The 72089-nt window shown below is 47.1% G+C and overlaps 2 protein-coding genes across 3 annotated transcripts; both read right to left on the bottom strand.

Moving 5' to 3' along the window:
• Positions 1 to 29247: 29247 nt before the first annotated feature.
• On the bottom strand, positions 29248 to 53698 carry LOC142579411 (phospholipid-transporting ATPase ABCA3-like). Of its 2 annotated transcripts, XM_075689561.1 has the most exons (18): positions 53056 to 53698; positions 51903 to 52058; positions 51069 to 51279; positions 49793 to 49953; positions 48881 to 49177; positions 47293 to 47453; positions 43879 to 44098; positions 42681 to 42917; positions 41416 to 41590; positions 40347 to 40472; positions 39740 to 39903; positions 38878 to 38998; positions 37497 to 37747; positions 35648 to 35863; positions 34797 to 34984; positions 33696 to 33869; positions 32304 to 32446; positions 29248 to 30506 (listed from the first exon to the last, which is right to left on the bottom strand). In XM_075689561.1, the coding sequence occupies exons 1-18, from the start codon at positions 53128 to 53130 to the stop codon at positions 30226 to 30228; spliced, it is 3357 nt and encodes a 1118-aa protein (XP_075545676.1). In that variant the 5' UTR covers positions 53131 to 53698; the 3' UTR covers positions 29248 to 30225. The 2 variants fall into 2 exon arrangements, with proteins under 2 accessions (XP_075545676.1, XP_075545677.1); XM_075689562.1 differs by lacking the exon at positions 48881 to 49177 and having other exon boundaries at positions 53056 to 53695.
• Positions 53699 to 54612: 914 nt separating this feature from the next.
• On the bottom strand, positions 54613 to 68244 carry LOC142578250 (phospholipid-transporting ATPase ABCA3-like). Its single transcript, XM_075687651.1, has 8 exons — positions 68104 to 68244; positions 66466 to 66743; positions 64803 to 65066; positions 62662 to 62900; positions 58460 to 58697; positions 57347 to 57535; positions 55692 to 55873; positions 54613 to 54900 (listed from the first exon to the last, which is right to left on the bottom strand). Coding segments are annotated over exons 1-8 (1680 nt in total). The 5' UTR covers positions 68106 to 68244.
• Positions 68245 to 72089: the final 3845 nt, after the last annotated feature.

The raw sequence follows: 72089 nt of genomic DNA, 5'->3' as shown, positions 1-72089 counted from the left end.
ACCAACCAAAATAAAGAAAATACATCATTAATCGTTCTTCTTTCTTTTTTCAACAAAATTGAGTATGGGTACTAGTTTTGACACGACCTGTAATACCCAGTCCACGGTGCCCTTTTGATCGCGATAGAGTTTGATCGTGGTCGAATTTCATGACCGCGATTGGTTTCCTCCTGCAGCGTGTGCAAAGAAGCCAATCGTTACGGTAAATAATGAGATTCGAAATAACGGGATAACAATCACAAATAACGAGCTACGGTAAATAAAAGAGATTATGCGCACGTACGTCTTCTTTTCGCGGTGGCATGTTTCCCATTCGGCGCACTATGGGGCGAACAAGATACCGATACCGCCGTCCTTCTCTCGTGCACTGTGCGTGGCTGGGGTATACAGCTGGGCTATGCGCATTTAAGTGGCGCGGTAGAAATAGGGGAAATAGCTCTACTACAATACACGTCTATGCGTTTATTTCTGGCCACTACGATCAATGGTTCATGTTTATAGACCTTCACATCCTACTGAAGCTTCTCGCCCTAAAATTAATGTCCTTTAATTTAGTGTGTTCCTTATACTTAGGCCCCAATTTTCAAGCCGTTTGAAATCGCCAGATTCGTTAAACTTTCATTAATTACCTTTAAATCCTAAGACCTCAGACATAACAAATGCGGGTATACTGAGTAGGGCTTTATGTCATCTAGCAGTGCCTCGCGCCATTTTGCCGAGGGCTCGTTAACCCAGCGTGTCCTTGCACTGCTCCGACATCTGCTGGCGCACTCTGTCAGGCCCCGTAGCCTCGAGGCTATGGTCCATCACATCCTGCTGGCCCATGGACGCTCGTCCACCTGTACAGCGCGCGTCTGCTGCTGGGTGTGGGCTACAGGTTAGGCGCGAAATGTGAACATCAATCCACGGCGCTTTTGTTTTAAAAGCACCCACGCAAATTACTTTTGCTTCCAACGAACGTATTGCAGCTCCTCCGTTTTGTTTGTAGGCTCAACAACCCGAGAAAAACGGCGCTAAACTTATGGGGTGTCGGCGTTGTCCGGAAGTGTCCAACAATTCATCACGTGACGCTGGGCGTATCTCAGCAGGTAGATAAGAGTGTCAAGAGTACCATAGTACAGCTCAAGATGCCATTTGGCGAATTAGGGAGGTGTGTCCTCGGTGTAGCTGCTGACTTGGCGAGAGCGACGGTGAAGAGATGAAGAAGCAACGTACAGATGTGACGTACAGACGCACGGGACGTTGAAGTGTCGGAAGTTGTACGGTTGCGGGGCGGAAGCGCTGCATTGTTCACCTGCTGCATTGTGCAAGTGTTCGACCTCAGGGACGTGTGCAGAGGGGATTCGCATAAAGAGGTGTCGAAGATAATCATCGAATTACGGGACGTCATAGTGATCTGCGAGTTTCTTTTTCTCCATCCTCTACTTTTTCATTAATATTTTTACAGCAAAGCGGTTAGAGCGACTAGAAGCGTTTGAAAACGCTATTCGCCCCTTTTTCGAGGTTTTCTGAGAAATAAAAGTGGACCTTCACAAGGCTTATATTTTGAGGGAATGTGGGGCAATGCGCAGGCAAATTTTGAAATGCTTCAATCAATGAGTGGATAAAGAAAAACAGCTGAACCCTCGTTCGCGGCCTGTTTAGAGACATTATGTGAAATGCTTAAAAGTTTTTCCCTCGTCCTTCGGAGGGCGAAAACTGATAATAATTTCATATTTAGACGAAATAGGGCCACTCTATGGATGTCGCATGCCGAAAGTGCGTTTCAAGTGTTTCAAGTGCGTAGATTGTTATGTTTCGAAAGTAACTACTCGATTCTCATTTTCTTCCCCTATTTATGCGTTGTACTAGGTATGCAGTTGCTTTTCCCAGTCCACTACGTGAATTATGCGAGGCACGTTGTTTATATTTCGTTGAAGGAAGAAGGAGGAAGACAAAGTTTATCTTTGGCAAAAATGGGATTCATGTTAAGTATAATATGTGGTGAACCTTTTACGTTCTTAGTTTGATTAGAAGCGTCGTAAATAATTACTGAACCCTAGTTACAGTCAACTGGAATTCTCATAGCAACTTCTCGAAAGGAACAGCTTCAGAGCAAAAATGTCTTGTGATTCTGCAAGGTCGCAACGTCCACAGTATTTCTTTTTCTTTTTCAGTCTAGGCACACATCTTTTCAAAGTGATGTGATGTGTAGTAACGCCAAAAGACAAGGTACAAAGAGATGAACCTAATATTATGTAGGCGAAGGAGGGAAAATGACTAACTTCATTGAAATCATATATTCATTATTCCTATTTCAAGACATTGGCCGTTGGTCGTATATTATTTGTTTCCTTAACGCTAACTCCCAGAGGCCATCTGAGCGGAAGCGTGCATAGTTAATATGCTTTTCGCGATGACATTGTTGGCAAAAACAAAAACGAACGCTTCGAGAATGCCCTCTTTCTGCTTGTTCCACGAAGCAACCAGCAACAGAAAAGTTTCTTTGTTGTTTCACCTGCGCCACGTACAATAGCGGCAACCCTCGTGGGTTCGCGCGCGCGTGAGAAATGTGCAGTAACGCCACAAAAAGAATATAGAATGACTAATATGTTGAAATAACATATTATAACACAGGCACGAAGAATAGGAGGAAGGCCACCTTGTGCGCACTTTTTGAAGAAAACTCGGCGCGTCCTCCTCGAGATGCAAATGTGACTGCACGTTCTGCATTTGCGTTCGCCGTTCCTTCCGTAAACAACTACACCGAAAATTGCGCGTCCGAGGACCTCCTCGCCGCCGCTGTTGCGCAGCGAGCGCTTTACGGCATCGCGTCGCGTAGCACGCTTTCTATGAAGTCTGCTGAGGTCGCCGAAAAACTCTGTAGCAACACTTGAAGCGGAATAATTAGCGTATCTCCTTGGAGATGTTCTAACAAAGGTTAGTTCATATGCTAATGCACCTCTTTCTTCGACGGAGAATATTACGAAATAAAGCTCTGCGAGTGCTTTGCATAGACAACGCGTAGGATGCAAATGCGGAAAGCGTTTTCTTTATGTTTTTCAGTTCGGCAAGCAGGGCGGAAAAGCGCCCACAAAGAGCTCGCCGCGAGCGGCTGGTCGAAGAGGCAAGGATGGCGTGGGTAAGGAGAGCGCACGCAGGATTTAACAAAGGAACAGGCGCATCCTGATCTCGAGACGCATAATTGGCAGGACGCAAGCGTTTGCTAGATGAATGTATTCTATCTCTCTTTTACAACATCTTTTCTTTTCCCTTTTTTTTACTTCATAAGTTAAACTAGACGCTGACAGAAATACTGAGACAACATAGGCGAATGAACTAGCTAATGTACACAGGAGCTAGCGTCTACCTCTAGCCATGGTGCTTAGAACATTCGCAGTCCTACACCTTTACACGGGGACGCACGCTCGCACTCTAGTACTTAAGCAGAGAACGAGAACTTGACGACGAACGTGATTATCCGTTTGTACCGAAGATAGAAGAGACGGCGCGGCGTTGTGGAAGCCGGTATCTCTTTCCCCCTTTCTTTTTTTTTTTATTTCTCGAACGCGACGCGCCAGGCGTCAGTTCGCTTGCTTCAAAGCTCAGCAATGAGGATTTGCACACCAGAGCGACCGCAACAGACCGCGAATACAGATGCGAGCGAATACGTTCTCGGGTAGTGGCAATGCTGGCACAATGGCCGCTGGAGCGGACGAGGCGTTATGGAGGATCGAGAGGAGGCGCAGAGTCGCACTACGGACCCGCAAAGCGAGCGAGCTGGAAGATCTCGGTTCAGTGCCCCGATCTCGCTAGGGGAAGGCGCCGAAGCGCAAGCTCGGTGTCGCGTTGTACGTAGTTTTCTGTAAGCTGCAGCACTCATCAGTGTATCTGGGAAGCGACCACCACAGTGCTTTTGCATCATAGACGCATTTTACGTCGTGGCCGTCAACATCGGCCTAAATAGGTACACTGCACACTTTAAACAAAAAGGTGTGTGTGGCCACCAAAAACAGAAACGCCCCCAAAACTGATATCTGACCCGGCAGCTCGAATGATGGCGGCTTGACCCCGTTATCGATGGCGCACTCGTGAACACCGTGAGGTGAAAGGAGCAACACAACACTACCAACAAATGCGTGGCAAGAACTATTAGCATGAATCACAAGTCAGCACGATTTCATTAAGCGCAGAGCCGATGTGTGCCGCTACTTCTTTAGCTTCAAACGCTATTGGGGAAGCAACGTGTGGAAATCGAGCAAGTGCGGTGCCAGAGGATTGCCGGGCCTCGCGAGCTGGGCGATGACGGAAATCAGCTAGGAAGTGAGTCAAGGCAGAGGGTCGCTATGGTGGCGGGGCATGATTATTCTCGTTCTGGTGCAAAAGCAGGCTCGACGGCAAGAGGAGGAATTCTTGCAGGAGCTATTGAGAAAACCGAGGGAAACAACGGAAAGGGGCATGCTGAAATGAGAGACGTCCTGAGCTCTAGAGCTGCATTTGAAAAGAGATAGAAAGATAAAAAAGCAAGACGAGGAGAGTTAAGGAGGTCAAGCAGACTAAAGTACGTTTTGCTACCTCACAATGGCGGCAAGAGAAATGGGGAGGAGCAGAAAGAGGGGGAAAAAGCTACTACCACTGCGTGCGCGCGCGCACAACAGTACTATAAACGGTCAATGAGGCCAGTAGGCTTCAAGAACTCCTGGAGCGCACGATTAGCTGTCTGCGCCAGCGACGGATGTGGCTGACGTCAAAGGATTTTCGTCTGATTAAACATTCTGGAGTCCACCTGGTTTAGTGCTATCCATAGGGAGATGTTGCGCTGAAAGTCAGGTTGAGGGCACGTGAACAAGGTGTGTTAGATGGTTTCTTCAAGTCCACAAGATCCGTACGTCGTCGTCGTCGTCGTCGTCGTCGTCGTTGTTGTTGTTGTCGTTGTTGTTGTTGTTGTATCAAAATTACTGGTGGTGTCTCTCTTGTCTCATCTTCTAACGCTGTTTTTTTTTTCATTGCTAACCAACCAACTAACCCACCAATCAAATTTTTGCGCGCTTACATGGGCCGCAATGCGTGTACAGTGAATTAAGACCGCAAATTGAGCTAGTTGGACTGGAATCGAAATAACAAACAAAACTCGGCGATAAAACAAAGGACAAAGAAAAACGACTCGAGAGCTATGCCAGAGCTCGTGTCATGCACTTCTTTATTCGCCCCTTATCTTATCGCTCAGGTGTGTAGTGTGGCCGCCTTCTCCGCGCGCAGCCTGATATAGTGAGGTCGCATTCTCGTGACTACAGGATACGGCTATATTTTCAATTGTATCTTAAAGCGTGAATTGTTTGTACTAGGTCACCTGTATAGGATCAAAAGGGAATTAGCATACTATTATTTTTCTATTGCCGCTACTTTTTCCCTTCTATAAATGGCAAGGCGTTGTGCCCCTCCTCGTAGTACATGCCAACTAGTTCTTTCTTTCTTTAAATTCGTTTTTCCGTGCTGCGCAAAATAAAAGCACTATGTAATGTTCAAGTTCATTCTTTTTCAACATGGCTCACACTCACGAGTGTGCATGTGGAAGAAACCACATGCTTCACATGCTTCAAACTTCCCGTTCACAAGAAAACACGTATACACATCTTCCTTGCGTGCAATTTCAGACTCAAATACCGTATTGCAACAATGAACAAAACTTTAAGTAAAAGTAAAAAAGAAAAAGAAAAAGATGATGCTTATTTTTCTTCCGTAGCTGCTCAGCTTTATGTACTTTGCCTGTTCTGAAAAATTTAAGGGCGTCTTTTCAGTTACACAAACATAAATGCGTCGCCTCTCTATATTAGGCGCGCAGTGTTTAAAAATTCTAAAATCGTGACGGATGCTTCGTCATGGTCCTGTCATACTTAGAGCAGGTTCTCCCTGCAAGCGCAATTATGCGGCATTAAAAAAAAGACAAATGGTTCCACAGAAATAAAAATGCCACAAGGTCCCAAAGCACCAGTCAAACAAAACATGGGGCTTATTTCTTCGGCGAGTTTATTTTTTCTTTCCTTCGTGACGCAGACGCGCGTCCCAATAATTTGTCTTCGTTCCTCAGAAGCAAATTATGAAGGATAGCAGAGATTTATCGCATATTCTTTCACGTCCCCAGTAAACACGGTATACTCTTCGAAACCAGCCTGGTCTTTATTGCCTTACACCGAGCGCGGTTTGATTCGATTTTAGAGTTTGTAAAAGTCGTTTTTCGTGTCTCAATACACTGCGCAACATTTCTCGGCTCGTGTGCTAAAAAAATATTTGAAGATATCTCCCCTAAAATAAACACTCAGTATCACAAATAAAGCTGCTTTGTGAATATTCCGCTGTGCCCAAACATAGTTTCACATCAAGGAAGAATTAGCACAATTTGGTCATCTCTATTTCTGGTCATCCATAGTAAATCTGTAAAAAAATACAAAGAAACGTTATTTCAGTGAAAACTCTTCTTTATATCAGTACATTAAATATATAGTAATAAATAATTCCTTATATAAATAACAACATAAATAATTTCTAGGCTATTCCAAATTAATGCTACACTCAAGTGCATCAAATACGTCACTATAGGCTATGGGTTAGGTTTCCCGCGCCTAAAACAGTGTTATTAAACTTACTGTTCTATGTGTTTACTACTCGTCGCTTGTCCCGTCTTTTGCGCTGTTCCCATTCAAAGATGTTATCAAACTCAGCGTAGCATTAACGAAAACTGGACATTGCAGGGTTAAGGAACAGAGGAGAACTTGTGTCGTCCGAAAAAGCCATGACACGGGAAACGCGAATATGCCCCCCCTCCCCCAAATCACGGTTAAGCTATTTCTTTTTTTTTAATCATTGTATCCGCTCTCTAGCGAGTGATTTCATCGTAACAGGGTTCTGGTGACGATTATACTCGAGCTCGACATAATCTCTCAATCAGCGATAGCACGTAATTATCGAAGTATGAGGTTTTAAACGATAAGTCAGGCTTCAACGTCATCGAACGATAAAAAATTTGCTTTGGTTAACAAACACTCGTCCCATTTCTTGAATGGCGAGGTATGAAGGTAGCGCAGCGATAAAATATGCATCTTTTGTCGTGGTTGTCTGTTTTCTATAACCGTATATACATGGCATTGATCCCACCATAAATTTCTGTGAGTTCGCGCTCGCGCCGTCAGTTTATGCGCGAAAAGCTTGGAAAATTTGGTTTTGTGTGGTTTCCCCTATATTCCCTCCTCCCCTGCCCTCCTGCTTTACTAGAAAAAAAAACAAGAAATGTAAACAAATACGACCACAGTATACAGTGCGATTGCACCAAATTTCCTACTGATCGATGGCAAAACAACGGCGTTGCTCAGCTGGAAAAGGCCGCTCATATATACGCTGACCAAGACCAGGGGCTATTTTTCTGCTGTATGATCTTGGTTGCGGGCTGACATGTATACCACCAGTTATTCGAATTTATTTTTAGTTTGCTAGCACCCTTGGTTCTTACAGCGGTCCGTATTGAGCTGTTCGTCTTTCGCTTTAAGCATTTTGCCTTCGAACTACGTCTGACCGCCTCTTCAGCAAAAGTTACGTTATTCGGGCCAGACCGCACGACAGACGCGACTCAGCAGCCCCTGTCTTCGGTATACGGACACTTTCTCTGCTCCTTCTTTTTCTTTCCTTTTTTTTCCTTCCTTGGGTCCCATGCTAACGTGGACAGTTGAGAGCTGGGAGAGGCGACCGAGATCGACTAGGAATCGAGCCTGCCATCTTGCTGTGCACGCGAGATGCCCTGTCGTTTCCGGTGTGCCGTTTCCGTTTATTTTGTCTGCCGTATTTCTGCACGCAGCCTCAGAATACAACAGAAGCAGCTCCTGTCTTATATCTGTCGCTCGTTCAGAGCTGCTTCGATTCTACGGCCTCTGACGTACATTTTTCTCGGTGCACCGATCCCGCTTATTCTGAGTGTTCGGCTAGATCTCGTCAGGTGATGGTAATGCGTGGTTAAATGAAAGAACACTGTAGGCGAAGAAGGAGAATACTTCCACAGACAAAACCTTCCAAGACAGATAGTATCTTTAACATCTTGGGACCGCCGCGCGTCCCTTGTTCAAAAGAAAAATGTAGGGGAACGTGCAACCGTCTGACTTTTTGCGAACAAGGTGCTGCGCGGAGATAATGTATATCTTGAGAAGATCCTGCTAGGGGCTAGTGCAACTTCTATTTTCGTTCACCGACATTTCGCTGGATGCGCCCTTTGGCTTATGCTTGTCTCGGTCGGGAAGGGGGGGGGGGGGGGGCATTTTCTACCTTTTTTGTGCAGATGTCCAAAGCAAGTTTGTTCGGGCCCGTATATAGCATGACCATAATCTAGCTATCGGACGATAGCTTTCACCCACTCCCTCCCCCCCCCCCCCATTCGCTTCCCAGCAAGCCTTCTTGTTTGTCGACTTGTACCATTTCTTTCTTCTTTTTTTTCCTAGACACTAACATATGTACTATAAGACTGCTATGGCACGTGACTGATTGCCTACAACTGCAGCAACGTTTGCGGTCTCTTCTTTCCTATGCTAGTATTTGCGTAAGTGATCATCTCGCTACACGCCACAGAGGACGGTCCCAGCGAAGGCTAAAATTTATGAACTGCGAATATGGTGGTCGGAAATTCGCGTGCACCGACATCGATACGAGTGCAAGCAACGTGCTCTTCGAAGGCTAAGACGGCAGCTATGCATCTCTTTAAGGGAGGAGGCACGCCGCGCCCGAAGAAAAACGTAGAAGCCGAGCAACGTTCGCTGTTTACTAGACAGATGATGCCGCCGCAAGCAAATGCGAAAACGCTGTGAAAACGAGTAAGGGGGCGTTTTCGAGGCAAACGAACATTTGTCACGTGAAATGACTGCATCGTAAGCCATATCGCTTCTTGCAACTCTAAAATTTTCATGTATTCGTCCTTTAGCAGTCTCATCGGCGCTAAAAAATGGAAATTGATAGACGCCAATCGTAGCTGTGGTTTGATGCTTCCTGTAAATTCTTCTAAGAAGGCATGCAGTCACCATGTTAGTAGCAATACCGCAGTGCATTATTCCTCAGTATGTTTTTTTACCACGAATCGTACGAAAGTATCACAAGTCTGACAAATCTACGCCCATATTTGCAAGTTATGCAGCGTCGATAACCAAATGTTTTCTTTATTTTCTTCTTTTTTTTTTTTACTACGCGTTAGTTAGTGCACCTTTCTGTGACACGGAGGAGTCTATCATGAGGCCGTTTCCTCGATTTCTGCAACAGTTTGAAGAGCATAAAATCTCACTGCTAATACCATTGATATCCCATTTTGCCACCTTTGGAGCAAAGTGAAGAGAGTGACGTCATAATGATAGCAGTTGACTCCTCGAAACTATCGGACTAAGAGAGCTGGGCAGGTATGCAGACACACGTACGAGCAATGCTTCTTTGGCTAAGTTTCTTCCACTACACGGTGTATAAAACCTTGGTGCGAAGGTTCAGAAGCATTAGTTTTCGGCGCGTAAACATATGTGTCATCAAGAGCCTTTAGTTCTCGCCATAATCATTCATCGTGTGCTTCGTGTTTCTGAATGTTTAATCCTCGCTAACAATATTGTCACATATATCCCAGGGGTCAAAATATCGGAAGCAGTTAACCTGTGACGCTAAAGCCATTCGGGGACCTTGAGTATTACTGTGGAACAAAAGCAAAGCAACCGCTGCCAATATCTGCTGCCCTTGTCCACAGGCAACTCCTCAATTTTCATACACGTTTAGGAATAACGCACACGCCGTCAGTTCACCTTGTACTACGTCCCCGTATTACAAGATGTCCACTTCGACTTTTGTTGTCCGTGTGTTTACAGCGCAGTAACTCCCGTATTACAAGACGAACTGACAGCGTACGCGAGGACGCGTGCGTTATTCTTAAGCGTGCATCAACATTGCGGAGTTGCCTGTGGACAAGGGCAGCAGATATTGGCAGCGGTTGCTTTGCTTTTGTTCCACAGTAATACTCAAGGTCCCGATATGGTTTTAGCGTCACAGGTTAACTGTTCCCGCTATTTTTACCAGGACAGGACCAGTGGACAGGACTGCGCGCTGTCCTGTGCACTTCGACTTTTGTTGTCCGTGTGTTTACAGCGCAGTAACCCCCGCATTACAAGGTGAACTTCCACCAACTAGCCCAACTTGCCGCTCTACAGCAATAGGCTGTCTGTACAGTCTAAACAGCGCTGAACCAATTCAAGAAGCGCAATCGATTTTTTGATTCCGCAAAACTCTCACGGTAACGCTGCGAACAGCTTAGTGAAGCTTATAAACGAGCTGAAAAAGTGACACTGCATGAAAAACGAAAAAAGAAACCAAGCGATTGGCATTACACTAGCGCGTGCGGCCTTTCACCTTGCGATAAAATCATTACGAATCTCCAACTTGGCTTAGCGGCATATTCGACTGCACCTTCGAATGAAGTGTCGTTCATTATTCGTGAAACTCACGTAATGAAAGTGCATAGGTGACACACACGACCGGACGCATTTTGACGGGGGCGAAGTGCGAAGACACCCGCGCACTTAGATTTAGGTGCACGTTAAAGAACCCCAAGTGGTCCAAATTATTCTCGAGTTCCCCACTACGGCGTGCCTCATAATCGTATCGTGCTTTTGGCGCGTAAAACCCAATAATTAATTAAATTAACACGCACGACTGTTCATTAAAGTGTTCAGGTATACTATAGGAACAAGTTTGGAGCTAGGATACCTTCCTCGGGTAAATACTTTGTCCGTAAAATTTGATACCTTTGAGATCAGGGCAAGTCAAGCTGACACAACAGCTGACTCAACATGTTTTATGTGTTTCGATCCTTGAGATATATTTTCGTTTGAGGCATCAATTACAACTTGCATTTAATACATCACACTAATCCAGAGCCGCTTTGTTTACTCGTCTTGAAGACAGCGGTACGCAGAGCTAAAAAAACATGTTGCACAACTAACCCCACAGCTGACATGGTATCCGGGAAAATTAAACATGGCGGTTGTTTATTTGTTTGCTCTTCGGTTACAGACTTCTGTGCGCCCTTTTAATGCGTTAACATTAGGAGTGTCAAAGCGAAAAAACTATGTGCGTATGAAGTGTGGGTAGCTGGTCACGTGGTAGAGATGGGATGGAAGTGCTTAGAAGACCGTGTATATATATATATATATATATATATATATATATATATATATATATATATATATATATATATATATATATATATATATATATATATATATAACGTGCGTCAGACGCAAATCAGGTGGTGGGTTTGAGAACACTGCAACAACTAGCACGCAGCCGCGTTGTCACGTGGTACTTATATTTACTTTTATGTGTGGGTTTTCTTTTTGTTATCCTTAAATAACTACCATACAATACCTAGTAATTAACAGTGGTGGAACAAGAAATGTCGCTGTAACCAACGTTTCGGCATGGGGACTTGTCTTTATCAGGGCAGCAACTCCTTCCTTAGCAGCTTCTATGCATGCGTAGCTCCCTCTCCCCTATCCTCAGTGGGAGAGGAGAACGAGAATAAGCCGGAGCGGCTTAGTCTACATTATTGTAGCTTATATTATCTTTGTTAATTAGTTCAAGCCTCCATCTTGCTGCGAAACCTTCCTTTGTTTTCGACACATGACCTAGGTTGCTTCAAAGGCAGTTATCGCTCATGTCTAGACAAGCTTCTCAAGTTTTGCAATGGCCCCTTATCAATTAGGTCAAGTTAATTAAATGCTGGCTACTTCAACTAAATTAAATGATTACATTTTTGAAAATGAAAAAAATATATACTTATGAGTAGCATTAAACAACGCCCATCAATATACAGAGACCATCATTCGCCTAAAGTTATCCGTTCCCACTCAAGTTCTGTGTGCGCTCTCTCAGCAACTTCTATCCAGCCCTGCCCTCTTTAATTACGCAGGTAAAGCGTGGTCGTTAACGGCATACTACTTTCGGGCGTGTCCTAAGCCTCAGAGAGCGATAATCTTACTTTCTCGCATTCTTCCCTTATCCCTCCTTCTTACACCCTCAAAGAGCCGCGAAAGTCACGTACAGTTTAAGCTAACAGCACTCTAGGGAGCACTTTGGCGCAGAAACCGTTCCAGGGCAGTATTTGCCATTCCGAAACGAATTAAAAGAAAAGCACGTCACTTGCCTCCACTCAACCACCGCCACCACCGAGCCGCACGCTTCGACGTACGTCTTCAGTAAATAAAACAAAAAGCCCGGACAAGTCTAGTATAGAAAAAGTAGCTATTAAACTTCTCCTAAAGTGCCCACAAAAATTGGCAGTGGCTTAGCTCGGCTATGCCAGGATATACGTAGCGAAAGCTAAGGCAGATAGCATGGTTAGCCTTGGTTAATCTTGATTGCAAGTCCAGGTTAGTCTGGTTTTCTAGCTATATTGCGGCGTTTAGCCAGTCGTTCGGCGCGCTGTTCGTCTGTTTCCTAGTTGATTCGTTTCCTCTTCATCTCGTTCCGATGTCGATTCCAGGCCTCCTCCTGCTTATCAGAATTGCCGCCATCCATACTGCTGCCTCAACTGTGGTTGCGTGCACGCGAGCTCTCCTTTTCGATCCTCCGACATGTTATCAGGCATGCGACGCAACTGGCGAAGCCAGCGGAGGCGAGCGCAACGACGAGGAACGCGGTGTGACGTCATAACAAACGGCGGCGACGAAAAGGCGCGGCGCAGCGCCGGGACACCTGTGGCTCGGTGCTACTAGTGGCGCATGCGCAGTAGTGACTAGGAAGCGAGAGAGAGAAAAATATCCGCAGCTAGGGGCACGTTGTGACGTCATGTGCCTCCTCGAAGCACCGCCACGACGAAATCGCAAACTCGCGGCCAATAAAGCTTTCTCTTTACAATTTCTGGGTGTTTCGCACATATACACGCGGATAGCTCAAGAAGCGTGTTCGTGCTAGTGGCATCGTTCGTGCCATTCAGTGGCGTGTTGACCGTATACCAGGTGTCCCAGCTAACGTTAGCCGGAGTTTAATAATATGCAAATGCCACGTAGCTGGACAGAACCAAGGTAATGTTGTTTGCGGTCGCTTGGAGATACTCAAATTAATTTTGAATTCCCCTAATTACATAATTAGTCTAAATAATTATTCAACTTCTCAAATATTGGAACTTGGTGAAAAGTGTCAATGAGAAAATTGTAGAGCAACATAAAAATACTCCAGATATAGCTTTCTGTTGCTCAATACGTGCTACACAAAAGCGCCTTTCCGAGCGTGAAAGAAGCCCGCAAATGCACGCAGAGTGCCTCGAGCGCCAATTCTGTGTGCTCTCAGATGAGAACAAGCTCGAGTTGCTTCGCCCGCCGCTCTGAGGTGCATGTGCTATTCTGGTGATGTGCGAACAATGAAAGAAGTGGACTGGAATGGGTCTACACAGTCTGGCTTATCGAGAACGCCGTTCTCAGTAAATACGAGGAACACTTTGTGGCGCATGACTAAAGTACTCTAAACCACGCGCAGTATATTTGTCAATTGAAGAACGCCTTCCTAGCTTCTTTTCTCCACTGAAGGTAGCAAATCCATATATAAAGAAAACATAAAAAAAGTCTACTTAATCTTTCATCACAGGCAAGTGTAGATACATCGAATTACCTTATATATCCAACTTCTTTTTTGTTCACAAGCCTATTCGTAAAAACCGGGTTCGACTGTATACCGTTACCTTCCACAATTTACGGATTTTGCTGTATCAAACGAGGCGCTGCAGTATGTGTGATGCCCATTTCGAAAGAGAGCTAGAAATACACCAGTATCAACGATGATTGAATCTAGTAGCAATAAAAAAAACGGCTTCAGCCTAACAAAAAACTGATGGAAAAACAGACATCAGAACAATCGCAACGGTCCGAACCTCAGAAAGTTAATAAATGGGCGATGTAAGGAGTTATGTATATTAAATATCTGACGCGCATTTGCCGCTTAAGTCACTAAATAACTTCAGTCGTACACTGACAATATTGCCCACCGTACATCTCCCTTTCTGATTTAACAAGAATTAATTTCGAGATCTGTTCATGACGTAACTCGTGATTTCACTCATTCGGCAGATCACAGCCACAGAGACGCGAAAGCTGATCTTCGTGCTGGAAAAGACGTTAGAGCCTTGCGCTGTAAATAAAAGTGATATGGTGGAACCACCCACTGTTTCTTGCCGAAAGATATAGCTAAAGAAACACAGCGATGAAACACGAACAAATACGAAATCGCTAAAGCATAGATACCGAAGCAAACGCGGTGTAGATGTGTAAGGGTAAGAGTAAGGCCGGAGGGTAAAGTCAACACCAGTGGAACTGATAACGAGGTTGGCTTAAGGAGACCAGCCCATTACCGACTCCTGCGACGGCTACTAACCGTGTAATCTCATTGGCTGAAATGTTCAGCAGACCGCGCCAAGAATCGATCCACGCCGATGCTTTGTTGCCTGCCAGCACCGCCAGCGCAAGCCGGATGGAGCTGCGTTTCGCGTGTCACCGTAAACTGCACACTCACTTTACTTCTTCGTAGCATCCAGTGACTCCAATTACAGATTTTCTCACTTTCCGTCTTAGCGGGTCACCCTCTCAGTTAGTTGCTGAAGTGATTCCGTCGCTGAGCTCGCCACAGCACGAGCTCAGCGACGGGAATAAACACGTTAGGAGCAAGAAATAGGCTAAAGGAGAGATCCTATCTCGAACTCCGTCGCTTTCAATGACGAGTCGAAAGCAGGTCTACACTGTATTCAGTGAAATTTACTTTATCGTTTCAAAATGTACAGTTGTCCTTAACATCACGTTTTTCGGGTGGATCAACCATGTCATTGCGTCAAAATATTCGTGAACAAGAGCCTTTAAAATCGAAGTCTGCGTTTAGCCAGTATTGAAACCATAACCAATTCATTTCGAGAAAAAGCAGCAGTGCGTCTGAATTTGTTCCAGAAAGTTCATACTTCCTCCTAGATTCGAAAACTGCTGAAGTCCATGTTTATAGGTTCAGTATTGGCTTCAACAACCACTCCCAGTGGTGTTCTATATACCATCGACCTTGCTGTGGCGACACGCCGTCTATAGGACACGAAATGCACCACGTGACGCAAGCCTATTTCCATGCACCTATGTATACATTACTCACCAGACTTTCTGCCTCTTAAATTGACCTGTATGGAATACTGATCATTATGCACACCAAACTGGTGTGCAATTCTTCATTGTGCCCTGATCAGGTAAATCCTAAAAGATCTCCGTTGAGTTCCTGGCTACGGTGCCTCCTTATATACACGTGTTTTGTAGTCTCAGCTTGAATATTGATATGAATAAACCGACTCTGCTTCTAAAGCATCGCGTAAACAATTTTATTGCATCTGCAACCGTTCGCGACATATTGAAATCGCAGGTCGCGGTATCCATCCTTTGATAGCCAATATGTTCGCTATAGCAGTCACCGACACGAGATGTCTTTGTGTGCGATATAGTTCCTCAGTTCGCCACCGTCATGTGGAAATTGCTGCTTTTCCACCAAATGGCTTCTGATACGAACACATCAGGCGTACCTGAGGTCGGTATTGCCGAAACTGCGGCCACGCGTGTTCAATGAGCTGACTTTTCACGGCTGGTTGAGGCGCCGCCCAGATGAGGAACATTGATGACAAGCAAGTTACTATGTCGAGGGCGGTATTCTGAATGACAAAGGGGTGTAACATCTCACGCGTGTGTCATTACCGACCGGGAAGTTGAGGCCCCGGTCGTCTAATTGTCAGAGACTGGGAGTCTATGCAACACGCTATGTCTCAACAGTTCTTTGTGTAGGTGGAGGAGGAGGAAAGAGAAAAGTAGAAGGCAGGGAGGTTAACGAGAATAACGTCCGGTTGGCTACCCTACACCGGGGGAATGGGAAAGGAGAAAGCAAAGATCGCAGGGAGAGAGAGGAGGGAAGGAAAGAAGGAAATTGCGGCAAGTTCGCTGACGCGTGTGGTTTTACAGAAATTGCGTTAATAGTCACAGATGGTCGCACAAACCCGTCGTCCTTAAGAAACACAAAAGCGCATTCACCGCTTTATGGGCCGACGGGCGATGGGGGCGGTGTTCCAGCAGCACCTGCACAGAAAGCGGCCGATTGTCCAGTTTTCGGAAAGCTTTGGCAAGTTCTTGTCTCTCTAGGGCATATCTTGGACAGTGGCACTGCAGGTGGTCGATCTTTTCTTCGGTGCCACAGACGTCGCATGCTGCACTGTCAGTCACTCCAATTAATGTATTTGTGTAGGTGAGTGTGCCATTTAGTACAGCGGATGTCACGTTAATTGTAGTCCCGGCGTTAGTGCCGGAAAGATACAGTTGCCCGCTTTGTGGTTGCAACAAGGTGTATGTTGTGGCCTGTTGAAACCTGCCGAAAGCCCTTTCAAAATACTTACCCCACATTATATAAGTTACGTCTTTTTCTTTTGGCTTGCTTGTCCGAAGGGCTTGCAACAGCCTGGCATACTCGCTCCGCTCTTCCACCCGAAATCAAGTCAAACATAAATATTACGCATAACTAACCTGACTTCCACGCCTTTTTTTAAACAGACTCTGTTTAAAACTTAACTGCTTCATATTTGACATAGCAAGTGACGGCAAAAACATACACACAACTAGAAAGGAATAAAATGGACTATATAGCTGCCCGCGCAACGTTGACTGCATTCTGTTACCTTTGCTTTTTCTTTCTTCGTTGCCTGTAGTCGTGCCTGCGTACCTCTGTTTCCTGAATATCGTGCGTACCTTAGTGTGGTACATTTTTTTGTAAAAGTAAAGCTGGCTCATGTACTCCTGGTCTACGGCCGCTTAAAACGCCGCAGTTATTATTATTCTTTACCTTTTTTTTTTACTTAGATGACTCTTTGTCATGGCCGCATAAGTTTTTCGTGACGCTCATATAGCGGACCGGATGATGGGCAATGAAGGGACTCAAATAAATCCTTACATAAAGAAAAGAACAGGCCCTGGTCATATCCACTGTGGAATGAAATCGGTTTTACATTTCCTTGACTTTCTTAACATCCTCTCTTCCGGTTTCACTTATTTATTTTTATTTTCTCTTAGCGCGAATGCGCATTTGCAAGATTGTATACATGCAGTACCATACAAATACGTGAATCGGCAAGTCGAATCTCGAGTTGTGCATTTGTGAATCTGCGCATGTCGGTATATATTCACTTGTACACAAGCGTGAATCTCCCGATGCGCATAATTTACAAGAATGTTCCTGCGCATGTACGAGAATGTGCATGCATGCACACATTTCAGTCCAACTCCACATTTCGAGTTTGCATTAAGGACTTCTACAGCCGGAAACAATCGTCGCGAAGATTTGGGATGGCCTTATAGCGTACGTTTCAAGCGGGCCTCAATTTCCTACAGTGTCGCTCGCAGACTGGCCGTCATTTCAAGGTTCCTCTCGCAGACTGCGGGTCGATGGCGTCGACGCGGAATCGGTGCACTTGGAATATAGGAACGAAGCGAAGGGGAAGTTGGTGTTCAGCGCCCGATAAATCGATGGAGGCCCATTTCGTCCCACCACTGCTCGTTCACGGTGAACAATAGCGTGCCCTTGATGAGGAGGACCCTTTTCTTTTCTTTAGAGTGCGGCATACTTTGCAGATGCTCCTTTGTAGAATTTTCCGACTAGAGACGCGCGACTCAGCTCACTGTCGCTCCATACTCTTCTGAATCAAGGGTCTCTACGGAGGTTTTAATGCACGGAAAGAATGGAGACGCCACTCGCAATAAAACACCGCTTCTCATTTTCCCCACGTGTTCCTCTTACTTTTATTTTGACGTTTAGAAAGACAAAATGCCTCAATAGGCGGCGTCAGCTGATTAGACCAGATAATGCGTGGTATCGCAGTTCTCGAAGACATAAATAGGCCGAAGAAGGGCACCATCCCTATTCAATCCACAAAGCTTACACTGTTATGGCTGCAGCCTACCCGTCCGGATATTTGTATCTCTCTGCAATTTATATCCCGTCCGCATGTTTCGTATACGACAACAACGATTACGATACGACGAACAACACGATAGTACGACGACGACTACAGTCAAACTCACGAATCGCTGACCACGAATTGGGTCCTGGGTGGAGAGTCTGGTATAAGGCTGTGACCTCCATTATTGCACTGTTTCTACTATGACTGCCCGATGCTCATGTCTCTTAAGATCAGCGCCGCACATCGTTTCGAGCTGGAAACAAGGGCGCAACAGCTTACAGATGTATGTATGTATGTATGTATGTATGTATGTATGTATGTATGTATGTATGTATGTATGTATGTATGTATGTATGTATGTATGTATGTATGTATGTATGTATGTATGTATGTATGTATGTATGTACGTGTGTGTGCATGTATGTATGTACGTGTGTGCGTATGTATGTATGTATGTACGTGTATGTATGTATGTATGTATGTATGTATGTATGTATGTATGTATGTATGTATGTATGTATGTATGTATGTATGTATGTATGTATGTATGTATGTATGTATGGTTGTATGTATGTATGTATGTATCTACTGCATCGTATTTGAAAACAGGCGCCCATTCGGTGCGACCGGGATTCTGCCGGTGCCACAGGTCTATATTGCCTTGCTGACCGCCAAACGCTATAGCATACCTTATTTTAATGGTTCTAAGCTAGTATACCTGCAGACGCCGCAAGACCTGGCAGTCGAATACGTGTTGCAGACTCCGTGGAGCCTGTAAGCAATAATACAATAGCATATGCCGATAAAAGGCAAAAACAAAAAATAAAATAGCGAAATATGAAGAAACCCTGCATAGGCTCCAAGTAAAGCCTCGCACATTATTATAGCGACACCGAAAGGCAGGTTGTCATTTGACAATTTTTATGTTTGCAGACAGTTAGGCAATCTTGTTTCGGATCGACCAACTCTGATCGTGCAGCGTGTGGCAGCGGGTTTCCTTCTGAACTTGGTGTCTTCTTCCGGAAGCTTCAGCTGGCTGGTCGACTTCGAAGTCACCGCCATCGGGCATCTAGGTAAAGGACGTATTTGGCGAGGTTGATCAAGATGTCCTTGTGTATTTCCTCTATGTTCATCAGTGGCTTGGTGCAATAAGTGGCGGGTCTCTCAGGCGTCACATAACGATGGTGGCACGTTCTGTGCACGGGAGTCTCAGCATGATCGTCGCTAGAGGTGTCCGCGGGGTCTGTGTCCGTGTAATCCCCAAAGCCACTCAAATAACGAACGGTATATTTACGGTCCGGAATTTCGTTCGGCTGTAGACTGCATGCCTACCAAAAATGGTTCGAATGTAGGTGCCTACGGATACATAATTGAGAAGCTGTACATGCGCAGGTGCAATCCCTCGACGAAACCGCTCGCAGTTTGTTTGTTTTTTAAGCGAAGCTTTCTTTCTTAATATAAAAATATTTGGGGTTTTACGTTCCAAAACCACTTTCCGATTATGAGGCACGCCGTAGTGGAGGACTCCGGAAATTTTGACCACCTGGGGTTCTTTAACGTGCACCTAAATCTAAGCACACGGGTGTTTTCGCATTTCGCCCCCATCGAAATGCGGCCGCCGTGGCCGGGATTCGATCCCGCGACCTCGTGCTCAGCAGCCCAACACCATAGCCACTGAGCAACCACGGCGGGTAAGCTTTCTTTCTTCTCCCGACCTTCCGGGCACTGCTGCGATGGTCTTGTCGCGCGCGCCGCTGGGTTTCTTGCAACACCACCAGACGGCGCACGCCTCCGCGCATCCCGACCGGCGCCGCCGCGGGTTGGAATGCGTAGTTTATGCGTACGGCGCGTGCTGTGCTTGCTTTTCTATGCGACGAAAATTCTGGTGCCGGGCTGTGGAGGACGGGTGCTGGGTTGTGATAGTGTAGACATTACAATCGTCCGTAGCCTAAAGAGAGTGCTCGGAGCTGGCGTCTCAACAGCGTGCTGGCCACGTATGCAGAAGGAGCGCGTACACAGGCGCCGGAAAAATGGCTTCAGAGTGTGCATTCAGCGCCGAGGACACCCAGGCCCGAAAGAAGCCGATGAAGATAGTTATAGGGGCTTGCTAGTGCGGCATATCTGATTTTGTTGTAGCGCAAGCTGAACAAGGACAACAGAAAGGCACATATGACACACGTAGCGCAGTGTGTCAGATGTCCCTGTCTGTTGTCCTTGTTCAGCTTACGCTACAACAAAATAAGATATGCCGAAAGAAGCGTCGCGCGGAACAGGAGCCTTTTCGATACGCAGCGAAACGTGGTACAGACCGCGAATGCATCGATACAACATATACATACAATTTTATAAAATTCACTGAATTACGTTGAGCCCCATAATTCAATCAAAGGTCAACACTTCTGCCACAATTCGACGTGCCATGTGAGGCGATGATAACGCTCAACTCCTATAGAGATTATGAACAACGACGCTTCAAGCAAACACGTCTCCCTGTGTGTTCTGTGGACTACGCAGACAAATAGCAGTGGTGCACGCAAGGTCACGTTTAACATCAACTCACCACTCTCGTATTAGACTAAACGCTGAAGAAATTACAGATTCGCTGCCAACATCACCGCTAATTATCATCAATCAAGGCAAACAGCATACAAAGCTTCTCTTACATCGATTCCCACGGTGCGTGGGACCCGCATATTTTTTGTCTCCTTTCGATACCCGCATGCCAACTGCGATTGATCCGAGATGAGAAATACGTGCTAGTCGGATCGAAACATTCTATTCGGGGCACTTTGCAGCTCGCTTTCCGAGAGGCACGGTTCTCGAGAAGCACGCCTGCAACCCACGTATCTTCTTGGAGTCTTCATTGCCAGATAATTACTCGAAGAAAACGTCACGAAAAGTACGCTGCTCTTAACCGCAGATGTACTGCGTATGCTTCGGCTGCTTTTGAGTAGTATTACTGGTCGTGGTCACATTCCGCGTCTCCGTTTACAACAGTCAACTCCGCGCATATCTAACTGTCAGGAGCTTACGACGGCTTTCGCTGAAGAAGAAAAAATAGATGCAGAACAGCAGAACAGTAGATCTTCGAGCACACACAGTTCGTCACGTTTCGGCAGAAACGGCAACCATGAAGGCTCTCCCGTTCAAATTAACACAAACGTGTGAAACCAAGAACGAGCGCGTTTATGTAGCATGAGTCACCGGCGTATAAGCGCATTCATACTGCCGAGCTCCAAAGACGCCCGATTGTATATGTAAGTGGATCAAATGAAAACACAACACCCGGAGTCCTGGTCACCTAACTGTGTATCTTCTGACCTGTATAAAGTTGAGTATCATTATAAAGAAGTGATGATAGTGCCCTCTTTTGTTTTTATGTTGTTGTTTTTTCCCTTTTTGTTTCAGACATCACACTATAAGATGTGGTTTTCGCCAGTAAGGCAAATGTTACATGTGGGCACTGTTCCGTTTTCATTTGGTTCACCCTGGTGCATTACCACGGGGTCATAAGTTCAGCCCCCTGTGGTGATAGCCAGCGAAGCTTTGTCTTCCGTCGCCTGCACGACGGCGACGTAACAGAAAAATACGGTCGGGTGGACGTGCATAGCACACCGACTTCAGAGCTTATAACTGCTGTCTCCCTAAAATGAATATTCGACAAAGCGTCGCTGTCATGTTGCAAAGCATTGCAAAAGAAACAACGAATAAATCACAGCATTCCTTCGTCAAAACATTTGTTTGCAACGCACATTACACCACTTACCCAAAGGTTCAGGGAGGATGAAACCCAAGCCTGGTCATCTTATCGTGATCGGTGACGTTGATCTTGCCGAATACCTGTCTTCCACTCCGAACACAGCGCCCAAGCACAGTTTTCAACCTGGTCTATATACGCGCGCATCAGCTTCTTGCTGTCAACAAGTGAGAAGACCGGGAACGGTGCCTCTTGGCATTGAGTCGACAGTCTGCTAAAGACAGTAAGTCGCCCCCCATCTTAGGATAAAAATATTCCACAAAGTGTCAAGCAGCATTGCAAGAAAGAACTCCAAATGTTATAAAAACGCGCGTTGTTTACCACATCTCCAAAGAATAACCTTTTCTTTTATACTGAGTCGTGGTGTCTGCTCCCCCTTCTCGCGTGCGTACGTGTTTCGACTATTATTTGTTTATTATGACGCGAAGGAAAGCGCGCTCGCCATGAATTTTCCCGGGCTTCTTCAGCCTCTTCCAACAAAAGTTCCTGAAAGAAATGAGCTGCAGCAATCGTGCTCATCCCTGCCGTCCCTATTTCAGGCGAGCTTGCCTTATAGTATCGGCCAGGACTTAGGATCCGCAATACGGGCCCACCAAAACCCATTACTGCCGAGAGAGCAGCGTAACAACGGGAATGCTATACGGATAGGCAAGAAAGAGAGGGGGAAAGTAACGTGCACAAGTCAAAAATAACGGAGAAGAAACGCGGCGCGAAAGCGTATACGCCGTCGCAAAGGGGAGATTGAAAGCCCTGAAAGCAGTATTGTACAGTCGAGAGAGTACGCCAATGGCAAGGGCTGCTGGCGCCCATCATCGCAACAGCCATGTGTGCTCGGACAAAAAGAACATCACGCAAAGTATATTTCACTCGGGAGGAGGCTCTGGGAAAATATCAGTACACTGCGGGTGAACGGAGAGGAGGCCGCAGAGGAATGGAAGAGTAAGAACGAGGTACGAAAGAGGATGGCGCGGTCGGAGAAGGCGAGGTTAAGACGGGTTTCATTCTGGACGTGGGGCGAATCGCCTCGCGCCGCCGGTTCGTAAGGGACGACGTTTCGATGCGCCGGCGTATAATATCCGCCAGGGCGCGCGGCTTTCCTGGATAAGGTGGCGCCTCTAAGCGATTGGGCGCACGTTGCTCTTCTCTCTCTCCCTCGTCCTGCGGCCTATCTTCATTTCTGGCCACTGCTCTCGGCTATTCGCTGTGCCAGGGTGTGTGGCTTATCTATACGAGCCTCTTTCCTGTGCACGACCGAGACAACCACCGCCGTTTACTTACTGTAGTCTCTGCCCCATCAATGTGATCTTTTTTTCTTTTTTTTACTTCCGTTGTCTTCTCAAGATTCTTCGGTTCCTATCTTCCTTTCATGATATTTCTTTCAACTCCCTGCCTCTCTAATTTTTTTTTCATAACTGTTTGTCTCCCTCTCCAAGCCATGCGGCTAACTCCAAAGTTGGAGTAAGGGCGTTTTCTTTCATCACGTTTTCAGCTGAGCGGCCACATTTCTTATTTTCCCCCAAGGCTCTTGGTTTCTCGCGGAATGTCTCGAGATGATCAAGAACGCATAAAGCAGTAAGAAAGCCGTAATTTCTCGATGTTTATAAGTTAGGCTTTCCTCTAGCGTTCGGCAAAGGCAGTTCTGAATGGCCGTTTTTTTTTTCTTTCATTCTGCTCTTTTTTTTTCGTACCAGCCCTTGGAGGCAACCTAGATAGCCCGGTGCTTTATTAAACACTTTATTAGTACAGAAGCTACAGCTTAATCCATACCATCACCGTTCTGCTTTAATATTTTTAGAGCAAGGCTGTGTGTAAATGCCGAAACCTAAGGTTCACGTTTGCGTCTTCGTTATTTCACGTGTAACCTGAACTTGTGACGTGAACCTGTAAGCTTACTTCACAAGTATTCTGTATTCTCTTTCCTTAAACTTTTAGCTACTATTCTAATGCGATTTTTCCAGCCAATTCGACAATAGCAGGTGGCGCAATGTAGTAGTTTTTCCGAATATTTACATAATCCTCCAATCCGATCAAGTATTTTATTTCAGCACTTCAGATTTAGAAAGAACTAAGTTCGCTGACAAGTTAAACATTTAATTTGCTTGTATATCGCCAAGACAGCGGTTTTGTACTATCCAGCTCCAAGCTATCTTTTATTTTTGAGACACTATTGAAGAACCCACTAACGTAAAAATAGGTTATCATTCTGATTTACTTTGATGTAATAAAACGCACTGAAAGATCGCTATCAGTGGTCGTACGAAAGGTTGGCGAACTCATACTTAATGCAGTACATATATATGTCACTAATTGTGCAGATAACAATTGCGCGAAGTGACAAAATTAAGCCAATGGAAAAATGAGCACTTGCAGAAAAGAAACTGAATTCGAGTAAAGTGAGAACGTTCGCGACGCAACGATATGGAAATAAGCGGCTTTTATTTGATTATCGCAAACTATTTGGCCAGTTGGTGCATGATGAACTTGAAAAAGGGGGTACCAGCGAATCACAAAAGGACGCGCACACAAGGAAAACGCGTCAGACAGGGACGGAAACTTTTTCCTTGTGTGCGCGTCCTTTTGTGCTTCGCTGGTACTCTTTTTTTTTTTCAAGTTCATTTGATTATATTCACCACTCTGCTTCAGTCAATTTTCAACATCTGTTTTATTTGAGTGAGCTCACAACGTTCCTCAATAGGGTGCGTGTAGTCTGCACGCACTGTACGCATCATCGCACGTGCGAGTAAACTGTATGGGTTTGGGCGAATGTGGAGTGACTGAGCATAATAGCTAGTGCCAGTATCCAATTGCCGTGATCATCGGCGACTAGTTGTTTTTATTTATTTATGTCTTCTCCGAGCCTCGATGACCAAGCCGCTGGAAAATGATGGATAGCGACCTTCTTTCTAAACACATGGAAAGCAGAAAACTAAAAGATAGTGGCCATTCACTATTCTGGGGAGGCAAAGGAACGTCCCAGGCGAGCTGTTTGCATCGCAGGCAAAATTTATGCCGAACGCTGCAGTGGATTCTTGCAACACGAACGTAGATAGATTTATCTTAAGCCATTCCTCTAGCTTTGCGCTCCGGCTGAGTTACGGACGTGGTTCCATCACCGTCGGCAAGGCTTCAGCGACGACGGCAACAGCGCCAAGAAGAACGGAAACAAACGCTACGGCGAACAGATAGCGTCGCCGCATTTTGCCTCGCTGAAGAACACACGGGAGAGCTCGCCGCTGAGCCCTCGTAACTTATTTACGAATTTAGCCGTCAACGACCACTGCTCCATGCGCTAGCTTCGCCGTAGCTGTAGTCGCGTCGCTATCGCATCTTCGGGGCGATAAGTTCCAAGCAGAAAGCAAAACAAAAATGGGTCAATAGAAAGCGAGAGAAAGAAGCAACACGTGTCTCGAGAGAGGAACCCGTAGCACGGGGCCTAAGCCCTTTTGTTTCGGAAAGCGAGCTACGCTAATCCTGATGCATGCGAGCTGCTTTATTTCTTAGATAACAGTCGGTCGGTCGGTTCCGCACGCTGAGGATACGCTAAAATGGGTACACGAAGAATGATGTTGGCGTTCGTGTTGCGGGGGGGGGACATCCTTCTCTTCGGGTATTTCCCCGCCTTCACACTGCATTCTTAAGGGAAGCTCCCTGGGGTGCTTTTCTTCACCAAAAATTATTAGCTATGTTTCCAATCAATTGTTACAGTGTTTAATATTCGTTACTCTGTTCATACGTCAGATCAGTGTAATTTGTGCTTACTTTTGATATTGTGTTTCCTTCTTTTTTGCACGTTTTAGCACTTTATTGATATTTTTATTACAGCCTTGGTGCAGTTGTTTATATGGAAAATTTGGAGGCGGTAACATTTTATTGCACTGCCATTCTTTTCAGTCTTTAATATCGCACCTAATTCGAGATAATCATAACCAAATTTCAGCGCTCAAGGTACGATAGATGCGTATATAAATTGTAGAGCAACATGACAAACTGCCGATACAGCTTTCCGTTGCTCAATAGGTGCTACTTAAAAGGGGTTTTGCGAGCGTGAAAGAAGCCCGCGAATGCGTGGAGAATTGCCGCGCTGCTGGCCGCTCGAGGCACTTTGTATGTATTCGCGGGCTTCTTGCACGCTGAGAAAATATACTTTTATGTTGCACTTATTGAGCAACATAAAGCTGTATCGGGAGTTTTTCATGCTGCTCTGCAATTTTCTCGTCTACACTTTGCATCTAATTGAAATATTTGAGAAGTTTATTAATTAATTACGGCTATTTATGTAATTAGGCGGAATGCAACAAATCATCTGAGCATGTCCAAGCGACCGCAAACATCAGTACTTTTGCCCTGTCCAGCTAAGTGGCATTTGCATATTTTTAATGTTTGGCTAAAGTTGCGTGGGACACCCTGTATACGCATCCCATTCTTCGCTCATCACCACCATCCTCAACCACTTCGTTCGTTCTCCCTTCCCGCTCCACTATCGTTCTCCCTCTCCGTTTTTCATTAGGAGTACGGCGGCGTAAAACACGACAAATGCGAATAAGTGAAAAAGACATACGCTAACTCACAGCTGAGCCCAGCTACACGCCGCGCAGCTGAACCTCGCGATGCGCATGCGCGCACGGTTAGCGGAAGAAAACTGTTTACGTCCTCTTCCTCTTGTCGTGTTTTGCGCTGCCGTACTCATAATGAACGCCATCTCGAACTCGTAATGAATACCGCTGCGTGCCAACTAGCCCATTTGTGCGTTCTACTATCCCGTAACTACTCTCCCCGTAAATAATATCATCTCTTTAATGAGTTCCGGCTGGCTCGCTTCGATTGATCAGAAAGCATTCTACAGCACATCTCAAAGTTGAACGACGGAGTCATGGACAGCTGACTAAATCGACTCCCCGGACACACGAGGGCCGATGTCACAGACGCATATCCCAACGCATTCGCAGATTGGTAGCGTTTCTGCATTGACCGAAGCTTCGTTGCACCTATACTCCGTTTCATGTATAGCAGTCAACGCCGTGGAGGCTAGATATACTTCTTGCAGTGGCTTTGTTCGCACTTGGATATAGTTCGACGTTTTTTGACCGCAATTGTGCGCAACTGTTCTTATTGCGATAGCACTACAGGCTCATTTATGCCGTCGGTGTGCGCGTCGCCGTCAGGTTCCGTATAAAGCTAAAATCGTCGCCGCGCGCCGTATGCTGTGTGTGCGAGGGAAAGCGTGCAAGCGTGAACCGGCGAACGCGGCTCAATCTTGCGTGCCCGGGCTAATGCGTTGTTTTAGATCATTTTTATTTTCGTATTTTTTTATTTATTTTTTTTCTTCTCGGGTTTATTTGCAGCCCTTCGCGAGGCGCCTCACGTGCATGCTCGCGCGAGAGAACGCTGTTGGCACGCAGCGAAGCCTAGACGGAACGCGCGGAGTGATACATTTTCTTGGCCACACTCCTTGCGTATATATAGTTTCCACAGCGTTGACTGTTATGTATGGAACGGGGTATACGTCAACGTCGTTAAGCTTTCGAAGCACGTTTATTATTTCCAAGTGGCTCGTAGACGTTTCTGCGTGGAACCTCAACCTCGAGCCGCGCTAGGGTTCACGTACTCTCTTGCTTCTTCCGACTTGCAAATCGGCGTAGTTCTCTGCTCCGTTGATGCATGGACGGAGGTTGCGTATTGTACCCTATGTATTGTATTGTTCCCTATGGAATTGCCGTCACGACGCCGATAGTCGCATATCCGCCACCGCAGCTAAGCGAGGACGGAAGTTACGCGAAACACGCTATTAACCGTCGCTTGTGTTTCGACGAACTAGTTTTTGGTTCGTGGTATCCTGCACAGCGTCAGTATTATACGTGTATGTGGACTTGTATGCCTCTCACCGTTGTCACCAGCACATATCGATGTGCTCCAGATGCAATGCACTTCGACATATGTCCGTCAGCGAGGCGGTACTCTTTCGTTTACAGAGCCCCTTCATTCACACGCAGCTGCCTCCTACTTAAGACTGCTGTTGCTGAAGTGCTGAGCGATGCCATTATCTTGGGACTGCCGTTTCCTTTCGACGCATCTCTGCCACTCATATAGAACAGGATTCCGAATGACTAAGTATATTCTCAGTGAGCGCACCTCTTTTCTGTGTAATGAAACAATCATTACATAAAAGCTGCACATACAATGCGATATCATAAGTATATCTAAATCACATTGGCCTCTTAACGGAATAGCAAGGACATTCAACCGCTTCTTCGTTGTTATTGTTTTATTTTTATTTTATTTTTTTATATTACGGCAACCCATTCTTATAGGCCATTTGAGCCTAAATGAGCCCCTGTGACAAGAGGCATACAATCCTAAAATGTACTTAGGCGTGGTCCTCTTCGGGTCACACACCTTTCATCCCACATCCTACCCTCGACAAGCATAAAGTTCACTCGTGGCATCGCCGCGTAGACGTCTCGCAGCGTCCTTCCGCCCAATTTGATGTTTGCATTTCGGAATAGCTTGTGAACGGTGTAGCGGGTAAACAAATTGCGCGAGATTAAAATTGTAATCTGCGCGGTGCATAAACAAACATCGCAAGAGATTACACGGCGCATAGGGTAAACACAGTTCTACGCATCGCATTTATTTGCGTATCATTTAATTAACCACATCGCAAAAGTGTTGGATCTGCTCGATCTTTTTCTTTCTTTTTTCCGGCTATGTTCTTCGGTTGGTCATTTCCGGACACCAAGTTTCGCGGGAAGTACAGCGGGGCAGCTCGTAGACAGCGCCTGCCATCTGCCGTCGCCAAATAAAACCGGTGGTACTTGCGTTCTACCACACTGCCGCACCATGGCGCTGTATCCCAAAGTTCCAACCCGAGCTTGAGCTCAGGCTCAACTCGCTCAGTTTTCCCTCGTTTCCAATGCATGCAAAATGCACAGACGTTGCCACTTGGAACACTGCTGAACAAACCTGAATATAGTTTGCTGAATATAAATAACAAGACTAATTCTGCAGTCTGTTGCGAGCATAACTCGCAACATAGTCTCATATTTCACAGAATCTGCCAAAAAGAAAGGGATGTTTAAAAGATGCGCAGGACGAGCTTGAAGTGCTAGAAGCACCATGCCGATTTCTTTAAAAGAAGCTAAGTGAGTAGGCTGCAGTCCACACAAACCTGTTGAATTGGTTTAAAGGCCCTACTCAACAAGATGCGTACTCTAGAGCCATGGGTGCAGCTTTAATTTCGACAATTTAAACCAATATGCAATTATAGTTTAGCGCATTGCTATTTATTTTCAGAATAAGTTTTGGTGAAATTCGTAGTTTAAAACTGTTTGTGCAGCGCACACATGCAGGATATGAAGGAAAAAGACGAATTAAATTTATGTAGAATCAGGTGGGCCAACTAACGGTTGGCATTCCCCAAGTGAGCGTCACATACGATTGCAGTGATGGCGAGCTGCTTGTACACAGCACCTTAACATGCTAGTCCCAGCTGCCTTGCTCAGCTTACTATTGCGCCATCGTAATGTGCTATAGCGTCGGAGTTGTACCAATGATCCCATCACACCAAGTAGTACTGTAACATTTAAATCTGAATTATATTTCAGGTACATTCGCATAGCGTCGACACTACGACTTATGCGAGACTTTTCCATGTGGACTGTGCCTATAGCGTCCTTGGAAGTTGTGTTCACTTGTAGCTGCAACTCAATTGCAGTAATGTTGCTTGAATGTAGTCATTGACGTGTAGCAGTCATTGCTGCTGTGTCTTCTTCTGGCCACCATCGTCTTCACCGTCGGTGTCGTCGTGCGGTTAACAAGTACTTTCTACCACGTACCATGCCTCAACAAACGTGAATCAAAAGAACGAACGAACAAGACCTACCCGTTTTATGTTCGTAACTCCTGTTTGCAATAAAATGAAGATACTGATGGCTAATTTACGTTCAAGAAGCCAATGCACTAAATCCATAGGATTGCCCAATAATGGCGTTCCTCCTAAACACGCAAGCGCGATACCTCCAATATGGCCGCCAGAAATGTTCAGCATTCGGAAATTTATTGTACAGCCCCACCCATGCTAACACACGAACGCCGATGTGCAGTGGTGTCATTCAAGAGCATCAATCGAGGAGTCCTACGGTGGTCGGAACCATTATTGTCAACGCGCAAGTGTATAAAAGCGCAGCTTTCATGAATGTGCGGCAGTATAGAAAAAACAGGAGACCAAGCAACAGTGTCAAATTAAACAAAATGCGCCGAAAGTGCGCCTATGGGTGTGCACGCCGCTCTTTCGCCGCGCATCTCCTAGAGGACAACGCATAGCGTTGTGCAGACCATTTACTCTTGTGGCTCGCAGATCAAGACAGCTTAGAAACTTGCAATAACATATTCAACAATAAATATGCGCCCACGAAAGCGCGACGCTCGGCAGGCCTCCTGGCGGACGACCACGGCGGCAGTCCCACCGTGGCGCCTGCTAGACCTGGCGCGGGCTGCGGGGCGGCGAAATGTTGGGCGTCGGCGCAGGGGTCGGCGCGGGCGTCCGCTTGTGCTTCGTGAAGTGCCGGAAGACCTCGGTGAGGCTTACGTCGCTGACCAGGTACTCGTGGATGAGCTTCTCGGCACGCAGCTCTTCCATGCCGGTGAACAGCTCGTGCCAGGGACGCGCCGGCACGTGGAAGCGCAACAGCGCTCCGGCTTGGCGCCGCCGCAGGCGACAGCCCGGGAAGCGCAACTCCATGGCCGCGAGCAGGGGCTCTGCGCCGTTTCCGCACTGCGCGTTACGCGTCTGTCTGGTCCGAAGGCGACAAAGCGAGCAAGAGGCCGTATTCTGTGTATCGAGCAATTTCGGGGACACCGCCTTCGGTAGGCGTTGATGGGCTACGCCAGCGCGTCGGAATGCCCGTCGCTCACAGAGGGTTGTCTCGTCGGACGTCCCGTCATGCAGGAGTGAAAGTATCCCCGAAATTGATCAATCGAGAATACGGCCGATGTGCGACGCTAGCTCAAGCTCGCGAATGAGGATTCGTTGGCCTCTGCCGGTCGTCGCAACATCGCCACGCTAGTGATGCGCGGCGCGCTGGAGAAGAATGCACGGGAGGAACACCTTTGAACTGCGATTGAGCACTGCGCCCACCCAAGTCTTCCTGGCCCCGACGATGTGCCACAGCTCGGACAGACTGCCTTCCTTACAGGCGATTACTGTGTATGCGAACTTGCAAGGCCCGACTATTATTCATATAGCGACGCCTTGAAAGCTAGCTTCTCCGCAGCATTAGCGGGCTTTGTAGAAAGCTTGCTTCGCACGTGGCTTTGCCGGCGATAGTCGATACGTTGGAAGTAAGCATCACTCAATATATGAAAGCTTATCAGCATGGGAATGATCCTTGGCCTTCTCGATTCAAACTGGCACGTTGCAAAAGTGGAAATTTTCTGATTCTAAATACATCGTGAGGCATCTAGTACCTGCGCCCACTGAGGGGGGTCTTATGACTGCAGACGCAGGGCCAATGTTGATTGCACCGTGCATAATAGTGACGTAAACAATGGGGTATGTCGAATACATGGTGGGTCGAGCGAATGGGCAAGTAACGTTGTGTTGACTATGCTGTGCTGAATATTGTTGACTATAGCACATTTCATCGCACATATCGGACAATTGTACGTAGTAGCCCCTCAAAAAATGTGCAGTATAAAAAAGATAACGCGAAAGGCGCTTCAATACTCAAATCTCAGGCTATATTACTTTATCCTTGGCACCTACTGGCTGGTCCTGAATAGAATCGATGTTGAATCGCAATATTCAGGCCCAGCGAATAGTGGCAAAGGAAATACGCTCGGACACCAACAGGACATTCAACGCGTTTCTTCCGGTCCAACAGGCGAAATCACTGTCTTACTGCAGCAGCTATCTGGCGTGGTTAAAAATACCACACGTAAAAGTTGCAAGAAGCTGCGCTGTGCTTTTAGATGTTTACCATTATATATCTCCAAACCGAATGGCACTGCGGTTGTCATCCTTCGTTGAAAATTGCTAGAGCTCCCTTGATACTTTATCAAAAAAACGGATATGTCCCCTAAGCAATAATTTCATATAAACATATGTAATCCCCACGCGTTCATATAATTACGTCACACTTGTCTTATATACATACGGGATTTTATTTGGGATCCCCTATGTTGAATAGACTGTAAATGTGAATCATGCGGCACATGCCCAATATCATACAGAGGAGGAAAGTACGGGTTTTTATATGAAATCACCGTATGTTTATGTGGAATTACTAGATGTGGGGCATGTGTCCCACATCTAGTAATTCCACATAAACATACGGTGATTTCATATAAAAACCCGTACTTTCCTCCTCTGTATGATATTGGGCATGTGCACATGTTTGAAGAATAGCTCTCTCTCTCTCTCTCTCTCTCTATATATATATATATATATATATATATATATATATATATATATAGAGAGAGAGAGAGAGAGAGAGAGAGAGAGAGAGAGCTATTCTTCAAAAGTTTGCACGCAGAGCGAACAGCGCTAGCACTCACGCGGGTCCGGTGACGCGCTGCGCGCCAGCACCGTGGCGCCGTGTCCGATGCTCTCCTTGAGCTGCTGCGTAGAGCCGAGGCAGGCGAACCGGCCGTCAGACAGGATGCCCACGCGGGAGCACAGGGCCTCGCACTCGCGCATGCTGCGAATAAACGAGCTCCCGTCATAACGTTCCACGCTAAGGGCGACAGACGAAAACCGGGGGCTGCTGTCCGCACGCTTTTATATATATATATATATATATATATATATATATATATATATATATATATATATATATATATATATATATATATATATATATATATATATATATGACAGCTAAGTCAGCATATTAATTAGGGTCAGCGCATGGGTTCTGTCAAAGTCGTTCTTTCGGTTTTGATCGAACGATTCCCTTGAAGATCTGTCATTGCAAATTACTCGGGCAGCGTTGATCCGCCTCGTTTATCTTCTAAATGTCGTTCAACCATTTTCATGACATCATAAGCAAAGTAAATTGTTGAGAATTTAAGAAATATTTGCCCATTGTGAATCTTATTACTCAAGTAATCTAGGCTTCGCGACACAACTGCTCGAAAATCTAGATATTTAAGACATCTGCCGTCTATGAACGTAGAACACTGATGTATTTTTTTTTAATGTTGCCATGGCGGCAGTCAACAGATTTAAATCTCAATCACCAAATATCCGTCTTTAGAAACAGCATCTCAAGCTCGAGCCTTGCTGCAAAGCAAGCAACAGTCCATGCGGCGTTTGGCAAGGCTGCAAACGCTAAGCGCTCGTATAGCTGACAGTGCTGCTGTTGCTTGAGGTAGACATCTGCTGTGAGTCATTCGCAGGAGTCCCTGCATAAGCTAATAGATGTCCTTCAAACGTAATTCGTCTTGAGACCGTCCTCGGGTGCAGGCATGAGCGCAGCCATTCCGACAAATGTCAGTCCTTACATTCAATATTATTTCATTGTTCTGCGCGATTGTGCAATGCTAGCACCCTATTAAACGATTTTGCAGCACGAGAACACCGGAAAGATAAGCTGCTTATCTTTTTTTCGGTATTTTTGCGCTACAAAACAATGTAATTCAGGAATCACATACTCGGCCCCCAAAAAGAACTTGTGTCAAAACCCTATAATTTGTGCTGACTTCCTTTGCCCGGACTTTTTCTTCTGTGCCATCTTGCCATGACACTGTGTGAAAATGAGTCCAGTTGAAACCTTTCACTTTGGGACTCGTAATAATAAGTCTTGAGTGTTTCAATTTACAAAATGGCAGTTTTATGGGTGGCAACCACAAGTTGCCCAGTAAAAGAATGCCTTATGGTAACTCTTCAGTGCAACAAACTGCCAGGATCTAAAGTAAGTGAATGTTATGAATTTAAATCATGCATACCAATGCGAGGACAAGAGGATCGCGAGCTCGAGGTGCTGCTTGGCGGCGATCAGTATGCTCCAGATGCGCCTTCGAGCCGGAGGGTCCACGGCAGCCGTCGGCTCGTCGAGCAGCACCACTTTCGGGTTGCCCACAAACGCGACGGCCAGCGAGAGCTTACGCCGGGTGCCACCGCTGTACGCGCGACAGGTCTCATTTATACGTCAATTATACGTTGCGCCAAAAGCACTCGCGCAATCCGTTACGTGAGGCGTAGAGAACCTTCCTCGCGAACCGAGCAACACAGGTGCACTGGATGTTGCGAGAAACAGCCCACGAAGTCGCCTGAGTTGGCGGTCTACGTATATAGCATCAACGTATACAAAACCAAGAGTAATCATTGTTGGGCTTAAAAGACGGAAGCCTCAACCTGGAGCCAACGCTTCGACAAGGATACTTTTCACGACTTCGTGACGAAGGCATGAGTTTCCCTGGCAAAGACAGACTCCTTGTCAAAACGTTGACTCCCGGCTGACGCTTCCCCCACTGCCGATCCCTTCTGACTCAGCATCCCTGTAACTGTTTGTTTTGTAAGAACTGTGGACATACAAATTGCATTCTAGTGAATGTACTCTTGCGCTAATATATACGTTATGTCTAGTCCTATATAATAAACCAGTCCAATTTTCTGCCTTAGTTATTTGAAGATGCTTACTTCCGTTTGCGATATTTTCAGTCATCCACCTGTTCAAGCTATCGCGATCACTGAACGAAACGCGGAATCGAGATAATCAGCGCCAAAGTAGATTCTTTGTGTGCTGCTCCACCGGGAATGTATGTTCGTACGGTGAACCCATCACGTCTAATTCCAATAAACTTTTTTACGGCACTGCAGCTAAAACAGTAAAACCAAAGTGCGATGTTTCACACTGACATCTGTACGCAGTCCTTCGGACACAGTAGCAGTTGCTGTCAGGCCAACGCCTTCCTTGTGCTTTAGCGCCCCGGCCGATACTGGAGGGTGGCACTCCGCGCAGTACTGTAGCTTACAGCTACAAAAATAACACAAGGCAATGCGTTCATCCAAAACGAGCGAACAAAGTATGCGCGCGCGGCGCGCACCTGTACGTGCCGACGGTGAAGTCGGCGTACTCGGTCATGTCCACGAATTCCAGCGTCTGGTGAATGACGTCGGGCACGCTCTTCTCACAAATCCCGCGTAGCCTGGCAAATAGCGCCAGCATTTCTCGACCTGTAAGCAAGTCGAGGGCCACGTCCGCCTGGGGGCAGTAGCCGATGCGTGCCTGGTACTGTGGCGACGATGGAGAAAAATGGCGCTTAAATTAAGTACGATATATGTAGATCACAATTACTTGTGACACCCACCGCCTGCAGAAAATAGTTTTTCACTGTGTATTCTCGCACCCTAGCCAAGTTTTGTTATCACCGCCAGTGTTGCTGGACGGGGAGGTGACACGTGGATCAAGCTGGTTATCCTAAGGTATTTCTCTTTACTGCAATGTCCAAACGTGATCTACTCTTCTGCTGGCGTGAAGGTTCCCAGTGAAACCTCCCAGCAAGTAGGACAGGTCGTTTGCTGCCCTTTGTTGGTTGCTAGTCACCCTCTAAATGTGTGCCAATTTCGAATTGTTCAGTAGAAGTCCAGCATAAGAGTCATCTTCAGCGTCTCGACTCCTTTCTATGTACGAGTAACCGCTCGACACATGTAACAGTTTGTTCACACGCTATTAAGCCATCGAGAAAGACACACTGAGCTCAGAACTTCAAAGGGTAGCATCGTAGCCGCGCGTCTATAGCCCAATCTCCAAGCTTTTCGACCACATCTGCAATGCATGCAAGGCCGCAACAGCTCCTTTCTCTTTTTTTTAATTATTCGAAAGCTGTGAAGAAGAGGCGCAGCATGGCCGACACTGTGTGAACGAACGAGCGCGAATTTCCGTGAATCAGCTTGCCTTGTTTCTCTTGGTCACCAGGTCAGCGTCACCGATGAACGCGTTTCCCGCGGTGGGCCTAAGGTCTCCAGTGAGCATGCGAAACGTCGTGGTCTTGCCCGCACCGTTCATGCCCAACAGGCCGAAGCACTCGTGCCTTCGGAGCGCGAAAGATAGGCCGTGCACCGCCTCCATGGTACCGTAGCTCTTGCTCAGGTTGCTCACCAAGAGCGCGGCCTGCATCGTAGTGCCCGTCCATTGTCTCGCGATGCCAGACTAGTATATCCGATATATCTCTTTCCACTTCTCGCGCTACACGTGATACTTTCAAGAGGACGCAACTGCAAGGAATGCTGCCGTCAGGCGATCAAGAGCACCCAAAGTTGTCGAAAAGCGGCACGTCAGTTTCAACACCATTAATGGATGCTCGTCACACTACTGTTCAGAGGACTCCAATCAAAGGCAGAGCAAATACAGCGTAATCTCAACAGCAAGTGGCTGCTTTCAAGGTACCGAGCGACCGACGTAAAAGTAAATGTTCGTTCCGCCTCTTCCGACGTATCCTTCTTTATTTTATTGTTAAGCTGAGATGAACACCGCACGACCAGGGTACATTCTTCAACAGCAGAGCTTAATAATCGCTTAAGAATCGGGAAGCGAGGTTTCAGCTCTTATTTCTGTAGCAATCTTTTAAAGTGTTCCCTCTCATACCCTAATAAACTTCACGATATTCAAGACTACGCGTTGAAAATCTATGTGCTGTAACAACATCATTGTTGAAAGCAAGTAGCTGCGCAAAAATATTGTTGTTATTGCTCCGCAAGTGCACAATTTCAATGGTCTATAGGTAGCAGTGTAATAAATTGTGGGAGACCTTTTGCATCTGTCCTCCATATAAAGTTCATATCGAGTAGAAAGGATTTTCAGCTGCTTGAGCTTCCCTTGGCTATACCTTGACGCTAGTTAAGTTTCCCGGCTGTATACATGCTTTAGGCTCAGCTTCATACGAATACGCGAACACGCGCTTGTGAAGGCCACAGAATGGCGACCACACGAAACAACTTTCTTCAACGTATTTCTCCGAGTCTATTCTACAGCTTAGATAGGTCTGATGTCAGCTTAAGGCAAGCTTAAGGCAAACCGTGTAGAAAGACATTTCTAAAAATTGTAAATATTAGCCATCCGTGGAGCGAATAATATCTGCAATATCCGTGCTTAGCGCCTATCCTCATAAAACTGCTTCCTCTGACTATGTCTGGTGATGTGCACACACTTCAGACCGCTCTGAGTGAAATGCTTCCATTGAAACACGGAGAGGTTTTGGGTTCATCTATATCAGCATCATTTGATGCCTGTGTTCGGGTTTGGCGCATCCTTTTGAGCCCGCTTATCTTGTACCGGTAAACAAAAACAAAACAAAACAAACAAACAAATGGGTGCTTCTCCATTCCGAACTAATATCTCCGTTCTCCTTGCGCTCTACTCAAATCGCAGCCCCCGTAATTAGTTGGCCTCCATATGCGATTTAACCTGCGTACGCAGGATCGGCAAACAAGTGTGAGACATGCCAGGTACTTGCTTGTAATTGTTATTTCCTGCCACTGCCCTTTTTTGGGGCAGCTTCAAATATAGCGAATACGGCATCAAATATTGCTCAATGTCACCAGAAGAGCCAGCTCGAGAGATACACCTGTGAAGGCACGTCTGACGTCCTGTCTTGACTAAAGGAAGGCTCACCATTGGTCGCAGTCTCCATCGTCTCGTTCAGTCGCCTATCTTTCTTCCAGATGTGAATTGGACGGGAGACAAGAAATGAGGTCAGATTGCACCCCTTTCGGAGTCATTTCCTTCCGAGCCGAAAATCACTCGCCTGTTCGACGCGGCCGTCCGCGATGAGCTTGCGCACGCGCGTGCGCTCCTCGATGACGCCGAGGTGCTCGGAAGGTGGCGCCCCGCGCGACCTGCGACGGGTGCGAGCCACGTATCCCAGGCCGGAGTCGAGCGCCGTGACGAAGGCGAGCAGCGCGGCGCCCACGAGCAGCATGAGGAGCACGTCGCGGCCGCCGCTCGTCTTCTGCCACGTCAGGCAGCCCTTGGACAGGGTGCAGTCGCGGCACTTTTCTGCGCCAACGTGCGTGAGCGCGTTTTCGGCGAATGAATGAATGAATGAATGTGTGGTGTTTATTGGCCCAAGGGCCAGGTATGGCCAAAGAGCGCCAGGTCCGTGGTGATGAGTTCGCAGTGTAGTTATGATAAGTTTACGTGACGTGGCTGTAAAGGGACCTTAAACACAGTCGTTCTAAAGTGCGTAAAATCTGTATGTAATGAGATTATGTCCATGACAAATGACATGTACTGTGAGCATTAAAATCCACTGCGAAAGAACGATACAATGTACAAAATATGTCAGATGCTTACATTGGCTAGAGCACTACTGCCTCGTTAGATCCCCTGAAACACCAGGGCTTGGATGCCTCAAGGCCCTTGTGGTGTCGTCGTCTCTCTTGTGTGTCGTTTTCTGGCGCAAAATCTTTTCAGTATGCATCGTTTTCGGCGAAAAATAATTCTTTGAAGCTGTGGCATACAAAAAAAAAAAAAAGAAACTGCGTTTTCTTTTCTTTCAGATCATTACCAAAAGATATTTTGATTGCTCTTTTCTTTCTAAGATTTCGCAGCAAGATCTCCTCCTGTGCTCCGCATTGTTAATTAAAACGCTTGACATTGTTACTTGTCCGGTACGCCAAGAAAAAAAATGCGAACTTGCCGTAGTCTGAGCCGCTCTTATTCACATTATACCCCCGGTGATAATTAAAGCCGATCTCGAGGGCCATACTTTGTTGTACTGCAGACGCCGGAAACGAGAACGTAACGTCATTGCCTCCATGTTTGGGACATTAGTCACTGCGAAGGACTATAAAATACGATTTGCTGCAAAATTTCAGCAAGAAGAAAGCAGTAGTAAGAGGATTTTTTTTTCATGTGCAGTTTTTTCATGTGCAGAAAAAGACGCATGTCTCTGTATATGTGAAGGATTTATTAAATAGGAATCGTGAGAAATTTTAATATAACAGAAGCGGATGACAAGATTTGCGAAGGAATAGACTGTTCTTGCGAACCTACTAACATTGAGGCTCACAGCGAGGTGTTCAGTTGAACTGCACACTTTCGATGAGCCATTCTTTTTGCGTAGTCCAGAGGCAATGAAGACAATGAAAGGTAACAAAAGTTCCTGTAAAAAGAAGGAGACCTACCAGGGCAGCATTCGATGAAGCGATTAAGGTGGTTCGGTATCGATTCAAGTCCGAAGTTCTGGCAAAATACGAGCCTGTCGAACGCGGACATGTAGCGGCACATTACGCTCTCCTGAGCAATCTGCGAAATGAAATGGCAAATTATGCTCAAGAATATGCCAACAGTAAGACAAATGAAATTATTTCAGGGGCCATTACGCCAAATGCAATTAAGTTTCCGGTGAGTGTTTCTTAGCTTTCGAATAATAAGTTTGTTTTTTTTCATCCATAAGCATGACTTTCACAGCCCGTAGTCACTGCAAAATAGTGTCAGAAGTGCTTTCTAAGCATTTGGTTCGTCTAGGACAAGCGCCACACGCTCGAAGCACGTTTGTGCAGTCTTCCAGGAATTTCTAACATGCGGCAGCTTGCTTCCGAGCTTGCAACGCTGCTACTTTCACATTTTGCTGTGCTGCACCGTGTGGTTGCCCTTTGTATATGATTCCATCTTAAGCAAGGAGACCTTAAACAACTGCTAGGCTGGAAAAGGCGCCTTGCCGTCACGCTTGGTCTATAGGCCAGAAGAACAGCAGTTTTCGCCTCACAATTATAAGCGTGACCGTGGCATTGTCCAGACCATCCGTGGCACGTACTCGGGAGCAGATAGTTATATACATGCAAACCGGAGGGAGCAAACAACGCAAGCGAACTCCAGAGAGCGTCACTTCACATTACGCGGGCTGAAAACGTCGACGTCGGTATAAGTACGCAGCAATTCCCACAGCCTTCGGTTCTGGGCAGTGAACGCATTCGCTGATTCCCCGCAGTGATTGCTAGTCAATCCTAAGCTGTTCCACGGTTCTCCCGCTGCGTATATATGTACCTGCAGGCAGTTGGAAATGCCCCAGGTGAGCGCGAAGCTGGGAATAGTCCTGAACATCCACAAGGCGCTGTCTAGGTATGGCGTCTCGTGGGTGCTGTTCTCCCAGTGGCCCGTAAGCTGGGGAAGCAGGTAGAGCAGGGACATGCCCGTGTTCAGGACCATACCTGCATGGTCATCAAATACGCGCGCGATATAGTGACCACCTGTCACTGACAAACTTTTCTTATTACCAAATGAACAAGCATTTTTGTGCGTTTTCTCTTTTCTAGAAGGGCGCGAACTCATCAAGGAAAAAAAAGTTTTTTAGGCGAAACACAAAGCTTCGCTGGCAATGACACGATCAAAGAAGGACCAGGTCAACAGCTTTATAAGTTGCGTATTCGCTTAGGTCGGCAAGCCAGCACGTTATTTTACGTTATGAGCACATAGACCTACCATCATGGATTTGTGCCAACTAGCTGGACCCAATCGCTTGACAAGGATCATTCAAGTATACTCCCTTAAAAGACACCACGCAGTATTTAGCAACCGCTAACTGCGCTGGAAGGCTATGCGTGACCTCCAGCCATTATGTAGTACAAAACTCGAAGACGACAGTGTCTCTTACCAGCTACGATGCTGACGCAGGCGATGGCCACGTATCCTGTTGACGGCTGGTCGCAGACCAATGACGCCACGTAGGCGACCGGTATCGAGGCCCAGCCGTAGCTCAGCATTATTGTATAGACGGAAGCTGCAGAAAAGGCAACTGTACAATGTTGGCAGTGTTGCAATGCGTTGTACAGATTAATATCTTGATAACCAAACGTCGTTCTGAAATTTCTTCGAAGCGTCGCATGAAATGTTTATATATATATATATATATATATATATATATATATATATATATATATATATATATATATATATATATAGGCAAAACTCTTGTACGAAGCTTTGTGGACACGGCCTCTTTAGCAATATCAGTGACCAAAGGTATATTCGACCAGTCATTCCAACATCCAGCTTTGACATACTGATCTGTAGCAGCTGTAAGAGCTAGGCAAGCACTCCATACAAAAGACTGGAATGGTATGAATATAAGTGTCAACTTTCCATTGCAGTATATATCTTAGGCAAGCGCATGGCACTACGGAACTTACTACGGAACGCGTGATCTAAAGGGACGGAACAGCTCGTCGCGACTCGGCCCACCATTATACCGAGAGCGCCCGAAAGCTGCAATAATACCAAAAAACAAAGCCATGTGAAACAGAGAGAAATGAAAAAAAATTAAGGAGAATATTTAGGGAAAATGTTTTAAAGAGAATGAAACTAAGACACGGAACGTGAGCTGAATGTCGGCGCTTAGTCCGGTTGGTCTGCGCCTGTCCTTCTTTCCTGTTGGAACAATTCAAAAGCGTTAGTATTTGCGACATTTGAACTACGTTAAAATCGTGAACTTTAACGACCTCAAACTACACAGTTGGGTTTTGAGGGACGCCGTAGCGGAGGATTGTAAAATAAGATTAGGTTGGAATACTTAAGATTATAAACAAATGATTCATTGTTCCTTGTGCTTTCCTGGGCTTCGTCTGTCTCGGCTTTATATACAGTTGTCTTAATATTGAGCCCCTCGGTACGCTTTATTCTCTCTTCGTGCGAACTGCACGAACACGCGACACGCGCACGCGCACCGAGCGTGTAGGTGTCCGAGTACAGGCGGTGCCAGTCGAGCAGAGCCAGGGGCAAGAGCAGCACGAGCGAGCAGACCGCGTGCAGGGCCAGGTCCACGATGAACGACGAGACCCAGAAGGGGAGAGCGCCCGCACCCGCCAGAAGCTGCAGCAGCTTCACGTTCTGGACCCGCTCCTGCGGCGACGTCATGCCCGACACGCGCAGTCAACTTCTGAAAAGCGCGGCCACCGTGATTTTCGACTGCCGCATGAGGCGCTGCAAAGTGCGTTTCTATACCGACAAGTCTCTTTGGCAGTCGTACATCGTTGCTGGCGCAGAAAGCAAAGATAAGCTGCACAAAACGAGGGGAGACTTTTTGGCGACCGTTTCTTTTTTTTGCCATTTCTTCCGAACATAAAAGTACAGATTTGTCACACCTATCGCGTACATTCGACGAGCAAAGACATACGCGGACCTCTATAAGGGCGTTAACAGCGGGCGGGCGTTAACAGCGTCCCCATTTCAATTACTTTATCTGTACACAAACTGGCGGGCTTTCTAAGCGGGAATCTTGTTAGAAACGGCTTGACGGGCCTTCCAGAGACCTTTACTATGCGACACGTGACGTATAATGTTCATGAATAATACGCTAGATAAATAGCACACGGTGCGCATAATAAGTATACAGCACTAGTTACATAAAATGAAATGCAGGAATTATTTAGAGGTCACAAAACAGTGAAAAACCACACAGATGACAAAAGAACGATAATAGACATATAACGCAATTCCCACCGTACGCAATATTCCAGCCAGAACCTTCGGCAGAATAAGCGCAAGCTTCTCCTCCAAAAGGATGGCTGCGTGGGTTGGTTCGTGAAACATTGCTTAAAAAATTATGGGGTCTTACGTGCCAAAACCACTTTCTGATTATGAGGCACGCCGTAGTGGAGGGCTCCGAACATTTCGACCACCTGGGGTTCTTTCACGTGCACCTAAATCTAAGTACACGGGTGTTTTCGCATTTCGCCCCCATCGAAATGCGGCCGCCGTGGCCGGGATGAAACATTGCTTAGACAAGGAAAAAAGAAAATCCGTAGATTTTTTTTTTTTTTTACTGCTAGAGCTTTCAGTGCTAACTTCTTTTTAGTGCGCTCTGTCCTGTCGCATTGTTCCTCCCTTCCTACACACGATTTGCGCAATAAAACGTATTTTTCTTTGTCTAAACAAGCTTCTCCTCCAACGCTGCCGCTGTACCGAACGAGCGTGCCGAGTGCGCGCATACCTGTATGGGAAAGAGCACGTAGGTCGCGGCGAGGAAGGCCAGGCCGACAGGAATGAAAACGCCGCACATGACGCGCGTGGCCAGCACGATCATGGGGTCCGGCTCGGGACTCGGGTGCTCCTTGGGCAGCGGGTGGTTGACGACACGCACCTTCCAGCCCGGCAGGAAAGCGCGCGTGGCCGCAGTCAGAGACACCACCGCCGAGTGCGGCGAGTACGCGCTGTGCCACGCGGTCACCTGTGCAGTGCAACGCGGTTTCCACGTGTGGCGCGTTCCGGCGAAATTCGGACAAAAACAAACTGTTCCGATTCCCACCACGCTCAAAGTAATAGCGAATTAAGTGCTGGATCCAGTCGCGACCGTCTCAACCTTCAAATCGGTTGACCGAGATGAGCTACGTGGAAAACTGCTCCGAGTAAGCGAAGTAGCAAGATATTTGGTTCTCACAGGCGGTACCAGACAGCGTTTTAGCGGCATTCTTAACCTTCCGTTGCACGCCGCCGAAAGTTTCAACCAGCCACCACAAGCGAAGCAAGGCAATGCGGACCAGTCGCAGACGCCGGCACCACCCTCTTCATCCGGTTATTTATTTTCAGTGCGCTGGCTCGGCACCATCGACACGCTCTCCCCTTGAGCGTGCTCCTCGCCTCTTGTCAGCCAATTAGATAATAAAAACCGCGCAATGTAGGCTATCTTATTCGTTTTGAAAGCTAACAAAAGTGGCCTCCTAAAAACGAGGAGAGCGTTTGATTGGGCTAAATTTGACGTCAGGAGATTGGAATAAGAACATATTGGAATAGTTTTACGTTATAGTGCCCCTGGTGCTCAAAGCACGCCCTCGTTTTCTACTTGCGTACAAGATGCCAAAAGAAAAGAAAAGAAAAATGATACAGGAGCTATTTCTGTAGCATGAGGAAAGAGTGTCACTCTGATGCCCGTATTTGGCCTCTCTGCACTTCTAAGAAACGGTCCTCTTGTGACGGCGTCATTACGAAAACAATGGGAGAAGTATAGAACATGGCATTACAGCACCGTCGTTTTCTTTTTTTTTTGCGTATATTAGGGCAATTAAAGTCATCTATAAATTGAACCCGTGACTTGCCCAGCGAAATATCGCCTTGTGCCCTGAACCACCGCCAAGCCTCAAAACAGAAACGTCTTTCAACGTTACCGCGCTGAGTTTGGCTCTGCCGCATACCTCGACGACTGGCTGCTCCTCTCTCAGTGTTGCCGAGGGCGCGCGCACGATGGCCTGCGCGGGCACGGTGGACCAGTTGCTGGTGAGCCGGTATCCGGCGCCCACCACTAAGCTGCGCCGGTAGCGCTGGTAGTTCTCCAGCGCCTGTTCTCGCAACCACTCCCAGGGCTCGCCCGGCTTCAACCGCCGCACCTTGGCGCCTTCATCTTCGTTCAGGTACCTGACGTTACAGCGCCCCCGCCATGCAATTCGTTTTTATTATTTTCGGCTGACATTCAAGGGATACTTATCAAGGCATTAGGCTACGCCGCCGTTAACTCAGTTAGTAAACTAGTGTTGCAACGCGGGTTTGTTGATATGGTATCTTGGAATACTATTGTGGCGAATACACACGCAAGAAGGTCCTCGACTGTGCGCGCTATAATAGTATTTAAATTGGTAGAGCATTGCATGCGCAATATGAAAGGTGTGTGTTAGGCTTCCACCGTCAACAAATTGCCTTCCGTTTGCTGCAATTTCATTTCGCTGTTCCCTGTTGTTTCTACATTTCAATTACCGTTAATTTCTCGAATGCCTTTCTTTGGCTTCATTTTCTGTTCGCTTCATTGTTTGTTAGCTTCATGCGGTGCTGAATAACGAAAATCGGGTCCCTCGATTCACCTTCTTGTTTATTCGATCATTGTATGAAAAAATAGAAAGGTTATCACTTAGCAACAGTTTATCAGTAAGACTAGCGTCAAGCAAAGTAATAAACACGCACTTGCTGCCTGGATAATAAATATTTTCTCATTAACTGCTTATTACATTTAACGCACGCGATGCTGTTCACAGTATATGGGCATGCCTGGAGCACTGTCGAGCAACTTATATTTCTGCGTATCGATTAACAGAGACTTATTGGGTATGTTGCTACATATCGATTAACAGAGAACGAACAGGACGACGACGAGGACAAGAAAAGGAAAGACTATATGGCTTTTGTGGGGGTGAGGGGGGCACAGCAACGTCAGAAACAGCTCTGAATAGCTGCCAGTACGGTTATGTGACGTCTCGGGGATCGTACTTTGACTGAAGACGGCGCTTGCACGTATCTATAATTAAGAAATTCGCCACTTTTTCCTCATAATATGTTCCACCATAATCATTTTTATATGCTTCACCGTATAACAACACTTTATTGCGGCGAAGCTGACTAAACCTTATGGTTTTAGTCAACTTTGTGGGCCCCGAGAAAAACTCTCCGTAGTATGAATTATTTAACGCTCTTGAATTTATTGCGGGGGCTTCAGACCAATAAGGAAGCAGTATCTTTTTTACTTGATTGTTGTTTCAAGAGTAATTAATGTCTAACCACGTGGGCACTGGGACTCTGAACTGGTAGAACATTAATTTTTTTTTATTTATTGCAAAAAAATCGCGTTTCTTCTATTATTTTCATACAAATATTTCCTCTTTTGTTACTCTAGATAAAATGACTTTCAAAGCGAAACATCATGGGGCTTAATTTTTATCATTATCGTCACCATCATGATCATTCTCATCATTCATGAGTAAAATTACAGGAAACAACTGCGATCGACCTCAATGCGTAGATGCACAGCTTAAAATGTGCAATAGCACTGTCAAGCCTTTTTGAGTGGTCATATTTACGGAATTTTGCAGCGTTCTTCGCTACATCTTTTATGGACAAATGTGTAGGGCTTTAGACATTCGGGCATTATACTTAGGAGCAGTTTTATTTTTTCATGGTAAACGTCTGAAAGGACAACTTAATCGCTGCGTCTCCCTCTAGTGGCGAAGTGAGCAGCTAGCCAGCTATGCGCACCTAAATCAAATTCAGAGGCTTTACTCTGGAGCCTCAATGTCCACTGTCCTTCACACAACCCCTGACTCTAGCAAAAAAAGAAGACAGTTGCGCCACCTACAAAACAAACTATTCTCGTTTATCTCAGTTCCTCTAAGAACACGTCGCTGTGTCTTTAGGTCATCTGCGACTCGTGTAAAGGTTGTAAGGCGGATAGTCACGTGCGCGTCTGCCGTAAAGCACGCTCATGCTCGAAGACACCATTCCGCAATGATGTCAGGCCGCTCAATTGTGTCCTACTTGGGCCAAACACAGTCGGATGGTAGCAAATACTTGTAAACAGCAATGGAGGAGCGTGCGGGGTTCTTGAAAGCGCTGTTTGTTTTCTAAAAACAATTAAATATTGGATGCCGGGTCTCACGAGGCTAAGGAAACAGGCCATTACGCAACGCATATTAAACCTTTGCCGCATGCGCACTCAAGGCATGTCTCGAGCTGGAGCAAACTGAGTGAGGCCCACACTGCCTACACACATATGGCTCAGATTGAAATCTGACTTTGGCTAGCTACCTAGCGCATAACGACAATATCAATGCGCCTGTCATGTAAGACACTTTTCTTCTTTCTCTCGCGTTGGAGTTGGGCAGTTTCTCGGAAGATTTATGGCCATGTCCGTATAATTGGGAGGATTGGTCAGAATTCGCGAGTCTTCCGTACAAATCGGGAGAGTTTTCAGGTATGTTATACATATTTTCAGTAATGTGGCGTACTGAGGAGAGGTCCACTGATTAGGAGTAATAAGATCGCAACCTCATGTTTCAGATATTCATCCCAATGTGTGCCATGAAACACATTAGTGATTCCCATGCTGTGAGAAAGTAAAAGAGGACGAACTTGGGCGATAACATGTGCTTTAAACTTATTGACTAAAGAACAACTGTACTTCTTTGTAAATTATTCAGGAAAGGAGCACACTTTGCATAATGTACTTGTTTGTTAATAGCGAAATTTCTCGCTTGTGCTCTGGACCACAGGTCGCCAGAATCTACGACGTACACTGCTCTGAAATAGCACACGCACGACACTGCATTTCTACTTTTACCGCACAATCGGATTATTTTTGCGTGTTTGCTAAGATATGGTACACATTATCATATAATTTGCGGCCCACGGACGCCACATTTTTTAAAGGGCTGGTCTTTTAACGAGAACATGAGCTGGCTGTTGTACATGGATGCGCCAGAGTAACTAGTCCAGCGCCAAACACGAGCCTATACGACCATTTAAAGCTGCTCACGATGTCGTTATCAGAACCCACAATTTGTACCCCAGAGATGACAGTGCCTTTCCGGTTTCCGTGAGGTCGTCTAGAAGAGTACCGACGCCAGCCTCCGATATTCAAGCTTCCAAACTTCGCAATCTCATAACAGCACGAGGATTCCAATAGTACAGAAGAACCCGATATCGCTTTAAGTATTGCCGATAACAATGACTAAAAGTGAATGGGCCCATTGGAAATAGCCACACTAATGATATACAGCAGACTCATTTGCACGGATAACGCTAAAGGCTTAAGAAAAAATGCACGTCCGGCCCGGCTCCTGGCTTACCTCGCATATCTTCCAGTGGCCACGTTGTTCATGCTCTCGTCGGTCGTGTAGAAAGCAACCGTGCGACCAAAGATCTTGCGCAGGGAGTACTCTACGGCCCCGGAGTATATGAGCTTTCTCGAGATGTGCGTTTGGTTCATGAACACGAAGAGGAAGATGACCTGCAACCGAAAGCGAGGAACGGTCCGCATTTGGCTTCTAAGATTCCGAGATACGAGAACCAGCACTTTTAGGCCATTCTGTGAGAATTCATATTTTATAAAGCAAAGCGTTGACGTGGGCTCTTGAATTATGGCATGCTGACAACTGGAAGTGCGGCAACCATGTCGCAGCCTTATGCCTCGCACGGAATTCGCAAAAAGATAGTACGAGATGGTCCCTACTGATTTCAAGACGTTGAACCGATTGGCCCACAAGTGTTCTGATACTGCTTTCTATATTATCACCCTATCGTAAGAAATGACCACGAAGGAAGATAGGAGTGACCAGCGACTCATCACGAGGCAACTGGCACGCCACACACACGCCACGAAATGCAATGCGTCTAATCCTTTACTGTGCTTTCATTCTCCGATGATGCACCCCATTCTTCCTGGTGTCTTCTTAGCCCTCTCTCACGGTCTCTTTGTCTGTAATAATGATTAAGTGGCAGTAAAGTGAATGGAGAAACGCCCATGGAGAAACGTAATGTCAGGCTCTTCGACAGTGAGCACATGGATCATGACCCGACAAGCCGCAACTTCATTCGCTGGATCGTTTGCTTCAAGCACGAGCTGTTGACTAGCGAAAGTCCGGCCTTTAATATCCGTCCAAGAATCCTCCCCTCTAAAGCGTAACCACATGGTTTGTACGTGTCGACCTAACGTCACGCATAGGAATTTCACGCATGGCTCTCCTATAACCTATTCTCTAATGTTACCTCACTTTAATAATCTAGTGCCGCTTCGACAAACAGCCTCGCTCCACATACCATACACAACAAGGCGGCCCGCATTTTCTGTGCACCTTCAACACGCCTATTTCACCCGGCCTGATATGCCGTACTCGTCGTTGGACTCCGTTCCGTGTGAAACTGACGAACCTACATGAATCGCGTTTCAGCAGCGATTACGATTCGAGCATTATGAACCGTGAAATGTGAAATTTACTCGCCGATCATGAGCCGAAAAACGAACTAACCTAATACAGTTCGACGTCACCGAACATGCGAAGGCCCCAATCCCATTATTACACACGTTTCAGTAGCCGACTCGGACGAACGAAAAGATACAACATACAAGAAAGAACAACGACCACGGTCAATCGATCGATGCCAGGCTACGCGACGCTGGCTCGACGCGTGGAACAAGGCCAGTGTGGCTGCAGGAAATACACGCCACCGTATTCCAGAAGTTCCTCCACTCAAACTCCGCTCAAGAAACCCAAGAAAGTGCGCCGCATCGCCACTCCTCAAACGAAATGGTCACTGCGCTTCATGAACATATACGGCATTTCGTGAGAAGTGTATATCGTCTCCCTCCGTCCAGGGGCGGCGCTGAGAACAACTCGGTGGCGCAGAGGATCGTTTGAGAATACGGGCCTCACTGACCGAGAGTGGAAGCAGGAGCATGAGCATGGGCAGCCTGAAGTCGCGGCGGCCGTACTGCAGCCGCTTGACGACGAGGGCATAGAGGCGCTGCTGGCTGCTGGGGTTGATGCCGCCGGCAGCCACCTTGTTGGCGTCGACCAGGGCACACGGGCAGTCGGGCAGCTCGGGCGCTCCCTCGTCCTCGCTCTCTACCGGATCGCGGTCCACGCAGCGAAGCACGTCTTCGAGCGCCGCCACGAACACCGACACCGAGTCGAGCAAGTACGTGCGCCGGTTCTCTTCCAGCTCACGGAGCAGCTGCACATCGCGAGCGAGTTCGAACGACGAAGCGCGTTTCTCACGCGAAACGTTATGGTAATGAATGACATTGCCGGGGACTTTTCTCCTGGGACCAAAGCATTCCAAATCTGATTAGATCACAACAACGTGGGAAGAATGTTGCCTTCGACGAATACGAATCTCGGTGTGCTTATAATTTAAACATCTTTGACCACGTGAACGAGAAAAGGGTGGATTTATTAAATTTTCTACGCAATGTTTCAGTGACGTGAAGACATCAAAAGTATAGGCAGCTGGGCAAGTTGGTACGGTTGCACTCTTAATAACTTGTCTGTCGTCTTACGCTCGTTCCGCCTTTGCTGCTCAGTTTCTCAAAATTTCGTCGCGACATTTTGCTGCGTGAAGCCAAATTAAAGGATTATATACGTGTTACAGGATTTTCTTAAGTGAACCCAGCGGAGGTGTTGTTTTGACCGGACAAATACATCGGCCTCATCATCAGCACTCAAAGTTTGTGGAGGCCCGTTGTCCTTGAAAGTTACTTCCAGATTTTAAAAGATAACAGTCTTGCAAGGCATACCGTTGGGAGAGTTTCGTGTGCAGTCATCCAGCAGCGCTTCCCAGCGCTCTCACCTGAATGAGCGTGTTGACGCCAGGATCTCCCACGTTCGCGTTGAGCGTCTGGTGGTCGTCGGCCTTGATCTGAGCTCGGGGAACGTAACGCCGTACCAGGTCGGCAAGAGCACGCGCCGGACTGAAATTCTTCATGCCTGCCCTGATCCAGTAGCCCGTGCCTGCGCCACGCATTAATCATGTAACACATGCCCAACTCTGTAATCGCTACGGAGAGGACTAAGCACGATAGTCCTGTGTCAGGCCGCAAGAATACTGGTGTCAGGTCGCAATGATAGTGCATTTCGCTCGCGTCTACGCCTTCTGAACAATGCTTCATTCCTACGACCGACCGCGCAAATTTAAAACATTACGCTCGAAGTTCACGATCATCCGGGTCATAATCTGTAGTCTTCGGCCATTTGCTCTCTCTTCGACAGGTTGACCTTATGTAACCCCGGAAAGCGTTTGTTCGCTTCATCCTATAGCTAATTTTGATCAGCGCAACACGCAATGGCACGGGTTAAATTTCCCGCAAGAAATTAAATTCTGCGGTTTTACATGCCATAACCGAGATTTGATTATCACGTAAGCCGAACTGACTAAAGCCGGATCAATTTTGACCGCCTGGGGTTCTTTCACGTGTGCCTAATGTACACCCCTAATGTACACCACACGAACGGTTTTGTATATGTCGTCCCCATCGAAATACGGGCGCCGGGTCCGGGGATCGAACAAGCGACCTATGGCAAAGCCATAGCCGCTATAAGCCACCACGGTGGGTCGGCTTTCTCACTAGCTCTGTGGAAATCAAGAGCACTATTGGCGTTCTTTTTTTTTTCTTGTGCAGGGGCCATATACCTCGCGCATTCGTTCGCACATTTTCATCTTATTAGTCATCTTATTAGTCATCTTATTACAAGCGAATAAGATGACTGAACCTGACTCATGGCGTTCAATGTCGCAAAGCGTTAGCGACTCTTGCGGAGGGCTCCGAGCTTTTTTGGCCACCTGAAGTACCTTCTTGTGCGCCGAAATCTTGGTTCGTATCATTCTCTTTTTTTTTTTCTGTGTGTGTGTGTGTATTCCCACTCCACCGCGATGCGGCCAGCACGACGGGAAATCGAAACGGCGACTTTGCTCTACACAGAAGGACGCAGAATGACATAGCCATTGACCCAAGCAGCGGTTAATATGGCGGTACCCAAGAGCCGTCGTTGGTTGTCTACTGATTGCGCTATAAAGCACAGATCAGTGCGCTGCGACTATGCCATAGCCGGGTCGCGGTCACGCGTACCGTAGGTGGTGCGCAGAAAGAGCGGCGAGCCGCAGCAGCGCAGCCTTCCGGACGACAAGACGGCGATGCGGTCGCCGAGGGTGTCGGCTTCCTCCATGCTGTGCGTGGTCAGCAGCATCGTCTTGTCCTCGTGGAAGCGCAGCACGCATTCCCACAGTGCACCCTTGCACTCGGGGTCCGCACCCGCCGTGGGCTCGTCCAGAACCACGATCTGCGCAAACACGTTCGCTTGCGGGTCGGATTCCTAGCGGGGCCTTACACGTACACCTAACACCAGCCTATACATTTCCATGAAACTTCATATTCGAAATGACAAGACTTGAGATGTTCCTGCGACCGCACTCTCTAGAACTTCATATACACAGCTCCCAACGCAGAAAAAGGTCTGAAGAGAGCGATCGAATGAAATCTTTCCGCATTTCTTTCTTTATAGATCAGCTTGAAATCACGAGGGCAACACGAAAAACGCAGAATAAGAGGCCTCTCAAAAAGCATTTTCTGCCCCTTTCTTCTCTCCTTATTTAAGTCACAGTTCATTATTATAACACCAACGCGACAGAAAGACAACAGCCATTAACGAAGCCAACACACAGACAAGCTTCTGTTCAGTGCCGTTCTGTCGCGCTGCTGTTTGTAATGAAGCAACACTAACTAGCCCAATTTTCAAATCTTTTTCGCGTCACAGCTATCGGATCTATTTTACACAGGTTAATATATCTTTACGTGGTTCCCACTCCTTCCACAAGTATTCATTTTCTTTCTCTTCCGACTGGCGGTTATAGTTGAAGAACGGTTGAAGAAAATCCGCTGACGTGATAACGGCGATCCACATACCAAGGGGCTTCCGACAATGGCGACGCCGAGCTGCAGTTTTCGCATAGTGCCCCAGGACAAGGAGCTGGCCAGTGCGTCGCGCTTCTCGGCCAGGTTGAACGCCTCCAGTATCTCCTCGATCGCCTCGTCCGCCGTCGCCCAGCTGTCGCTGCGTATCTGCGCGCGCCACAATGCATCTATAACACTTCCCCTTGTGCGCATTGTACAACTAAAGAAGAATAAGACGCAGTTCTGACTTGGGTCGACTTAATAGAAATCGTCCATGTGAAGGGAGGCTTGTCATAAATGTCAGTCCAAGCTAGAGTAGTTGATCAGACTCGCCGAACAACTTGTAGGCCAGGAAGCAGTACCTCGGTAGATTAAAAGAAAGGACGCAAGATCGAGAGACCGTAGGCAGCATTCAATTTGAAACTACTGAACCACTTCACCATAAGGTGAGGCATTTTGACAACGTCTCCGTTGTAATAGTTCACGATGCATCAATAAAGAGAAGGACTGCGTTGATTGCTAAGATTGCTAAAGTAAGCAAAGCGTCAACCTCTTGCAGACCTTCGCACGTAATAAGAAACGGTCAGCAGAGTGTCCACACTAAAGAAAACAAGGTGACGTATATGGCAGTTCAAATGATTCGATGACTAAATTTTATTACCTCTCTCCAGTCTGTCTCTTTGTGTCCTTTATTCATATTCAATATTCACTCATTTCGCATCTTATTCGTAACGTACATCACTTGGTTGATCATTTCTTTTTTTGTGGAAGTGGCTACAAGTTAACCAGATCCCAGATACCGTAAACACGTGTGAAGTCATCAAAAAAGACCTCGTCTTCAAAAAAAAAAAAACAAGCACACACACACACACACACACACACGAAGATCAACTGAAATCAAGAACGTCGCACCCACGTTGTCGGTACCACCGTTTCGACACGAAGTTCAAAAAAACGAAAGTTCGACGTTCATTCATTCAGCTAACCAACACATTCTTGCAAATGCAAATGAGTTTAGAAAGAACAACATGTCACCCTAAACTTAATTAGCGTTCGGCCTTAGTAAATCTAAGTTCACCCCCCGCCCGTTCGTATTCACCCTAAAACCAATCAGCTAGTTCATGATATACATGAGGCCGTGTTGAAAGTCGCGAAAAGTGCGCACTCTGGCGAAGAACTGCAGGTGCTCGAGGACGGTGAGGCCGAGGAAGAGCACGTTCTCCTGCGGGCAGAAGCCCATGGATCGGCGCGCGGAGTCCGTCTCGAGCGCGACGTCGTAGCCGGCCACGTAGACGCAGCCCTCGGTAGCCTGCTCGAGGCCAGTGATGAGGCGCAGCAGCGTGGTCTTGCCCGCACCATTGCGACCTAGCAGCACCGTGACGTCACCCGGGTATGCCTTCAGGCTGACGTGACGAACGGCCACTGTCTGGTTGTGGTACACCTGAACGCCCCCAGAGCAGATCAAAAAGCGTATGGAGGTGCTTCTCTATCAAAGGGTATGACAAGTGTCATATATCCAATAACCTCATACGAAGTCAAGGATCTGACGAAATCTCTTCTGGCCGGGAAGAATCATGACGAGAATAGGAAATAGTTTTCCCGCCTCATATTATACGAGAACAAAGATAAGACGTCTACATGCGAAATTGTTGGATACTTACACCGTTATGTCAAATGAGGGTTGTTTTGTATGGTTCGTTTGAAACTAAGCTCTCATTCTCAATGCCGCCAATAAGCTTCTTCAGGCATAAGGTGTGAATGGAGCACGACACAGAGAAAAGATGTGAGGAGAAAAATTGCAAACGCACAATGCCCGCGAAAGCACATGAGCTGCATAGCTGTTTCTATATCTGCAAAATCAATGTTTCTCACATAGAACGCAAATGGCAATCTGTACTTTAGCTTCAACAAGGTGCGCGCATGTTCTCGTGATTCTCAAAATATCTTGGAGCAGTGACTTGTTCATCGTACATAGTTCAAAGCGTCATTTTTATGCTTTAGAGCCTAATTTCATCCCTTTATCCACGAAAAGCCATATAAAAACAAATAAGAGATGCTTCCTAGTTTAAGCGTGATTGTGACATTGTTTGAAAATTGCAGAGCTCACATAAACGTTAGCAAAGTTTTTATTAAAGTTCGGAGCCTTCTGAACCCTTACGAAGAGACTATCGAACATCACAGGAAAATTTGCAACGGGGAGCAAACATCTTGTGGGCGGCGCGTAAACTGTTCTTATGTCAGCCTCAATAACACGACGTAACGTTCACTATTAACATGTGCTTGCGCTGAACTATTTAAAGTATCCCTACGTTCTCCCGCACAGTCAATTTCAAAATCATTTTCCAGGTGTTTTCGGTAGGCTTAACGCTGAGCTCAAGCCCTCTACGAGATGACTTCTCATTCAATGTTACGCTCAAAGCAACTCTGCAAAATGCCGAGCCAGTATGCGTGTTTCCCAGTACGTTTAGTAACAAAAAGCTGACTTTCCAACAAAAAGTACTGTCGATGAAGAGCACTTTACGGGCAGCTTGCAAACTCGCGGTTTGAAGGTTTTCCTCTTCATGCTCAGCAACTGTAAGCCGTTAACCGCTACGACTGCAGGTTTTCGTTTACACGAACTCGCTCAGGCTTCGCTCACACTTTTCACGGACATAAATATAGTTTGCCTAAAAGCTTGCGACATCAGCTATCCCCACTTTTAAGCAGCGCTAGATCTGAGGCTTCAGTAGGCGCGAAAACCAGCGGCCGCGCTCCAGAACACACTTTCTTCAACACGCCTTGCTCTTCCCAGCGTAAGCACGGCGAGACCTCCTTCAAGTTCACCTCGTCTTAATTGCGCAGTCGAATTTTCGCATGCGCCTTGGCAACTCGCCTTTGTGACGTCGTTGAGCACAATGCCTGGATTGGTGCGGTCTCCGACACCCTCTATGGGGGCGTCGGGCTCCGAAGAGTCTGTGGTTGACTCGCTGACAGTCACCGGTACACGGCCGTGGTAGAACCAGTAGCTCCACTGCGTAAAAACAGAGAAAATCTGTGGCGAATGATCTGAACGCTACTTCTATTGCATTCAACTGCGTATGCTTCCTTACACACTTAACGATTGCCATGCATGAACAATGCAATGCCCGTTTGTGCTCACTCATCAGAATGTCAGAATTGAAAGCCAGGGAAAGTGATGTCAAAAGATAAAGGGAAATGGGGAAGTGGAGGGGGAGAGCGCTTGCAGGGAAAGATGGTATTGATGACAGCACCGTCATAGCTTGAAGTTTGAAGCTTATTTCAGACTAGAATATATATATATATATATATATATATATATATATATATATATATATATATATATATATATATATATATATATATATATATATATATATATATATATACAGTCGCCTAGGGGACCGCCGAAAATGTAAAACCGCCTACCCCCGGAAAATCCAAATTCGCAACAAAATGACACAATGCTCAGTGTTACAATTTCACAAAGGCTGTAACAGTGCAGAAAATTAAGAACAATAGCATAAAACAATAGCGAACCCTTAAGCCGCTGCCTCCAACCGGGCGCTAACTATAGCCACGAGTCGCAACATGGTTGCTGTTTGGAGGATGAAGAGCTCAAGTACTTTATAAGTTCTACAATCTCAGTAGCAAATAAAATATTGGTGTAGACAAGCAGTTCTCAATAAATGCTGTGTGAATCTTGCCCTGCGTTTCGGGGGCCTGCTAGCTATACGGCGTGCACCGACTTCGAGCCCACAACGGGTTGCTTAGAAGGCTTCGCGCCACGACGTAATAGCTCACCTTGGTGAAAAAGAGCGGGTCCTTCGGGATGCCGTACTGCCAGGGCCAGACGTTATCCAGGTACCAGACGAACATGGCGTAGACGAGGCAATAGCCACACACCACCAGCGTCATGCCGAACAGCGTCACGTTGTCATACGGCGAGCCGGTAACGCGAAAGTTACTCCAGCGCGCCCCGTCGTCTGCGCGGCGACCGCGAGAAGTGCCACTAAGCAACATTCACTCTCATTTTTTTTTTTAAATCAATGTGCGCGGTTAGGCTTTACCCAAGCGGTATCAAGGCGACGCGCACACGCTATGCTGGTTCACGTAGTGGTGTTTTGTGGGCCGCACAGGCAGTCGATTCGTTCTGCGCTGAACGCGCGGAATAATTTCACCTGGACAGTTCGTGTGTAAAGGCCAATGCTCATTTTTTTGCAACTTCCAGAAGCGGCCATACGTTCACGTCGTTCACTTCACCCACTGTCGCGCTTCGCCTCGACGTCAAACATCCCCCACATTTATATTTTTTTCAACAGCAATAGGCTCATCAACCACAGCTTTCGGCAAGCTTGTGCCTGGATATTGCGTGTAGCCAGAGTCTAGCGTTGCGTACGTATGCTGCCAAACTATAGCCAGAGTCTAGCGTTGCGTAAGTATGCTGCCAAACTACAATGTCAGCAATTCCAGAGTTCGCGCTAATTTGACGGGCAAGGACATCACGAAATGTGCCACACAATGTTTCCTCTTCTGGGACCGTATATCTCCCGAACTCCTGAGTACGTACGTGGTTCTTAATTTCTGAACTACACAGTGCCAATACTCAATGTTCTTTCTGCCTTTTCTTTTTTTGAGGCTAATGCCAGGCGTTAAATGCAGGCAGAGGTCTTGCAAGAAGAATGCCGGCAATTTGTCTACGATGGTTATACGAAAAATGAGCACTATACATACTTCCTATAAAAGGATAGGTTGCACCAAATTCTAAAGCACATCTTTCGTACATAAGCAAATTCTACAGAGCCACGTCACAATCCAGTTAGCTCTTACGAAAAATAAAAAGAGAAGGCCCAATACACAGGAAGTCGGTATTTGTGCTCGTTTCACTGTTGCGCAAAGTGAAACCTATCGGATGATGGTTGTCAACGAGGCAGTGGTGAAGTGTTCACTATTATCCATAATTAGTCGTCGTGTGCAGGTTAATGTCCATCCGTCACTCGTGAGAGACGGAATCACTGTAAAAACCGTAATATAGGTCGACACCCTAAACTTTTATTCTAAACAAATGAAACTAAAACGGTTTAAACCGGTAAAAAATGACTGGTATACAAGACGGGGATCAACTTTTTGCCGCGGTTTTTTAATATATATATATATATATATATATATATATATATATATATATATATATATATATATATATATATATATTGGGGGGTGGGAGAATTACACGCCAGCACTTATGAGCTTCTCGCTGTTACTAGTGCCTAAAGATAGCATTCTAACGAAGATGTCATGGGCAGCGACCTCCAGAACAGAGGCGAATCAGCGACACTTAATTATGAGGTTTTACGTTCCAAAACCCCCACCGCAAGCCGTAGTGGGGGACTCCGGATTCATTTGAACCAGCTGGGGTTTCTTAACATGCACCTAAATCTAAGTAATCAGCGACACTCAACTGTTCTCTTCGTGCAGGGAGATGATGCGGAATATCCAGTGCACGGCCATGTTGGGGAAAATGGAGCTCTGTATCTTCTGCGCGACGGAGAGGTCCACGTACTCGGCCGACCCGGGCACGTCCATGAAGAAGATGGGCACCTCGTACGTAAGTGTCCACAGACACACGGTGGCAAACACGGCGTACACCGCTGCGACCGACAAATAGAAGGAACGTGAGGATGAAGAGCACATCCCCCCCCTTTTTTTTATGCCATAGAGGGGCACGCTTGCCATAGAGGGGCAAACAGGCCCAAGGTATGTGCAGGTATCTTGGCTTCGCAAGATAGTACGTCACATTTGCCAGCTCATCCATCAGCGCAATGAGATGCACTACCTCTTTCAAGCAGCGCGTTAACCCTCGCAAAGCGGTGTCGGCATTTTGTGTCATATTCCAAAACAAAACATCGCATTACTGGCTTGCAACAAACGCGAGCCGGAGCAATGCGGCGCAGATCGCCCGCCAGCCGCCTCACGATCACCACTGCCTTCAACGCGCCGGTTACTTACATGTTCGCGTTAATGTGCATCTTGTCAAGCGATAAACCAGCATCAAAGCATTAAATTGGACGCGTTTTAGTTGCCCTCGTTCTTACAGCGAAGCTCTATATGGATAGGATCTGGCGGATCGCGTCCACGCGTAGGCAAACAATTTTTCTTACGTGGGCTGGTCCCGAAGATTGCGTTAACACCATCATTCGGTATCGGCCCATGTATGCCGGGCCGACCCGCGGCGGAGGCGAACCAGGCGTAAAGCACTCCTGACACGTGGGCCGATACCGTAGATAGCGCAATACCGGGCCGACCCGCGGCGCAGGTGAAGCATGCGTTAAGCAATCCCCATACTTGGGCCGATCCCGAAGTAGTAGAATACCGGGCCGAACCGTAGCGTAGCTGAAGTTTGCCATTGCGGGGCCCACATACACAGCGCCGCTGGTCATCCTTCTTCAGAGTAGAAGGGCACCTAGTTTTATTTTTTATTGTTATTGCGGGTTCATAAAAACGATGCAGCGAGATAAGTTGAGAAAGTAGATTGCATGTTCCTACGTGTTATTAAAAAGTGTGAGGCTACTCACGCGTCTTGACGACACAGCTGACGAGCAGGCAGAAGAGGTCGCAGTAGACAGCGTACAGCATGATCATGGCCAGCACCAGTGTAAAGTCGCTCTGCGGCAGCAGCGCTGGGGCGCAGAACAGTGGCAGCTTCATGAGCGCCGTCATAAGCACCGCCACCACCGACATAACCAGCAGGCCGCTCATGTACGCCGACAGCCAATACGCCACGTCGGACACACCCGCGATGTGCAGCAGCTCCTGCCATGCCAAAGAGTGAGAACTTTCGCAAGGTAAGCCTTCGAGAGGAGGCATCCTTAACCCATTCCCTACCCTACCGCACTTATCTGGAAAGCGCGACACGACACACATTAAGCATCATATGCAAAACCTTGTCAGGAAACGCTGCTGATCTCTCAATACTATGGCTACTGAAAACACTCAGTATCATCTGTGGGCCTTCTTCAACATTCAACATATAGGTCATGTTTCCTGCCCTCTTAACCCTATGCCACCCCTGCAATGACTAGCTCCCTCTCCTTGAAAGCTTACGACGAACATAGAGGCGCATTCTGGTTCAGCACACGATTCTTGACCTCGACGGACTCCTCCAATATGTAAGCTCTGAACGTGGATCAAAGTAAATATGGCCAATGGGATCACACCATGCATATTCCCGCTCTCATTCAGTGATCTCGCAGTCACGAAGGCGCCCAGTTTGGTCCAGGTTTTTCATGTCTTCGTCGGCGCCGACCTAAGAATGAAGCTTGACAGGGAAAGAGCGTGTCCTGCTTCTGTAGCGCCTAAAAACCTGGGCAGCGACACCAAACATACGACACCGAAGGATGCAGGCAATGTGCTCAAACTTATCCGCAAACACAAGATGTACTGATTCTTTTTTAAGCTTTTTGTGTTCGAGCTGCACACATCCAACAAGTGAAATCGCCAAACTCTTTGCAGCCATGAACCCCCGTATTCAGGAATTTATTTTAACTTCAACACCAAGCTTGACTTGAACCCTCAACTTGAAGCCCATGCTTGAACTGGAAGCCTGGCATGAACAAGCCCAGGACGCTTATTGTGTTTCCTTCGACGAATTCACGACAGGCGTCGTTCAGATCAAGTTAAGCATGTGCTTCAAGTTGAGTTCAAGTTGAATACGGCGGTAAACCAGCAGCGGGGCTTGTAGTATTCACGAAAATAGCATGACTGTAGCATGAAACTAGTACGAATCTGCTGTGCCAGTGGTATGTTTAACGTGCCAACTGTGCCAGTAGTTTGTTTAGCGTTTTCACAGACAGTTTCCGCTGTCATCGAGGGAAACGTGTTCATGTTTACCTGTGCGCGCGTGACACCGTGCTAACTAATTTAGTTAAAACAAGTTGACGGGCTCGTTGGTTTGAATCCATGATAGAATGGGTAAGCGCGACTGAACAAGGACGCAGAAAGAAGCAGGAACGCAAAGACAGCGCTGTCTGTGTGTGTTTCTTTCTGCGTCCTCGTTAAGTCACGCTTACATATTCTATCATTGTTAATTTAGTTAGTAAGCGAATGTTTACGAGTTTATACCGCCTATAAAACAACTATCCTTACTTCGTACAGCTATCTACTAATTTGCTATCGCAATCGGTGCTTCGCTTTCGGGCGGAACTACGATTTTTTTTTTCGCTCAATAAGCCATTTGATGCTTTCGCATTAATAACGCTTCGCCATACTGTGCGATACAGAGGTCTATCTCGACCCTACTGCTGAAGTGACTGTGCGATCTATGGGGACTTGCACAAAGCGCCTATAGGAATAAGCTCGTGGAAAGAAGGAAGTGCGACGACAGTTTGACGACGCTTTGACATCACGCAGTGGTCGAACAGAGAGCGTCGCTTCGTGGTGCTGCGGGCGTAATCAACTAAAAATTCGACGTTAGTTATTTCGGTCTATACGTGGCTCTTATAAATGTAAAAACATGTACATGAGCTTTCATAGCGATAGCACTTATGTGGACACTCCAGGCGCACTTCCGCCGTCGGCGGCGCCGTGAGGTTCCGTATAAAGTCCAAGGGCGATGAAATAGTCGCCGAGCGCCCTATGCTGTATGTGGGAGTGAAAGCATGCGAGGGTAAGCCGGCGATCGTGGCTCAATCTCGCGCACACAAAGAATGGAAAGTGGAAAGGAAGCGCGCAATATTCCGTAGCATGCAAGGCTCTGGGGTAGAGGGGAAGGGAGGGAGGGGGTGGGGGGCGTTCTACACTGGGCCGCTGTATCTTGAAAGCCATCTGTGACGGGGACGCCCGCCGCGCGCTATTTTTTTACGGCTTAGTTTGCGTTGATGCGAGACGCAGCACAGCGCGAAGTTCTACTCGCTCGCTGCTGCTGCCGCGCTTCCTCACTCCATCGTTTTGACAGCAACTTTCCGCGGTCGAACGAAATTTGTTCCTGTTTGCTTGTGCGCGCGTGACGCGTGACACGATGCTCGTTGATTTAGTTAGTATGCTTATGTTTACACGTTTATACGGCCGATCAAACTACTATCCTTATTTCGTATAGGTGTCCACTAATTTGCTGTCGCAATCGATGTTTCGCATTTCGGGCGAAACAGACTTTTTTTATAACAATTCCCTTCAAATTTCCATTATAAACATGTGCGTAGAATAAGTAATTAGAAAGATAATAGTTAGCTTAGTTAGTGAGTGGATTGCTTTAGTTTTTCTTGCAAATGATGGTCCACCTAGGTGAATAATCTAGGGACGCAATTCGAGTAAATTTTATGGACTTTCTGATTTTGAATACAAGATACACCTGGTATAACGGCGGCACCGCAATCTGCTGTTCACGTCACGGAGCGAGGCACGAGCGGACCCTGAAAGTGTAGCTTCGTGGTAGGCATTGGTTTCAGCCGAAGAACAAACACTGTCACGCTGGGCTAGTGAGGCAAGCTGCACCGCCAATGCGCACTGAAAATGATATTGCACGTGCGTTCGGCATAGCACAAATATGATAGCATGCTTCGACTGGCCACCACATTATCTCAAAAAATTAAGGAGTGCTTGGTTTAAAGAAAAATCTTGTACGGGGAGACCAATTTCCTTGCATCCACGTCTCGTGGGTCCGAACAGAAATATTTTGTACGTGCAAGTTCTCGGGCCCATTTCTCGTCTTCACTGAAGAAAGGCAAGCAGAGTTAACTCTTGGAGAGAAGAAAACTAAGTATAGCGTGTAAAAATCAGCGCAGTATAAGAAAGTGCAGGCGAGAGCAGAGCGAGAAGGCATAGTACAGAGTTGAGTGTTTGTTGGGTGCCGGTGGGGACACTCGGGTCAAGTATGTCAAGTCCCTGCGCTCATGCATACATCATGCTCTGCGGGCAAGGCTTTTACATTATCTGATCTCTTTACAACCTCCAAGAATATTTAGTGTCAGTTTATTGAGCATTCTCTTTCACACAATGGTATGTTAAAATACAATGATCGAATATTCATATACTATGATAGTGGTTACACACAAAAAAAACTGAAATAAAATGAAACAGTGGAAAAGACGCAAGCACAGGAATTAAAAGCTGCTGAAATAGCAGCCTGACTGGATTCCTGACCCTGATAATTTAGAGCAGTTCGCAGCAAACAGCGAGAGGAAATAGATGTTTATATAGAAAGAGAAATGTCCTTTTAATATTTGCAACCTCTGATAAACACCTGCACGTAAAAGAGATTACGACACCGATTACAAGCTTTCTCTGTTTCAGTAAGCCTGATTGTTCGCCGAGTGGTCAACAACACGACGGTAACTTAGTCTGGCCGCTGGCGCTTTCACGGCGCACTTCCAAAGCCTATTCGGATCGCAGCGTACGCAGACAAATTCTTTATTGTTAGTCCAAGCATTCAAGCAAAATTTAGTTACGCAAGTTACGGAGTGGAAGGGAAGGTGAGTGCTCCCCCCTCCCTTTCTTCCCCACTTCCGAAGCCACTAGATACGACATATAGCAACGCGCACGAGAGGCGTTTATTTCACATTAAACGAAAGCTACACTAAAGCGAAAAGTTTACATGCTCCCAACAATGATCTACGATAAACAAATGCACCGTGGCCCAGTCCAGGCTTTAGTCCTCTGCTTCGCAATAAGGACGACACTTCGCCGGGGCTTCCGCTCGGCCTATAGCTTGCGAAGCTGCATAGTCTGTTGCGCCGGACCCGATATCGCGCAGCCGACGAGGAGTCGGCCGCCGCGCCACTACCTTCATGCCGACGGACTTCTCGTCCGCGATGCGCTTGACGGCGACGGGCGCAATCACGATGAAGCCGTACACGACGCAGAGGTCGGCGATGCGACGCGCGCCGCCGCCCCAACCCTTGGCCTTGGGCGCCGGAAAGCGACGCGTCTGGAAGTACACCGGCGGTAGCGGGTTGTTCAGGCGCGTGGCCTCGGAGCGCGCGACCGCCAGGTTCAGCCCGGACACCATGGGCAGAAGGATGCCTGCGGGATTCAGGAATCGCGCGACTTCGCAATGAGCTACAGGGGCCTGTCCGCTTCGGGCACGGTGCGCACAATTGTGCGCGACATCACCTCAAAAGCGGGAGAACTGATGATGATAATGATATTAAATACGTGTCGCATACATCCTGATAGTACATGTGCTGCAAGTTTGAACGTGTAAAGTGTTTTAGTAAAACAAGTTCGGAGATGTATACATGGCTCCATGTTCGCTCTCGGTGTCAGTATGCCGCCGTGTAGTGCGTTCCCCCCCCCCCTTTTTTTTCATCTTCAAAATGGTTTACCTGAGGCATATATTTCAAGTAGCTGAATAGGAGCTTTCTATTCATGCTATTCGTAAATTAATTTTTCTCATAATTGGCATTCTTGTGGAGAGTAAAACCTAACTGGAGAATTGAAAATCTTACTTCGTCTTGCAGCTTTCCACAATTATGAAGATGCAAGAAGCGTGGTGAAACTAAATTTTCAATAAAAATAATTAATCGGCGCCTGAAGGGATTATTCGTGACAACATTCCTACGCTAACAAAGCATAACTAAAATGTTAACTCCGTGGCATTGAAGAGCTCACTCTGCACAAGACGGTAGCACAAGGTCACTGGGAAAGCTAACAGCATAAACTGGTATCATCATTAACATCATTTAGTCTAATTCACGGAGCAGGACTCTATGAAGTATTTACAATTTGCCTCTGTCCAACGTACACTTATTCCATTCACTTTACCACCGCGAATTTCCTGCTGTGATCCACCCGGCCCTCAATTCCATTCTCTGCCAATGGTGGACCGTCACGTTTTGTTCTATGGGATGTTAAACTCGGCTTCCTTAAATCTACTCTCATTTGAGTGATATAACACAGGCCAATTTCTCTATATCGCTCAACGATGTGCCTTACTTCAGCAAATTGTATGCTTTTCACCTACACCTATTCTATTTTCTGCTTTGCAGGATACTCCCTCTGTGTACTCTCCGAGTGCTCTGCTGAAAGAACCGAGACGAGGACCTCATCTACTGCCTATAATGCCTCTGTCAGGCGGGTCAAGCGTCACTTAGAGTGGGTGTACATTGACGTTAGTTGCGTTTGCAGGATATCACAGGGCACGGTTTAGTGACGCTCGCTCCAGAACGCACTTGCTGGCGAGGGCATTCGTCGAGGCGTGTAGCCTCAATAGCAGTGCTTCAAAAGTCAATAAAGTACTGAATGCAGTGTGGGCAGTAGTTTTCATAGCCTACATTGTTGTGTTTCTTTTTTTCAAATTTCATAAGCGTCCTCGAGTCATTTGAAATAGGCATGCACCGTCATTCTTCTTCTGCAAATGAAAGCAGAAGGCGCCAACGCTTCGCCGCTCTAGCTCAGTGCTTCACTACCAAATGCGCAGTGCGTCGCACAGGCAGGCAGCTCGGGAGGCGCAATTCTGCGGACACTGTCCAAAGCCCTCCACATTGTCAAGTTCGCCGTCTTGTCAGTTCTGATCGGATGACAGAGGGCTGCTGCGGCCTCTCCGATTGGCTCAAAATACCAACATGGAGAATTTGGCCATGCGCAGAATAGCGCCGCGGGTCCTGGATGCAATGCCGTCTTGTTTCGGCTAGTGACGAATTATCATTTGGCAAACATTGCCCCAAATGACAAATACCTACTGTGTCGGCTGATTTACCCGTCGATACTGCCATCACTTCCAAAATTACAATCTCGTGTAGCAGCGCATCGCCAAAATGACGCTGCGGCGAGGTGAACACGCTCAATTGTGTCATCGAGTCAGCTGCGTGGTGTGACGGCAGTGTTAAAAGGCGATCGTGGAATTGGGGTGTGTATAACTTGAGACAAAACCGATCGGGTTAAAACACATGTGGGTGTGCACCAGTAGGCAGTTGGATGACTTGCCATTCATCCAAAAGGGTGGCTGTTTCTTGGCACCGCTGCCCACAAAGGTCTGCCTGGTGTAGAATTCCTGCCAGGACGGGAATCGAAGCTTGTAGCTGAGCTCGCCCTGCTCGGCCCGTTCGAAAACGACGCCGTAGTTGTTGGCCAGGCCCAGCGCGTTGGTGCGCACGGACAAGTTGGCCACCATCTCGGACTCGGTGGAGAACGGCTCCAGCTTGACAGCAGGAAAGGCTTGGCGCAGGACCTCCTCGCCGGTAACGTTGCCTGCGTATGGCATCGGTGAAGTCGCGCACCACCCGAGTCACCACTCGCGCTCTTAGTTCGAGCGATACCACGGCACGTTTGTTAAATGACAGCGAAGTTATGTTCGTCAAAACGCGTTTTATGTGCTTTTGAAAAGCACTGAAAACAAGATTCTCTAAATTTGTTATCGAACATAGCACCAGATATCAAGCGTGTACGTTTCAATGTTAGTCGAAGGGCTTTTGTTTCACGTACGAGTACTGCACGCCATCGGATCTGTTAACGGTCCTGAGCTAAGCATGCTGTTTTAGCTCTGGCATAAAGAAGTGGACGATTATCTGTACGAGCACGAATCAGTGGCATCGGTGTAAACCAAACAAGAAAGCGCTAAACACGCGCAAGCATTTGTGGAGCTAGAGCCCTATAACGTAACTATTCCGATCTGTTTTCATTCCAATCTCCTGGCGTCAAATTTACGTGACCACCGATGCAAGCAACGGGCGGTAACCCGCAGCGTTGTTTGAAAAACCCAATCAAACGCGCTCCTCGTTTATAGGAGGTCACTTCTTATGCTTTCAAAGCGAATAGCATTGCCTACATTGTGCAGATTTTCTTGTCGAATTGGCTGACAAGAGGGGACAAGCACGCTCAAGTGGAGAGGTTTTCGATGGGGCCGAGCCAGCACAGTGAAAGTATAGATAACCGGATGAAGAAGGTGGTGCTGGCGTCTGCGATTGATCCTCTGCTGCTTACTTAGCTTGCGGCGGCTGGCCTAAAATCACGGCGGCGTGCTACGGGAGGTTAATGCCGATAAAACGGATCCTAAGCGAAAAGGAGCTGGCAGAGCGCTGTTGTATACATGTCGAAAGGGTTCGATAACGTTATACTGCCACGGAAAGATGCTTATTATACGTAAGTAAATATATGCTCCTCGGCAGCTCCGACGAGCCAGTGCCAGAGCGATCGGCGATCAGCCATCTTCTATTCCTTTCGGAACGGGGCAGTCTCCGGCTATTCAGAAAAAAATTACGTTCTGTTTGGCATGTTAATGCGTCCTTAACGCGCACACGCCACTTTGACGCGGTAAGTTTTTGTGGTTTTGTGACGTCGCGTGACAGACAGACGAAGTGGACGCAGCCCGAAAACGTTCGATCAATGGCAGAGTATTGTGTCGAAAAAGAAGCGGAATCAGAAATAATCATTTTTCTTTTATTCGGTCGAATCATGCATAATCAGTGTGCGCACATCATATCAGATGGGGCGTTCTCGCGGTTTTCGTGATGTTGCGTGAGAGAGGGGCAAAGTGTGTGTAGGGGGGGGGGGGCGAAAATATTTTTTAACCAATCGCGGAGGGCTGATTGCAGAATTGGAATAGAAAGGTTAGGAATAGCTTTACGCTATAGCGCCTCTGGACACGTACCTGGCGCCGGAACGAAGCCAATGGAGGAAGGGAAGTTGATCGAAGGCCTGACCACGCTGGGCTCGTCGGTGTCGCTGCCGGCGAACGTGGTGCCAACGGTGGGTATGGGCAGCGGTGTGTCGCCCACGCTGTAGCCGTTGCAGTGCAGGTAGTTCTGCACCAGCGTCAGCAGCAGCGGCGTCAGCACCTCCAGCGCCGTGATGGCCCAGTTGCGGCGAAGCCTGTACAGATAGACGCTCTTCCAGAGCAGCAGGCGCAGCTGGCGCCAGCGCAGAACCCTGTACGGGAAAAGCCGGAACAAGGGCATCGGCGTGTCTCGCTGTGGTCAGGTATAGGCTATATGTATATAGACGTCTACAAGAGTTCATCTACTTCCCTGCTTCTCTTCTTCCTCTTTATTCCAATGCGGAGTAACCGGCCAGAAAAAAAAAACGCCAAAAACGCCAAAGAAAGGCGTTTGCGCGTCTTGGCGACATGCAGTCAAGTAGCGGTCATGAGGTATATCGAACTGAAGATTTACTTTTTGCTAACTTTGTGTTCTGTTTGCTTGAACAATGACGCCCCCTCCCCTCCTTTGTTTTTGTGGTTCCGCAACATACACCAGCCTTATCTCCTACTGTCTATCTCCTATATTTTTACGCCCTATACATGGTGGCACTTGCGGCTGGTGGTTGCAACCAACAGTGAATTCCAATGGCAGATTCGAAGTAGCCGACGATCTCTGCGCCGGAGCACTCCACTACGGCAGAGGACAACAGAATGAAATGTGCGATTGAAATGCAGGCACTCCGGCCAGGGCAACTGACAGCGGGCGCTCGCACACATCCGCTTCCGAAACGCCCACTACTCCTCGCCTTTTTTGTCCTTTCCGACCTTTACGACTTGAACTCGCACACGCGTTGTGTTTAGAAGTTTCGTGTTTGTTTTTAACCTCCTGCGCTCTAATGGAAGACACCCCTTGTAAGTCTGCGTCTCTCGTCTGCCGTGATTGTGTGTCGGGCACATCGGAGGACGCACCGAAGCCCGCGATCACTTCGGTGGCAACACATCGAGACAAGTGCCTTGGAACTGCATTTCAACAAAAACAGTAAGGGCTGCTAGAATGAGAACTTCCGAAAAGAGTCCTCGTTATCTCTCCATTCGAATACTGGCGAACGACATCGTCGACGAAACGCGCAACTTTCGGTCTCTAGACCGGTGGCCGAAACGATGTCAAAAGCTCGCTTTAATACACTATATCTTCCGAAGCTTCTTCGTCGCTCGAGTCCCAGCTGGTCTATTTGTAACTTGAGCTAGATGAATCGTCGCTCTCCGCGAGAAGTGAAAGCACAAGTTGACGATGCGCACATCATAGCAGTATACGTTGGCTGCGAGTGGCCTGACATCACGCGACTTCCGGTCGTCTCCCTCAATTTTCGCGGAGTAGGGAAGTAGAGAGCGTTGCACCGTGGAGTGGATGTAGTGGCGGAGCTGCTCTCAATCAGCCAGTGAAAGATACGGGAGGCACTAGCTCTCAACCTCCCAACGGAATAGACTTGCTCCGCAAGGAGCACAAAAACTACCTGAAGTGCTCCGAATCCGCCATTGGAATTCACCGCTTAAGTGTCACTGCTATCACAAGAGCAACATGCTACTCACATCGTGGACGGCTTCCTGCTTTTCCTGAAGTTAGCTTGTCAAGGTGAAGTGATCGCGTAAGGACAGCGAGCGGGCGATCCAGGCCAGCAGGTCGTTCTGTGGAGGCACGGTCTAGCGCGTTGACACGCGCGTCACGTTCGATGAGTATCTTCGTCTTCTCCACCTCGAGCGCTTGGCACAAGCACACGTGGTGCCGTTTTTCGTTTTCTTCTTTGCTTTATACACATGCGCCGAATAAACTCCAGTATTTACACTGACGAGACTGTGATGTCAAATTCCACCCCTAAATTTACGCATGCTTCCATCTTGTCTGACGAGTTCTCCATTATGCCACTTTAGCAACTTCGAGTCACTTTACCACTGCTTACTGGATTGCCAGCGTTTCTCCTCCTCGAGGAAAATGACTTAGCAAATTACACTTTGTCAGCTTGGCCTGCTATATTGGACTCTCCTGTGCTGCTGTCCTTCGGTGCTTCAGTGCTGGGAAACTGCCACTGGTATAATATATGCATCGGCGTACAGAAATGTATCAGCGAATCTCATCAATTTAATTTTAATCTCACAGGCCATTTCTTTCTTCGTTCACTGTTTCTTTTATTTTTTGTTTTTGTTCATTCATAGTGACGTTCAAAAAATAACATCTCTGTCCTACTTCCCGTTAAAATATTTATCACAATTACGTATTTCTAAAGTCGTATTTCTAATAAGTTTATGAAACACGCTCGGCTCTTGGCTACTCCCCACGAGTGCGTAGGTGCCACTGATATTAAGGTTATCATCATCGTCGTCGTCAGACTCCATTCCTGAATCCTCATTGCTGCATCATTGCTACACAATAAGCATCATCAGTATTGTCCAGGTGGGAACCGTACGCGCCCTGCGGCTACTCTTCACGTGCTTTAACGTACGCTCAAGTACAAGGACAACGTCGCTTCGTCCTGCTATTCTACTGCCGTGGACACGTCCGTACTGGACAACCAGTCGGAACCACCATTTGATAGATGGCTTAAGTATATAGACCTTTATCATTGTGATCCCGTGGCCGCCGCCATGTTTGATCACGTGTTGACGCGTCCGTTGCTTGCCTCGATCAGCTACGTGTTTACAATGGATTCGCACGACGCCCGGTGCGGCTCAGCAAACCTGTTCCGGCGTATAATGTAAACAGTGGCTAGGTCGACAGCATGAAACTTTGGCCACAGTTTCAGACATGTGAGCACTGTAGGAGCTCATTACGCCTCGTCCAAACGGCGCAAGCAGCGTATACAGTGCTTGTACTAGAAGCGGGGCTAGAAATGTATTCCAAGCTGTCCAAACTTTGCGCTTGTGAATTAAACCAGGATCAGTGTGAATTTCTCTTTGTTCTTTATTTAGCTAATACTTTGAGAGTTCCCTGGGTATCGCCGGCGAGAGCTGATGTGCTCTCATGCGCTCCGCTCACCTGCGTTTTCTGAGCGCCCAACCCCTTTCTGCACCCCGAATTTTGGGTCTCGTCGTGTCCGCGAAGGGATTCCGCACGGTCTGAGAAGTTTCGGCCGTGAGAAACCAGTTTGTTTCCTTTCAACGGACTTTTAATCGCCCGATCAAGCGAGCGAGAACGACCTAGGACTAGCACGGTCGCTGCTAAGCCTAGGCGTGGTCGCGTCGAGCCACCATATGGCGGCCTCCGAGCAAGCAACCGGATTTATCCAGCGCCTAAATCTACCCACTACGAGTGCCGCGCCCGAAGCACTGGACCGAATGTCACGGATTTCCAGGATATCTCGTTGTTGGATTTCCCAGAAAAGCGCAGGAAAACACCCACGTCCGACGGCCCCCCATCCGACTAGAGAACATAAGTGGGATGGCAAGCCGTCCTCACGCTACGCCAAAAGAAGAAAATGGCGAATGAAAAAAAGGCAACTGCACAAGGTACCGCCCCTACCCTGACGACCAGCTCCACATAACCCAGAAAAAGGCTGGCTTCCGTCCAAGACGACGCCGCCACCCCCTGTCATTACCCAAGGACGATTTCAAGATTGTTCTGAGGCCACACAAAGGCCTGTCAATCAAAGAATTGACCAGCCCCCAGATCGCTGATGCAGTTACCACTGCATAGAACCAGGTGACCGCAATCCAATTTATACGCTTCATTTACGACCGGACTCCAACATCGTATATTGGTGTAGACACCGCAACATGTATAGAGGGCGAAGTGCGATGCCTATCTCGCCATTAACGGCCGTCCTCACCTTCTCAACACCTATGTGGCTGCTCCCGACGGAGCTTACCGTCGGGAGGTGTTATTAACGGGATCGAGCCCAACACCAGTCCAGAACTCAAAGCCAGCTTTCGAACACATGGGGTGGAAATCCTGAAAGCCACAATGCTTGACCCCTCGAAGACTGCAGTCATCGCCTTCGTGGGCGACTACTTGCCGATATACGTCAACTACAGAGGAATTGAGAGCTTCAGTTTGGCCTAGTTGGTGTTTACTGCATATCATATTGACCTCTTGCGCTGTCCAAGTCTTCATTTGCGGTCAATATGATATGCAGAGAAGCTGACCTTCCTTCTTACCTCTATAAAGCAACCACCAAAGTCTGCCGAGTTTGCCATCAAACCAGCCACCGCCCGGACGTGTGCCCCACCCCGAACGTCTCGGTATGCCACACGTGAGGAACGCACAACCCTACAGGCGGAGTGCAGTCTCATGTGCGTCGCCTGCCGCGAAGCCCACGCCAGCGGTGACAAAGTGCAAGCGTCGACTTAAGCCACTACCCAAGAGATCTGCCTTGAAACAAGACCTAGCCGTAAGTATAGGGTGACGCAGCATGCAGCATATCGCCCGCGCTGGTTCACCTAAAAACTAGAAACGTCGGTGGAATCGTGATCACCTTCCAAATCGAGAGCCTCGTCCAGAGCAAGTACGTACCTCATCCCGGTCCAGGGCCCCGAAGCCAGATATTCAGGTCTGGAAAAAAAAATTTCTGCCACCATCTGGAAGACGTTGAAGCAACGAGCGTTAGGTGTTTTGTTTACTCCCGGGTCTTCTTCGGCTGTGGCGTAAGACATCGATGGTTTGGGATCATCCATGTCCTTCAAACACATTGTGGTAGTGAACGTATCGGCGAATCTGCGAAAGGAGCGCATCTGAGCGGAGCTCCCGAGGAAGACGGCTCTTTACATACGCCTGTACGCACGCCGCCTAGAAGAGCGATGGACGCCTAGCGCCATCTATCGGACAAATACGCTCACGTGATTAATTTAATCTACCCGTCTTTTCCGATTGATCTCGTCTAGACAAATCGTTTGGTACCGGTCCCATATGTACGCGTCTACCCCTTGCCGAGTTAAACACCTCAAAATACGTCCGAAACCAAAATTTGCTTCGCTTGGGGGGGGGGGTCAAGGTGGGCCTAGAATTCGGCTTTCGGTGCGATCTGTGTGCGTTTCAATTAGTAATTCCATGTATACCATGTTTATGTAGTATTTATTCGTGGCTTTATTCATATGCCACCGCCCATACGGTTTTATTTGCATGCCAAATTCAGTACACAACTGTCCCCGGATGGGTACCCCTTGTGGGTGTGTGTGTGTGCGTATATATATATATATATATATATATATATATATATATATATATATATATATATATATATATAGCGGAATGAATATATATTATAACGGTCCCGTAACGGGACGGTTTTACTGCGCCGTTATAGGATATATATAGGGGGCTAGGGGGTGGTGTACGGGTACTATTTTAATGGCCACAATCTTGAATTTCGGAAACCGAAACTATGACGCCAGTTCGTCTTTTGAGGTCGTAATCACGTGGTTCCACTTTTATCCGCCATATTCGGCCATTGCGTCATCATTGGCACCCGAATTTGACGCCATCTTTGATTTAAGATTCCTAAACTATGCTGCCATCTTTAAATATGACGTCACAATTACGTGGATTCACTTCTATCCGCCATATTCACCCGTGTTTGGCCACCATC

The sequence above is a fragment of the Dermacentor variabilis genome, chromosome 4, assembly GCF_050947875.1.
Source record: "Dermacentor variabilis isolate Ectoservices chromosome 4, ASM5094787v1, whole genome shotgun sequence".
NCBI lineage: Eukaryota > Metazoa > Arthropoda > Arachnida > Ixodida > Ixodidae > Dermacentor > Dermacentor variabilis.
The sequence above is the reverse complement of the archived record's forward strand: the minus strand, read 5'-3'. Positions and strand labels throughout refer to the sequence as shown.

Coding starts and splice junctions, on each gene's coding strand:
- LOC142579411 (XM_075689561.1), bottom strand. CDS start 53,130: ATGGGCTTCTGCCCGCAGGAGAACGTGCTCTTCCTCGGCCTCACCGTC. Junction 44,099..47,292: donor GCCACTGGAAGATATGCGAG/GTAAGCCAGGAG, acceptor CTGTAACGTCAG/GTACCTGAACGAAGATGAAG. Junction 40,473..41,415: donor CTCGGACACCTACACGCTCG/GTGCGCGTGCGC, acceptor CCTTTTCTGCAG/CTTCCGTCTATACAATAATG.
- LOC142578250 (XM_075687651.1), bottom strand. Junction 65,067..66,465: donor TGGCTTCGTTCCGGCGCCAG/GTACGTGTCCAG, acceptor TGCCATACGCAG/GCAACGTTACCGGCGAGGAG. Junction 58,698..62,661: donor AGAAGTCCGTCGGCATGAAG/GTAGTGGCGCGG, acceptor TTGGCATGGCAG/GAGCTGCTGCACATCGCGGG.